General features: G+C 38.1%; 2 long non-coding RNA genes across 3 annotated transcripts; both read right to left on the bottom strand.

Annotated features, from left to right (window-relative positions):
• Positions 1-3,697: 3,697 nt before the first annotated feature.
• LOC123327700 lies at positions 3,698-4,631 on the bottom strand. Its single transcript, XR_006542373.2, has 2 exons — positions 4,577-4,631; positions 3,698-4,110 (listed from the first exon to the last, which is right to left on the bottom strand). It is a non-coding gene; the product is annotated as an uncharacterized LOC123327700 (long non-coding RNA).
• A 10,968-nt stretch (positions 4,632-15,599) lies between these two features.
• On the bottom strand, positions 15,600-47,232 carry LOC123327699. 2 transcript variants are annotated; one of them, XR_006542372.2, is made up of 4 exons: positions 46,388-47,232; positions 21,516-21,600; positions 16,757-16,908; positions 15,600-16,371 (listed from the first exon to the last, which is right to left on the bottom strand). It is a non-coding gene; the product is annotated as an uncharacterized LOC123327699 (long non-coding RNA). The 2 variants fall into 2 exon arrangements; XR_006542371.2 differs by lacking the exon at positions 21,516-21,600 and having other exon boundaries at positions 46,388-47,174.
• Between the last annotated feature and the right edge of the window lie 24,857 nt (positions 47,233-72,089).

Here is a 72,089-nt window from a genome sequence, read left to right on the forward strand (position 1 = left end):
CAACCAGCAGGAAATGATCAGACTCTACTAAATATTTTAATATTAGCCTGAAGTTGTGAAGTGAAATATAAAAGAGAAAGTGGTTTTAGAGCCTGTGACATTTCACACTATTCCATCAGTAATAAAGATATATAAATCAACTTTTCTAGAATGTAATTTGGGAATTTTAGAATCCTAATTCCAATGCTATAAAATAATTAATGAAATATGATATGTAAAGTCAATAAAGAGCATAACACAGAGTATATATTTTGCTATTAACCCCTTTTCCATTTTAATACAAGAAACTTGCATTTTAAAAGACAAGACAGTTATGTTACACAACCACACATTCTGCTGCTTTGTAAACTGGAATCTTGTGTTGTTCTTATACTTAGTTTATGAAACTGCTGATCAATTAGTCTTGTCCTAAATTGTAGGCATTTTTAACAAATCACTTTCGTTTTTTTTTAAAAAAAAAAGCATTCTTTTAATCCTTTTTTATGCCAGTTGTAAATGATTATTTTTAAGTTTAGTTCTGTATATATCCCAATTATACATTAAATGAAGGGTTGAGTCAACCCTTGTGTGGTGTATATATATGTATGTGTGTGTGTGTGTATAAAATGAAGGAGAATCATCTAAGTGGACTCTTCAAATTCTCCCTTCTCAGATAAGGCCATTAAAAAAGACGTTAGTAGACATTTTGTGTACCGTCTTCAGAGAGAATGTTTTGTTAATATATTTACATTGGAGAAGAGTCACTGTAGCCTAAAGTAATTATGTGGAATTGGCTTATGCGTGCATGCTAAGTCGCTTCAGTAGTGTCCTACTCTGCAATGCTATGGACTGTAGCCCACCAGGCTCCTCTGTCCATAGGGATTCTTCAGGCAAGAATACTGGAGTGGGTTGCCATGCACTTCTCCAGGGGATCATCCTGATCCAGGGATTGAACCTGCATCTCTTATGTCTCCTGCATTGGCAGGCAGTGTTCCTTACCACTAGCACCACCTGGGAAGCCCCAGAATTGGTTTGTACCATAAAAAAACTGAACTGGAAAAACATACTATTTGTAAAAAGTAGACTAAACAATATTTGAAACACAATGTTTTAAAGCATTAGAGTCAACTTTTTAAGTGATGCCAGAGAAAGAAGACATTTCTGTGAGGCTCAGTTCTTTTCCATGGGTAGAATCTGTGTGGGATGGATAAGGAGATCAGAGACATGGAACCTGGCAGAGGACAGAATGTGTACCAGAATGTGGAGAGAGGAGTATTTGATAATTGCTCCTCTGCTGTCTAAAAGTCTTCGATGTCTTTCTAATTCCCTAGATATGAGATATTTAACCGTCAACGTTCTGCTTTAAACTACTTCTTTAACCACCCACCACTTCTCAAATATAACCTACACTCACACCTTAATTGGGCTTTCCTGATAGCTCACTTGGTAAAGAATTTGCCTGCAATGCAGGAAACCCCAGTATGATACCTGGGACAGGAAGATCCCCTGGAGAAGGGATAGGCTACCCATTCCAGTATTCTTGGGCTTCCCTTGTGGCTCAGGTTGTAAAGAATCTGCCTGCAATGCAAGAGACCCTGCATTTGAACCCTAGGTTGGGAAGATCCCCTGGAGAAGGGAAAGGCTACCCACCCCAGTTTGCTGGCCTGGCGAATTCCATAGACTGCATAGTCCATGGGGTCGCAGAGTCGGACACAACTGAGCAACTTTCACTTTCATGCCTTGCTTAAGCAGTGAAAGATCCCTGAGCACTATCTGCCTCCCCTTGTACATAATTTACCCCTTGTCTGAAGTGCCCTTTACTTCCTAGGCTATCAAGAGAATGAACGTTTCACCTTTGAGAGTCAGTTACCATGTCACTGGTTTGGGGAAATCTTCTGATATACTTTAGATATTTATCCTTTGTGCCATCATTAAGACTAGTGATAGATTTTTTATTATATTGATCAAGATGTATTGCAAATATTTTAACATTTTCATCTCACCCACTAGGCCTTAAACTTCTTACCAGAAAGGAAATTAACTTGCTTTTCCTTTACTTCTGGCTCCTAACATAATGTGTGATATGCAATAGAGATGTAACTTAGTCTTGTCGCATAAATGGAAGGATATATGCTCAGATGGCTCAGATAGTAAAGAATCTGCCTGAAATGCAGGAGATCTGGGTTTGATCCCTGCATCTGGAAGATCTCCTGGCAAAGGAGATCCAATATTCTTCCACTCTAATATTCTTACCTGGGGAATTCCATGGACAAAGGAACCTGGAAGGCTACAGTCCATGGGGTTACAAAGAGTCACACTCAACTGAATGACAAACACTTTTACACTATATGTTTAGATACTACTGGTTAACAACATCACCAAATAAGCATTTAAAAAAAAAAAAACAAAAAAAACAGAGTCTGGCGTTTGTAAATAGAACAGTATGTTTCAGTACTCTGTTTTCCACTGATTAAGACACTCACTGCGGATACAATGAAAGAAATACTAGAGATGATACAAGATAAAAGGAATTAAACAGGTATGGTAATGTATGCAATTGGACCCATTTGTTTATTTTTTTTAAGAGCACAGTAGAGGATATATTATTTTTTCAAATGATTTAGTCAATGTTGATTGCTTTTTTCTCTGCATATCACTGTTTTTTGACTGGATCACTTGAGTTCCCTTATTGTAAAGTTTATCTATTCTGAGCTTTCTATCTACTCATTCAAGGACAGGTATCTAAAGTTCATGAGAGGAATGACCCTAAAGATTGCAGGAAAACTAAGTTGCTATAGTAGCTAATTCTATAAAGCTGTGAGGCTCTCAATCAAACAATACATACATACAAAACTTAGTTTTAATAACAGTTAAAAATTAGTGAGCTCTCATTTTATGTCAGACATTGACTTCACATGTCATATACTTCACATGTATTCTCTTTAATTTCAAAAATTTATGAAGCAAGTACTATTTTAAGCCCATTTTATAGATGAGAAAGCAAAAGCACAGGCAGTTCACATTACTAATCAGCGAGAATTTGAGAAAACTAAGCCTTTCCATGTTTACAGTGGTCAAGAGCAAACATAATATGCTAGATGTACTTTCATGATTTCTGCTTTACTAATGACAGTCCTTCATCTTAGAATCCCCATATCCTGTGAAACCTTAGTAAACTTTCCGTGCTTTATTCAAGAATTACTTTTGTTCCCCCCTCCTTGTTGCCAAAGGACTTTGCTTGCCCTTCTAATGTAACACTTATTTCATTCATATTTGTGTTATGGGCAAATAAAATGAAGTCGCTCAGTCGTGTCCGACTCTTTGCGACCCCATGGACAGCAGCCTGCACCAGGCTCCTCCGTCTATGGGATTTTCTAGGCAAGAGTACTAGAGTGGGTTGCCATTTCCTTCTCCATATGGGCATATATGTGTGCATATTACTTTTCCTGTGCTAAATTGTAAGCTTCTTGAGGTCAGTTGTGTAAAAATATCTCTGCTTCATTATTGTAGTGCAATAGGCATGCAATGAGTTTATTTGAAATAATTTATTCCTCAAATTTAATATAGGGCTTTATATAGTTTCCAATTTGGCTTCTGATACTGAAGATCTTAACCTTGTCTTCATAAGGGAAGGGGATAGGATACCTGCTATTTGTAACTGAAGCATGTTTCAGCTAACTAGTGCATTCATTTCTTTCTCATTCTCATGTCTTCTTTCACTAATCACTTTTTTTTTTTTTTTTGTAAAGCGATACAATTTGATAGTGTTTAGTTGGCATTCTGGTTTCTTTAGCTGGAAGTTGGAGGGGCAGCTTTTAGAATTTTTAAAGGTGGTTCTTGCGAAACTTTATATGCAATTCTAGGAGACTTTAGGGCCATCAAAGACTATTTCTAAGGGCAATAAAATTCTTCACATTTTAATGGGTTTCTGTAAGAGGCAGAGGGTTTACATTTACTGCTAGGCATTTGACATGCTTATTGGCATAATTCCATCCATTGCATCAAGGTACAAAAGAAAGCTCTCTCTATGTGCCTTAGCTGAGTCATTTGAGAAATCTGCTCTCCATCCTTTAATGGTGAGACGTGCCATCAAATTCAGTCCTTCCATCTTCACTGTGCCTAAGCTAAGCACTGTGTCAAGCAGAACAACAACAAAAATCAAACAAACAAAAGAAGAAACAAATTATCTGGAGAAACAAGGGCTAATGAGAGTCATTACAAAAATATAATTTTGTTATCTTGGAATCAATTTAGAAACACTGGGCTCTTTATAATGTTCCCTTAAAGTTTTTTATAACCACCAATACAGAGCCCGTGTGTGTAACATGATGTCCAACTAGCACATAGTTTGCCACCAAATCCAGGCTTCAATTGAAATATAATATTACAAACTATCAGGTATAAAATAGACTACAAGGATATATTGTACAACATGAGGAATATAGCCAGTATTTTATAATAACTATAAAAGGAGTATAGCCTTTAAAAAATTGTAAATCACGGTATTATACACCTGTAACTTACGTAATATTGTACAGCAACTATACTTCAATAAAAAATAAAATGAAAAAAAGTAAAATGATCCAAAAAAAGCTACCTCCACAGGTAATGGGCATCCTTAGTTTTCTCACACAGTCTGATTGAGGCTTCTGTTGAATTGAAATATAAGAAACTCAGAAGATCCATGTAAATATAGTAATCATGTCTATAATAGCAGAATACAAGTTTGCCATGAAAGGTTTATGCCAAATACATTATAACTTCAAATCTACTATATCAAAGAATTGCTCCTAACTTGAATTATCTGATCCACCCTGAGTTAGTGTCAAACTCTACCTGTTGAAGGACCCAGTCTCACAAGACTACATTCCCCAAGTTATCTACTTCTGACTTGGCTATGAAGTCAGGCTTCCCACAAGCCCTCCTGAATATTCAGTGATCTGACAGAGCTCACAGAACTCAGGGAAACATTTTAATTATGCTTACGAATTTATTATAAAGGATGCTATAAGGATACAGATGAAGAGCCCAATGAAGAGGTACATAAAGTGATGTCTGAAAAGGTCCTGAGAAGAGGAGTTTCTTTCCCTTTGGTGTTCAAGTGTGCCACCCTCCCAGCACACGCATGCATATGCTCACCAACCTGGAAGCTCTACTAATTCCTTGATTTTTATTTAGGTTCCATTGTGTAAGTATGACACCACACTTATGGCAGAAAGCAAAAAAGAACTAAAGAGCCTCTTGATGAAAGTGAAAGAGGAGAGTGAAAAAGCTGGCTTGAAACTCAACATTCAAAAAACTAAGATCACGGCATCCGGTCCCATCACTTCATGGCAAATAGATGGGGAAACAATGGAACAGTGACAGACTTTATTTTTGGGGGCTCCAAAATCACTGCAGATATTGACCGGAGCCATGAAATTAAAAGACGCTTGCTCATTGGAAGAAAAGTTATGACCAACCTAGACAGGATATTAAAAAGGAGAGACATTACTTTACCAACAAAAGTCTATCTAGTCAAAGCTATGGTTTTTCCAGTAGTCATGTGTGGATGTGAGAGTTGGGCAATAAAGAAAGCTGAGCACTGAAGAATTGTTGCTTTTGAATTGTGGTGTTGGAGAAAACTCTTGAGAGACCCTTGGACTGCAAGGAGATTCAGCCAGTCCATCCTAAACGAAATCAGTCCTGAATAAACATTGGAAGGACTGATGCTGAAGCTGAAACTCCAATACTTTGCCACCTGATGTGAAGAACTGACTCATTTGAAAAGACTCTGATGTTGGGAGAGATCGAAGGCGATAGGAGAAGGGGACGACAGAGGAAGAGATGGTTGGGTGGCATCACTGACTCGGTGGACATGAATGAGTTTGAATAAGCTCTGGGAGCTGGTGATGGACAGGGAGGCCTGGCATGCTGCAGTCCATGGGGTCACAAAGAGTTGGATAGGACTGAGCACCTGAATTGACTGACCAGTGAATATTTTCTAAATACTTTTCCCATAAACATCCTTTATAGTTTTACAAACATCTGTTTTTTATACCTGGCTGATATTTTTATAATGTTAATATCTTTGTTTATACTTACTATTTATTCTGTTATTTAAAAAGTTTCAAAGGAAATATAAAAAAGTGGGACTCAGTTAATTTTTACTGAGCTTTAAGTTTGGTTGTATTTTATTAAATTTAAAAATACATTTGAAAATGTTTAAAATATGGTGATTTTAACACTTTTATATTATAAATGGGGCTATTATACACTAATATAATAAAGAGATTGAAAAAAACTACTTGCTATCTTTGCTCTTTTCTATACATCTTGTTTTTTTAGTTAAATTCAGATAAAAAAAAACTCTACAAAGTAAAATTTCTGTTTAACAACAGAATTATTTGGATGTTATCACTAAATAGTTTTCATTACTATCAAATACAAAGTATCTCAAGTAAAAAAAATCATGACTGTATTTTTAAAAAGAATAAAATAATGAAATTAACATTTATTTGGGGCTTCTCTGGTGGTGTAGAAGAATCTGCCTTGTAGTGCAGATGATACCAGTGTGATCCCTGGTCTGGGATGATCCCACAGGCCAAGGAGCAACTAAGCCCATGAGCCACAACTACTGAACCTGCGCTCTAGGGCATGGGAACTACAATAATTGAGCCCATGTGCCACCCCACTCCAGTACTCTTGCCTGGAAAATCCCATGGATGGAGCAGTCTGGTGGGCTGCAGTCCATAGGGTCGCTAAGAGTCGGACACGACTAAGCAATTTCCCTTTCAATTTTCACTTTCATGCATTGGAGATGGAAATGGCAACCCACTCCAGTGTTCTTGCCTGGAGAATCCTAGGGACGGGGGAGCCTACTGGGCTGCCGTCTATGGGGTTGCGCAGATTTGCACATGACTGAAGTGACTTAGCAGCAGCAGCAGCAGCCACACTACTAAAGGCTGCCCACCCTAAAGGCCTGTGCTCCAACATGAGAAGCCACCCCGATGAGAAGTCAGAGCACAGTGACTAGAGAGTAGCCTTGCTCACCACAACTAGAGAAAGCCTGCATACAGCAACAAAGGCCCAGTATAGCCAAAAGTAAAATAAAAATGTATTTGCTTCTTCTCATATCTTTTTCTTTCCCTAAATAAAAACAGGTACAATATACATGAATAAAAATAGGAAAATTTAAATTTATTGATTGTTATTCCTTCTACTCTCATTTTTTGCACAATTTTATTAATTTTTACATCATGCTATTCACATTTTTCAGTTTGAAATTCCACTGAGGACTTCTATTTCAGTAATGTAATGTTACAATCTAATAACTTCACAATTCATTTTTTTTTTTTTAAATTTATACTCAGAAAATCCCAACATTGAATATGGAATTTCTTGAGTAAAATTTTTAAAAAATCCATACACTGCTGCTGCTGCTAAGTCGCCTCAGTCGTGTCCAACTCTGTGCGACCCCAGAGATGGCAGCCCACCAGGCTCCCCCATCCCTAGGATTCTCCAGGCAAGAATACTGGAGTGGGCTGCCATTTTCTTCTCCAATCCATAGACTAAGGTTTAACAAATATATACTGCATACATACACACTTAGTAACTCAGTCATGTCTGACTCTTTGTAAACCTTTAGACTGTAGCCTGCCAGGCTCCTCTTTTCATGGAATTTTCCAGGTAAGAATACCAGAGATTGCTTTTTCCTCCTCCGAGGATCTTCCTGATCCAGGGATTGAATCTGCATCTCCTGTATCTCCCGATTTCCCATAATTCTGAATATACTATCCTTCAGGATTTATGTCCCAATTTTTATAGAAACAACTGTGGATGTGCAATCTCATATATCTAATAGCTTATGATCACACAATACCTCTTCAGCAATACTCTAATGAGACTGGGATGATAAAGAGTATTTGAGATGTTTCAGATTTAGGGTCATAGTCAGTGGCTTTTCAAAAGATGAGTGAAGGAAGAGTAGAGAATAATAACTGGATCTCTGACTGGACAGCTAAATAAAAAGTGAGGTCTCTTTCTGATGGAAGGAATGAGAGAATACAGTCATCACACATTAGCCACAGGAAGTTGGTTCCAGGACCTTCAGATCAAAATCTGTGGATAATCAAGTCCTACAGTCAGCCCTCTGTATCTATAAATTTTGTGTCTTCACGTTCAACCAACCATGTACTTGTAAACATAGTACAGGATCTATAACACTTTGAATCCAAGGATCCAGACTATAAATATAGAAAGCCAACTGTATTTTATGAAGAAGATGCTAAGTTCATCTTTAACATAACTCATCTGGTATTGATGGGACACCCAAATGGAAATATCTAGTGGGATATAAAACATATCAATTTGAGCTAAAATCACGCATTGCCCTTGTCAGTGGTTGTGCGTGTGATAGTGAAGTCATGAAGAGTGAGATCATCTAGGGATAAGGGGAGAAGAACAAAACAAAATTCTAGAGACTGTCAGCCGAAAACAGCATCTCATAAATTTTGAGAAACTCTTGTAGTAGGAGGGCAGGGGTAGAAATGGTGGTATTACACAGATAAGAGTGAAAATAATTTCAAGAAGGAGGAAGTGATCAAGATAGAAGAAGTGAATAAGCAGTGTTTGAAGCTGCAGAAAAGATATTTAATTTCAACAGTCAAAACTGCAATGAATTTAACATCAAGGATGTTGCCACTGCCCATGGTTAGAAAAGTTTTAGCTGGGGTTGAGAGAATAATGTTATCAGAGATGGGATTTAGAGTTTGAAAGTGTAATAGTATAGAAAATATGCATAGACCATGCTTTCAGAAACATTGATGTATTGATTGCAAAGTGAAAAAATAGATGACAAAAAGGCTATGAAAAGCCTCTTGATGAAAGTGAAAGAGGAGAGTGAAAAAGTTGGCTTAAAGCTCAACATTCAGAAAATGAAGATCATGGCATCTGGTCCCATCACTTCATGGGAAATAGATGGGGAAACAGTGGAAACAGTGTCAGACTTTATTTTGGGGGGCTCCAAAATCACTGTAGATGGTGATTTCAGCCATGAAATTAAAAGACACTTACTCCTTGGAAGGAAAGTTATGACCAACCTTGATAGCATATTCAAAAGCAGAGACATTACTTTGCCAACAAAAGTCTGTCTAGTCAAGGCTATGGTTTTTCCAGTAGTCATGTTTGGATGTAAGAGTTGGACTGTGAAGAAAGTTGAGCACCAAAGAATTGATGCTTTTGAACTGTGGTGTTGGAGAAGACTCTTGAGAGTCCCTTGGACTGCAAGGAGATCCAACCAGTCCATTCTGAAAGAGATCAGCCCTGGGATTTCTTTGGAAGGACTGATGCTAAAGCTGAAACTCCAGTACTTTGGCCACCTTATGCGAAGAGTTGACTCATTGGAAAAGACTCTGATGCTGGGAGGGATTGGGGGCAGGAGGAGAAGGGGACGACAGAGGCTGAGATGGCTGGATGGCATCACCGACTCGATGGACATGAGTTTGAGTGAACTCCAGGAGTTGGTGATGGACAGGGAAGCCTGCCGTGCTGCAATTCATGGGGTTGCAAAGAGTCAGACACAACTGAGAGACTGAACTGAATGCTGAGTAAAACATTTTCCTTTGAGGAATAATTAGAGACACTTAGCAAAGTTAAATTTTGTGCGCATGTGTGTGAATGAGAGCAAGTGAAAGAGAGAGAAGAATAGACTAGACAATGGCTTAAACGTCTGTGAAAGTTTGGTCATAGACAAAAGGGGGAATGGGGTCCTTCTTTCCTTGGAGAAAGGTTAGAGATGGGATACAGGAGGAATTAAAAGAAGCACAAGTTTTAGGATAGATAAGCTTTTCAGTAATATTTATTAAACAGCTATTGCTGTTAATTAAAGATGAGGATAAGGAGGAGAGGGAGGGGCAGGCATAGGAAGAGGCGTAGGGGTCCCTTCAACTAAGCAAAGCAAGAGCGGGAAGAGGAGGCGAGGGGAAATTTTTACTGAAGTCTTCTAATTCGTGGACTGATTTTTAGATACCATGAACATCGAGCAACTGTAGAGTACAACTTAAGCTTAAACAGAACCTTGAAAATTTTCTTTCATTCCATCTAAAAATTGCATTGTGCATGATGTTCATCAACTGCCAAAAAGATCCTTATGTCCAAGGAGAAAATTACTTCAACTGCCCCTCTCAAAATAGTCCCTTGGATTTCTACTTTTTTCATATATATTATTTCTCCACTCTGGCTTGTTTCAACTTTTTGGTGGTTGTTTCATTTCCCAAACTTTTACAGGCCTAATTGAATTAACATGCTTAATGTCAAGGAAGACATTTAAAGTCAAATGCCTCTAAGGCATTGAATGCATCAGCTTAGTTCCCTGGCTTTCAACTTCCTCTTTATTTTTGGCCCCTGAGGGAACTTCCTTGATTTCTCAAAAGCTAAGCTATACATATAAAAAGCTGTTTGTTATATATTACCCTGAATTTCTTGGTGTTTTGAAGAAGTATGATATTAATGGTATCTGCCATGTTAATATAGTTATAAATCTTAGTCTCTTGCTGCCAATTCTAATAGATTTTCCTTGTACCAGGTGTACACGTGGACTCCGTCACATTCAACTCTTTACAACCCCATGGATTGTAGCCCACCAGGCTTCTCTGTCCATGGAATTCTCCAGCCAAGAATACTGGAGTGGGTTGCCATTTTCTCCTCCAGGGTATCTTCCCAACCCAGGGATAGAACTCATGTCTCCTGAGTCTCCTGAATTGCAGTCAGATTCTTTACCTCTGAGCCACCAGGGAAACTTGTATCCTGTAGATTCTATCTCCAAACTATTCCTGAATTTTAATTTTAACATGGAGACATCCCTGTCAATCAGAAATTCTGGAAGGGGAAGGAGGAACTACAACTCTGAAAGTGTGAATATGATATCTACATCTGTGGCTTTCTGATGAAGGCTTGCTTTCCCTATGCCATGCTTTACAGCTGTGGGCAACATTTGTGGGATGCACAGCTCCACTTATTTGAACAACTTGGTGATATTGGGTCTCCCTGATCTTGGACTCCAGTCTTGGCAGTCTCTCAGATTCCTCCTCCCAAGCTTACAATGTTCTACCCTATTGGGTAGAGGCAGGGTTTGGCTGGGTTAAATCCTTTATCCTGGAAATAAATTTTCTTCTGGAGTCTGAGTTGACATTCAATATTCCCCTCGAGCAGTACTATGACATTTTCTGTAGAAAGCTTCTGATACCCCTATCACCCCTTTCTGCCTCAGTATTGCTATCGGTAAAATACCCAATCACTGCACACTGCTGGTGGTAGTAGTTTAGTCCCTAAGTTGTGTCCAACTTTTGCGACCCCATGGACTGTAGCCCACCAGGCTCCTCTGTCCATGGGATTCTCCAGGCAAGGATACTGGAGTGGATTGCCATGCCCTCATCCAGAGAATCATTCCAACCCAGGGATCAATCCCAAGTCTCCCACATTATAGGCAGATTCTTTATCTGAGCCAATCAAAGCTGTGGTTTTTTAGTAGTCATATGTGGTTGTGAGAGCTGGACCATAAAGAAGGCTGAGGGCCAAAGAATTGATTCTTTTGAATTGTGGTTCTGGAGAAGACCCTTGAGTGTTTTTGGACAGCAAGGGCAGAAAACCAGGATCTAAAGGAAATCAACCCTGAATATTCATTGGAAGGACTGATGCTGAAACTGAAGCTCCAATAATTTGGCCACCTGATGCAAAGAGCAAACTCATTGGAAAAGACCCTGATGCTGGGAAAGATTGAAGGGAGGAGGAGAAGGGGGTGACAGAGGATGAGATGGTTGGATGGCGTCACTGATTCAGTACATGAGTTTGAGCAAACTCCAGGAGATAGTGAAGGACAGGGAAGCCTGGCGTGCTGCAGTCCATGGGCATGCAAAGAGTTGGACAGGACTGAGTGACTGAATAACAACAATTGAAACAGGAGGGAAGGGGGTCAGATACAACTTTTGAAAGAGTGACATAGCCTGAGGACACAACATAAACAGATTAGAATCATATGGGTTCAAGATGGCAGACAACTCAACTTCAACTAGACCTTGATCCTCAAAATGTTAGTCACTCAGTTACGTAGCCTGGCAGGCTTCTTTGTCCATGGGATCCTCCAGGCAAGAATACTGGAGTGGGTTGCTATTCCAGACTCCAGGGGATCTTCCTGACCTAGGGATTGAACCTGGGTCTCCCATATTGTGGGCAGATTCTGTACTCTCAGAGCCACCAAAAAACTTCCCTTAATCCTCAATCGCAAGCTAAATGACACACCCAGAGGCACCATATTTTCAAGGCACTGTTAAAAGACCAGAAATTGGGCAGTGGCCCAATTCCTGGAAATTTCGCTTCCCCAAAATAGTTGGAATAATCCTCCCACTTATTAGTCCATGAAATTCAGTTCAGTCGCTCAGTCGTGTCCAACTCTTTGTGACCCCATGAATTGCAGCACGCCAGGCCTCCCTGTCCATCCCCAACTCCTGGAGTTCACTCAAACTCATGTCCATCAAGGCGGTGGTGCCATCCAGCCATCTCATCCTCTGTCATCCCCTTCTCCTCCTGCCCCCAATCCCTCCCAGCATCAGAGTCTTTTCCAATGAGTCAACTATTCCCATGAGGTGGCCAAAGTATTGGAGTTTCAGCTTTAGCATCAGTCCTTCCAAAGAACACCCAGGACTGATCTCCTTTAGAATGAACTGGTTGGATCTCCTTGCAGTCCAAGAGACGCTCAAGAGTCTTCTCCAACACCACAGTTCAAAAGCATCAATTCTTTGGCACTCAGCTTTCTTTACAGCCCAACTCTCACATCCATACATGACCACTGGAAAAACCATAGCCTTGACTAGATGGACCTTTGTAGGCAATGTCTCTGCTTTTGAATATGCTGTCTAAGTTGGTTATAACTTTCCTTCCAAGGAGTAAGTGCCTTTTAATTTCATGGCTGCAATCACCATCTGCAATGATTTTGGAGCCCCGCCCCCAAATAAAATCTGACACTGTTTCCACTGTTTCCCCATCTATTTCCCATGAAGTGATGGGACCAGATGCCATGATCTTCGTTTTCTGAATGTTGAGCTTTTTTTTTTAAATTAAATTTATTTATTTTAATTAGAGGCTAATTACTTTACAATATGGTAGCTTTAAGCCAACTTTTGGACTCTCCTCTTTCACTTTCATCAAGAGGCTTTTTAGTTCCTCTTCACTTTTGAAAAGGGTGGTGTTATTTGCATATCTGAGGTTATTGATATTTCTCCCAGCAATCTTGATTCCAGCTTGTGCTTCTTCCAGCCCAGCATTTCTCATGATGTACTCTGAGTATAAGTTAATTAAGCAGAGTGACAATACACAGCCTTGAAGTACTCCTTTTCCTATTCGGAACCAGTCTGTTGTTCCATGTCCAGTTCTAACTGTTGCTTCCTGACCTGCATACAGGTTTCTCAAGAGGCAGGTCAGGTGGTCTGGTATTCCCATCTCATTCAGAATTTTCCACAGTTTATTGTGATCCATACAGTCAAAGGCTTTGGCATAGTCAATAAAGCAGAAATAGATGATTTTCTGGAACTCTCTTGCTTTTTCGATGATCCTGCAGATGTTGGCAACTTGATCTCTGGTTCCTCTACCTTTTCTAAAACCAGCTTGAACATCTGGAATTTCACGATTCATGTACTGCTGAAGCCTGGCTTGGAGAATTTTGAGCATTACTTTACTAGCGTGTGAGATGAGTGCAATTGTGCGGTAGTTTGAGCATTCTTTAGCATTGCCTTTCTTTTGGTTTGGAATGAAAACTGACCTTTTCCAGTCCTGTGGCCACTGCTGAGTTTTCCAAATTTGCTGGCATATTGAGTGCAGCACTTTCACAGCATCATTTTTCAGGATTTGTAATAGCTCAACTGGAATTCCACCACCTTCACTAGCTTTGTTCATAGTGATGCTTTCTAAGGCCCACTAGACTTCACATTCCAGGATGTCTGGCTCTACATGAGTGATCACACCATTGTGATTATCTTGGTCATGAAAATCTTTCCTGTACAGTTCTTCTGTGTATTCTTGCCACCACTTCTTAATATCTTCTGCTTCTCTTAGGTCCATACCATTTCTGTCCTTTATCAAGCCCATCTTTGCATGAAGTGTTCCCTTGATATCTCTAATTTTCTTGAAGAGATCTCTAGTCTTTCCCATTCTGTTGTTTTCCTCTATTTCTTTGCATTGATTACTGAGGAAAGCTTTCTTATCTCTCCTTGCTATTCTTTGGAACTCTGCATTCAGATGGGTATATCTTTCCTTTTCTCCTTTGCTTTTCACTTCTCTTCTTTGCACAGCTCTTTGTAAGGGCTCCTCAGACAGCCATTTTGCTTTTTTGCATTTCTTTTCCATGGGGATGGTCTTGATTCCTGTCTCCTGTACAACGTCATGAACCTCCATCCATAGTTCATCAGGCACTCTATCGATCAGATCTAGGCCCTTAAATCTATTTCTCACTTCCACTGTATAATCATAAGGGATTGGATTTAGGTCATACCCCTGAATGGTCTAGTGGTTTTCCATACTTTCTTCAATTTAAATCTGAATTTGGCAATAAGGAGTTCATGATCTGAGCCACAGTCATCTCCCATTCTTGTTTTTGCTGACTATATAGAGCTTCTCCATCTTTGGCTGCAAAGAATATAATCAATCTGATTTCAGTGTTGACCGTCTGGTGATGTCCATGTGTAGGGTGTTCTCTTGTGTTGTTGGAAGAGGGTGTTTTCTATGACCAGTACGTTTTTGTGGCAAAACTGTATTAGCCTTTGCCCTGCTTCATTCCGTATTCCAAGGCCAAATTTGCCTGTTATTCCACGTGTTTCTTGAACTCCTACTTTGGCATTCCAGTCCCCTCCCCAGCCCATAAAAGCTAACCACACCACATTTTGAGGCCACCACACTCATAAGTCATATTCCTTACCTCAGCTTCTCATCTTACATTCATTGGCCTATCGTGCAGCAGAGCGATCTCCAACTTGGTAACAATATGTTGGGAAGTTTAAATATACTAAGAAAATATAAACACTTTTTTTTCCTCCCAGGAAAACAGTAAACATAGACAATATGTTTGTTGTTCAGTTTTTGGGACCCCATGGACTGCAGCATGCCAGGCTTCCCTGTCTTTCACCATCTCCTAGAGTTTGTTTAAACTCAGGTCCATTGAGTCGGTGATGCCATCCAATCACATCAATCTCAGTTGCCCTCTTTCCACCTGCCCTCAATCTTTCCCAGCATCAGGGTCTTTTTCCATGAGTCTGACTTAAAATCTTTTTGAGTACTTAACTTTTAACAAATTTAACTTTTAAATGTGTTGAATCCTAAAGACTATTCACTGTTCTAACAATATAAATAAATGGTATGATTTCAACTTAAAAACACAAGCCTAAATCAAATACTGACCTAAACATTTAAAATTATTCTCATGGGTTAAAATATTTTAAACATTTCAAGCACATAAAACACCCAAAACACACAAACTCCTTAACCCACATGTATAAAGGGGGTGGATCCTCTCAAACATTCCTATACTGAATCCTAAATCTTTCTCTTATAGTTACTTGCAAGGGGACAGAAACAATTTATCACACACAATTCTGGGATTACCTTCTTACTTTACTGAAGTTACCTAAAAGAGAGGAGATAGTGGCTGAGACACGACTGGACCAAATCCCTGCACAAGCAGGACTTTTGAGTTTTATTCATGGCCTGCAACAGGGACTTAAAGAAAAAAAACAAAATGATCTCATGTTCTGTATGCTTGAGATTTGAGGCAAATTGTTACTCATTTTTCAAACCGAAATACATTCCGTACCTCTTCCCATGTGGTTACACCAATGAATGATTATTGCTTTTCTTTGGCTCTTAAGAGCAAATACTAATACGATATAAATAAAGTGCCAAGCACAGGCATAAGTTCTTAACATATATTAGCTCATTTAATCTGTGAATTGAGATACTAGGTCCCTGTGGTGGCCTCAGCACCTTATCAGCATCAACAAATGAGGAGTGTATACTTGTATAACCAAAATAGCCTGTAGCTAGATGGGCAAGGGTAACAGAGTCAACATTTGTTCAATAATATCTAGGATCAACACATTAAAGTTAATTACTTTGAATACAACCAACTCTAGTAAGCAGTGAAATGGAATACCCCAAGGCAACAGATCGCAGGGATCTGGGGAGTAACAGGCTCGTCAGACTAAACTCTTCATCAACCAGAACAACTTGTAGGTGAAGGACACTTGCTCACATAGCTGGGATGCATTTTTGTCTTTCAACTCTTCTTAACTGTCAAAGGTTAACGTCCTTGGCTGGAGTCTCAGGAGCTGTCCTTGATGAGGCCTGTCAGAAGACTGGTATGCAGTAGGTCTAAGGAGAGGGAAAGTGCCCAGAGTGATGCAGTAACTAATGGGCCATCAAATGCAATCCCACCTAAAGGTCAAGGTGCTGTGACATTGACTACAGCTCCCAAAGCATGGAGGTATGTTGTGATTATTGATTAGAAAGTTTATTCTGAGGAGATTAAATAATTCCATAATGGAAAAAAATATTAAGGTTAATAGTCTGAAAACAAATATACATGTTTATGAAAGTTTACTCCTCTAGTTCCTCTTTGAACACACAAGCCAAAGAACTGGTCATAATGTGGTTCATTCTAGAATTTAGCACCATAAATTGGACACTATCTCACATATACCTAATAAGATAATTCTTATAAAATCCCTGAGTTACCAATTAAGGAAGTGAACCTTACAGAAGGCTGAATAAGAAGAAGCAAAGTTATGATTCAGGCCCAGAGCTCCTTGAATCCCAAGCTTGCTCTTGAATCCCTGCCCAGTGCTATAAATGGGCTTTCAGTCTCTTGCATTTGGTTTAGGAGTAAGACCTCTGGTAGACCAGCAAACTCTGAAATTGCAGATTAAAAGAAAAAGAACATGAGAACCTTGTTAAGCCATTCCTCCTTTCAGTTAACGACAAATGATAAATGAAAATGATACTCTGTGGGGATTTGTGATGAATAAGAACTGTCAAATCACACAACAAAGAAAAAGATATATCCTTACTATTTTTCCTTCGGATTGGAAGAGAGGTTAATTTCAGATAGAGAATAGGAAAGGGAAGTTTTTCAAGTTTGTCATTTCAAGCTATCAAACTTGAAAAATGGTAAAACTTCTAATCATTATCTCATAATGGCTGCAAATTTTGGTGCAAATCTTCCCATTATTTCAATGACTTAATACATACAGCACCCAGCAACCTACATTTTAATAAGATGACAATTTATTGCTGCAAGTAATTTTGTTTAAGCTATTTTTACTTCTTCTTCCCCCTGTTGTTAACTCTTGGAAATACTCCTAATCAGCATATTCTTTTCAGCCCTTTCCTCATTATGGAAGCACTACATGCCGCTGTAGTCTGTAGCTTTCCTTTTGTTTATGGTTAGAGAAAATTTTCTGGATAACTCGTTTTTTAATAATTTCCTGGGTCCAAGAATTTATGTTTCATTTTTAAAGCAGTAAGCTTTATTTTCTTTTATGCCAGATAATCTACAAATTATAAACATAGCACAAAAATTCTTGAACATGGTGAACCTTTTACAAACTGAAATAAAAACTTCAATTTACAACATTTAAAAAAAAATCTGTATGTTTATTCTTTTCATGCTTATTTAAAAAATAGAGTCAACATTTAGCATATTTCAGTGCTACACAGACTTAATGTTTTCCTTCTAGGTAGCCTCTGATTTGCTTTAATCTTATCTTGGAGCAGAATCAGCATTTTGGGGGATCCTAACTTTGTAAGATAGTAAACTTTTTACTGAGGACTCCATGGGAAAATGAAGACATTTAATAAGTTTCCCTGGTTGATGTCTCCATTTCTTCCAAAGATCCCTGTGACATCCTTTAGACATTTTATCTCCCCTTTTTCAGACTTAGCAGGACATCCGAATAACACATTAAGTGGCTTTTTGCAGTCAATAGTTTGGAAAGAATTGTTATAATTTTTCTTTTGAAGTTATTTAGCTAGAAGTGACTTTTAAAATCACAATTGGCTCTAATTGTACTGTGCTAATCATGCTAACTCATGGATTCTTGCAAAGTGAAAAGAGGTAACCTAAAATTGTTCTCATAATCATGACTTTTAGATTTCAAATTTTAACAATTAATGAAGTTAACACAAGGTTTTACTTGGTAGGCATTTAAAACTTAACTATTTTTCTATTTAAATATTTAAGTATTTTAATTTATTTAAGTATTTTTCATTATGCAAGTTTTGGCTTTTATTTTATTTTTTTCTGTAATTTGGAGCCAATCCTTTCCTCAGATCTGACATAGTTTCAGAGGACCTTGTAGAGCCTCAACATCATGCCTTTGAATACTAGTGCAGAAGATGTCTAAACTGTTAGGCAAAATCCCTTCAGGATTCTCATCCTTTTAGTTCTGGCCCTTAACTAGTATAAAACACTCAGGAAAATGGAAGTTTGATCTTTAGCCACCCCTAGCCACTTTGACCCTACTCCAGTACTCTTGCCTGGAAAATCCCATGGACGGAGTAGCCTGGTAGGCTGCAGTCCATGTGGTTGCTAAGGGTTGGACACGACTGAGCGACTTCACTTTCACTTTCATCCACTGGAGAAGGAAATGACAACTCACTCCAGTGGTTTTGCCTGGAGAATCCCAGGGACGGGGAAGCCTGGTAGGCTTCCGTCTATGGGGTCGAACAGAGTCAGACATGACTAAAGTGACTTAGCAGCAGCAGCAGCCACTTTGAAAGCCTCAACATCACAAGGAAATATCACAAATTTGATAAATGCAAATCTTTCACTTGAGAGGAAACTATCTCTAAGAAAAAAATTACCTCCTCCTCAACTGGTGAAGAGGTGAATATTCTTGGCCCTTGACAGTTCTACTCAAGCTGTTTTTCCACAAGAGGTGGGGCAGACATTGGGGTGGAGACTCCCTTTGGCATAGGAGGGAGTGTAACAGGGGCCAGGCCATCAAAACCTTCAGTTTCTCCATCTACAACACAGGCAGAACCGGACTGGATCTGCCCACCTTCCCTGCTGGCACCTTCCCCGATGCCACCAAGTCTCTGACTGTCCTCAGTCAGTGGCCTCCTTCCTGGCCTTCAGCTTCCTGGCTGCTGGGTTGAGAGGTGGCTGAAAGAGAGCAGGAGCTAACGGCTTTGTCCAAACTGAAGTCAGACCATACCCGTCTTTGTCATCACTCTCCATCTCCTCCATCTCACTCCATGTACAAGTCAAAATCCTTACAATGGCCTCACGGGATCTAGATCCGCAGACTCTCTGACCTTTCTCCTGCTTTCCTCTGGTCCCCTCCACTCCAGCAGTGCTGGCCCCTGTGCTGCTCCTGGAACTAGAGACTTCTGTTCAGTCTACTTGCTCCCTATACACAGCACCCTCTTCTCCCAGGTTTTAACTCCAAATTCCCTTCCTTCCCGTTTTCTTTAGACTCCTCAATTTGCTTTGCTCTTTAGCACTTATCACCAACGACATCTACAACCTCACTGACCTTGTTGTCTTTGCCTTCTGGACTCCACGTGCTATGAGACAGGTTTTTGCCTGTTTTGTACAATGTTGTACTCCTAGTGCCTAGAACATTTCTTTGCTCATTTTACATGATATTTCAATATCATGTAATATTTGTTCATTGAGTGGGTTCATAAAACATTCCCTCTTAAAGAAGTCAGTGGGAAGATTGAGAAGATATTTAGTGGTAGTATTTAGGCCTCTATCAACTCAAGACTCAAAGGTTCTCCCTTTAATCTAATCCCAAATTTCTTTTCTTAGGAGGGCTGGCCAACCCAACTGTGAGGCCATTTTTGGGGGAGAGTTTTTCCCTTGGGTTAGTGATTTCTATCTGGCAGAGGTTCATGTCCCCTGCTCCTTGTAGGTGCTCTCCAGAAGTCAGGCTAGATCTGATCTTGACCTTGTCAGCTAACTCTGTTGTGAGGAACATACTAGAAATAGGATTTTTAAAAATGGGGACTGGGAGATGGTGCTTTCTTTCTAGCTGGGTCCAACACATTTTAGTACAAGACTTGATTCTGTTATGAGGCCCATAATCAAATGATGGGAGGGTATCTGCTTATCCTACTCTCCCCTAGACCCTTGCCTGTGGAGCACCCAACTTTAAGGGTGCATATCACTTTCTGTTCCCCAAGTGTGCACCACCACGGCTCAGCTGGCCAATCTTACTCCTTTTAGAAAGCACATGTTACCTCCTTATCTTCCCCTTTCTGTTCTCTCAGAACTATGAGAGATTAGGAAGTCCTTGGTGATACTTTTTCAGCAGTACTTTTCATAGCCTATATAAATTTCTCACACAGTGATCTAAACCCCTCAGGCCAGATTCTTCAAGGAACTCTTATTAGAACTTTATACCAGCAGGACTCCTGTAGTACTCTACAAAATTATCCTGCCTCATAGCCATCCTTTCTCTTCTGCTCATGTCATCTCTGTTGCTCTTTTAGAGGACTGGTCATCCCTGTGACTCCTCTAGTGAATGATTTAAACACAACTCAAATATTTCCTCTGGTATTTCACTCCCAATACACACACTTTCTCTATTCCATAATCTGTGTGAAAGAACATCAGGCCCTTCAGTTCATGTAACTGTTCCAGGTGCAACCTGGATAGACATTACATTCTCTCTAGATTCCTTTCAGAAATTAAGAATAAGTAAATAAATGAATGAATGAATAAATAAATACATCAAGAATATCTCCAAACAGTTGTCATTCTGGATGACTGAATTAGAAAAATTCTGTATGTAAAATATATTTATAATTTGGTCTACAGACTCACTGATTTATTTAATGATTAATTTGTTATAGTGAGTATATCAGAAGCTCCAATAAAAATATCATGTACTCAAAATAATTTGAGACAAGTTTATTTACAAAATAGTGATTTACTTCAAAAGTGTGATTGTAGGGGAACCCAAAGAATTGTGGAATAACTCAGAGCTAGTTTAGTAACTGCCAAGGTGTTACCACCCACTCCTCAACCTGAAATGGGATGGGGAGGGCAGTTTCAGGAACGTGGAAAGAATGTGAAAGAGCTGCCTGGGCAGGAGTAGTCACTTCTATTTGTGGTAAAAGGGGGCAAGGAAATAAATATCTTCAACATGTTTTCTTCTCTTTCACATCTGCTTAGATTTTCATTGATCCTTCACAACTGGACAACACAGGTCATATATAGAAGCCTTTCTATTTAGTCCTTTTAAGTCATGTTCCATGTCAAACCAGAAAAAGAGAAGGGTGGATTTGGGAGAGAAGTACAATGGAGGGGAAGTAAAATGAAATTCTAGCAGAGCTATTTAAAATTCTAAAAGACAATGTCGTTAAAGTGCTGCACTCAATATGTCAGCAAATTTGGAAAATCCAGCAGTGGATTTTTCACAGTATTGGAAAGGTCAATTGTCATTCCAATTCCCAAGAAAGGCGGTGCTAAAAAATGTTCAAACTACTGGATAATTGCGCTCTCTTACCATGCTAGTAAGGTTATGCTCAAAATCCTTCAAGCTAGGCTTCAACAGTACTTGAGTTGAGAACTTCCAGATGTACAAGCTAAGTCTAGAAAAGGCAGAGGAACCAGAGATCAAATTGCCAACATTCACTGTATCCTAGAGAAAGCAAGAGAATTCCAGAAAAACATCTACTGTTTCATTGACTATGCTAAAGCCTTTGACTGTGTAGATCATAACAAACTGTGGAAGACTCTTAAAGAGATGGGAATACCAGACCATCTTACCTGTCTCCTGATAAACCTGTATGCAGGTCAAGAAGCAGCAGTTAGAACTTTATATGGAAAAACTGACCGGTTCAAAACTGAGGAAGGAGTACAACAAGGGTGTATGTTGTCACCCTGTTTATTTAACTTTAATGCCCAGCTTATCATGAAAACTTAGAGTTACAAGCTGGAATTGACACTGCCAGGAGAAATACCAACAACCTCAGATATGCAGATGATAACATTTTAATGGCAGAAAACAAAGAGGAACTAAGGAGCCTCTTAAGAATGAAAGAGAAGAATGAAAAATCAGGCTTAAAATTCAATATTAAAAAAAACTAAGAGCATGGCATCTGGTCCCATCACTTCATGGCAAATAGAAGGGAAAAGGTGGAAGCAGTGACAGATTTCCTCTTGGAATCTAAAATTACTGTGGGTGGTGCATGCAGCCATAAAATTAAAAGATGCTTGCTCCTTGGAAGAAAAGCTATGACAAACCTGGACAGTGTATCAAAAAGCAAAGACATTATTTTGCTGACAAAGGTCCATATGGTCAAAGCTATGATCTTTCCAATAGTCACTTGCATATGTGAGAGTCTGACCATAAAGGCAGCAGAACACTGAAGAATTGATGCTTTCAAACTGTGGTGCTAGAGAAGACTTTTCAAAGTCCCTTGGACAGCAAGGAGATCAAGCCAGCCAACCAATTCTAAAGGAAATCAACTCTCAATACACATTGGAAGGGCTGATGCTGAAATTTCAATACTTTAGCCACCTGATGTGAAGCGTTGACTCATTGGAAGAGAGCCTGATGCTGGGAAAGATTGAGGGCAGAAGGAGAAGGGGGCAACAGAGAATGAGATGGTTGGATAGCATCTCCAATTCAATGGACATAAACTTGGGCCAACTCTAGGAGATGGTGAGGGACAGGTGAGCCTGGATGCTGTAGCTCATGGGGTTGCAAAGAGTTGGACACAACTTGGTGACTGAACAACAACAAGAGATTTGTCTCAATTCTCTACACTATTGAAATATGCTATTTGAATGTACAGACATACAAAATGAATATCTATACATTCCTCAGACATTCACATCTCTCAGGGCCATGAAAGACTGTGTGAGACCTTAGAAAAGAGATCTTCCACCTGTGGTTTTGCCATTAAATGAGATTTTTAAATTAAGGTTGTCATAAATGCTATGAAAATATAAGGGAAATTCAGAGGGCAAATAAATACTCAGCTGAACATTTCTTAGATCCTAGAATTAAAAAGACAGAAAATTGTACAGAGAATTTCTGAGACTGAAATTTTAGAATGCATTGAAATCATCTGGAGATTGATGTATATACCTGACATTTATTTTTTTTTTAAAGCTTCAATTCAGGTTTTCAGATGTTGATGCATTGTCTACAGGGAATAAACTGCAACCCACAAGGCAATAGGCTGGACTTCAAAACTCTGCAGAATCACTTTCTAAGACCAGATATCCTGACTTTGGATTGGTTAAGAGGATTCTTGTGAAGTTTCTTGCTGAACTGAATGGTTCTGTTTGCATATTGATACAGAGCACATAGATAACAGAATTAGACTTTTGAAAGGTGTGCATACCTTTGATGTGAAACAATACATACTGCACAAGTTAAAGTTATTTTTTAAAAAAAGAAAAAACATTTTTTTCCAGACCATTTAGTAGAAACAGAAAAGAATCACAACTCAGTAATATAATGACAGTTTTAATAAAAACTTGGAGTTGTCGAAAATTAAATAATGGGTATTTGGGATGCTATTTAAAAAAGCCATTTCTAATTAACAAACACATAGTATACGTGTGTGTTCATATTTGCGTTAGATTATTTCAGATGAAAGCCAACTACAGAAAAGCCGACTGTTGTTTTATAGATGCAATTTTAATTTATCTTTACACAAATAAAGGATCTCTATCTTTAATTCCACAGCATTTCTATTTCATATTTTGATGAAAAGACTCAATCCTTTGGCTTTCCTATTAACTGAAGTGCTTCTGTATTAACCTACTTGGAAAGAAGAAGAAAACAGATCTTATATTCTAGAAAATAAATTGTTCAGGCCAAGCTTCAGACTGATATTTTGAATTTGTAGTGTAGAAACTTTGTATAATAATGTTGCTATCCTAATGCATTTGAGATATTTTTAAATGAATAATAGCACTTTTCATTTAATTTTGAGTGTAAATTTTCTAAGATATCTTAGTCATATTCCTTTTTTTGCCAAATCTAAAATTGTGTTTGAGATCTTCTACCTACATCCTATTGGAAGGGGTTGCTATCAGAATGTACCATTTATCTTTTTGGAAAATACTATTAATACAGCAATAATGATTTGTTTTAATTGTCCCTATATTTATGTTTGCTTGTGATATTAAATTTTAACTTTGTCTATTTGTAATTTAAACTAACTATTTTAGCACACTTAAAGTAATTTTCATGGTTGAGCAATTGATTGCTAATTCCATACTTTGGAACTGTACTTTTGTGAAGTAAAAATGTTAATGACCTTGGTTTAGGGCTTAGGAATATTTTTGAAACATATTAAGAGGAAGGCTAATCAATTTGAATACATTCAAACAAAAACCTCTATACAATAACAGACATGACTAAATTAAAGCTAGGAATAGACTAGACTGAGAAGATAAGTTTTCATTTTATATAATATATTAAGAATTACTATCCAAAATATATAAACTACTCCTAAGAAGCAAAAGGAAAAACATCAACAATTCAATAACAAAATAAGAAATGAATATAAATAATTGAATAAAGAGAAAACAGATTAGATAAAAAAACGAAAAATACTTAATTTCAATGAAAATTAAGATAATGTAATTTCAATTATATATAGGGCTTTGCATTTATTGAATCAGTAAAAATAAATATCTGATAATTGTTTCAGTGAAATTGTGGAGAGGCAGGAATCCTCATATACTCCTGTTGGGAACATATAATGCCACAGAATTAATCAGAATCTAATAAGATTACAAGTGCTATGGTAGACAAAATTCTAAGATGGTCCTCATGATCACTACCCACCCCCCTGATGTTGCTGCTGCTACTGCAAAGTCGCTTCAGTCGTGTCCGACTCTGTGCGACCCCACAGATGGCAACCCACCAGGCTCCCCCATCCCTGGGATTCTCCAGGCAAGAACACTGGAGTGGGTTGCCATTTCCTTCTCCAATGCATGAAAGGGAAAAGTGAAAGTGAAGTCACTCAGTTGTGTCCAACTCCTAGCGACCCCATAGACTGCAGCCTACCAGGCTCCTCCGTCCATGGGATTTTCCAGGCAAGAGTACTGGAGTGGGGTGCCATCGCCTTCTCTGCCCCCTAATGTTATGCTCTGTATAATCCCCTCCCTTTGAGTATGAATGGGACCTGTCACTTGTTTATAATCAATAAAATAAAGATGAAAGAATGTCACTATTGTGATTAGCTTACAAAATAGTCATTGCTTAGCATGGTTCTGATAGGCACAAATTTCATTTAACATAGTTTAGGTAACTATCATCAGTCCCCCAAGTATATGGTCCAGATTTCAGCCATCACTGCATGTTAATTGTAATCATAAATATACAAATTTTGCTTGGATTTTTTAGTTTACTCATTACTATGTAAGTAGCAGGTGCACATCATGATCACTGATTTTCTTTCAAAGTCTGTTTATAGTTGTTCACTACACACGTCAGTTTCTTCATGCAGTTACAGCAAAGCATGCAGTTGTATTACCTCCTTGTCTTCTTGCTATAAAACATGTAGCATTTTACAGAAAAGGATAATTGATAGAGGGAACTGGGTGACCAAGAAATGTAGAGCAGAGGTATGAAAAATGAAAACACCAGGAGTAGAATTTGATGTGGTTAGAGTAGGAATATAGAGACAGCAAAAGTGAAAATAGGACTAGACATATCTCTACATGAAGGCACTTTTTCCATGGTATTTCAATGATACTGAAAGAGGTCAATGAAATCTAGGGGAAAAAAAAAAAAAAGGACAAAGTCACTTCAATAATTTCAGTTTAGATTGTATTAAGGAGTGGAGCTTTTATTTCCACTTTGGATTGAAGCCTGTAAAAAAAAAAAAAAAAAAAAATCCAGTCAGTTTGTCTAGATTCAGGTCAAAGTATTGACTTTAGTTACTTAATTGAAAATAAAGAAGATAAATACTAAGGCTGAAGGAATCATTTTTACAGCCAGTAAAGTCTGGTTTCATTGTTTCAGAAGTAGTATAAATTAAGATTACACTACTTGGTGAAGCTATGAGAGCTGATAATAATGCAGCTCTAAAATTTACACTCAAATTCCAAGTACTGGTTTAAGTGGTTATCAGTTCAGTTCAGTTGCTCAGTTGTGTCCAACTCTTTGCGACCCCATGAATTGCAACACGCCAGGCCTCCCTGTCCATCACCAACTCCTGGAGTTCACTCAGACTCATGTCCATCGAGTCAGTGACACCATCCAGCCATCTCATCCTCTGTCGTCCCCTTCTCCTCCTCCCTCAATATTTCCCAGCATCAGGGTCTTTTCCAATGAGCCAACTCTTCGCATGAGGTGGCCAAAGTACTGGAGTTTCAGCTTCAGCATCATTCCCTCCAAAGAAATCCCACGACTGATCTCCTTCAGAATGGACTGGTTGGATCTCCTTGCAGTCCAAGGGACTCTCAAGAGTCTTCTCCAACACCACAGTTCAAAAGCATCAATTCTTCAGCGCTCAGTCTTCTTCACAGTCCAACTCTCACATCCATACATGACCACAGGAAAAACCATAGCCTTGACTAGACAAACCTTTATTGGCAAAGTAACGTTTCTGCTTTTTAAAATGCTATCTAGGTTTGTCATAACTTTCCTTCCAAGGAGTAAGTGTCTTTTAATTTCATGGCTGCAGTCACCATCTGCAGTGATTTCGGAGCCCAGAAAAATAAAGTCTGACACTGTTTCCACTGTTTCCCCATATATTTCCCATGAAGTGATGGGACCAGATGCCATGATCTTCCTTTTCTGAATGTTGAGCTTTAAGCCAACTTTTTCACTCTCCACTTTCACTTTCATCAAGAGGCTTTTTAGCTCCTCTTCACTTTCTGCCATAAGGGTGGTGTCATCTGTATATCTGAGGTGATTGATATTTCTCCTGGCCATCTTGATTCCAGCTTGTGTTTCTTCCAGTCCAGCATTTCTCATGATGTACTCTGCATATAAGTTAAATAAGCAGGGTGATAATATACAGCCTTGATGTACTCCTTTTCCTATTCGGAACCAGTCTGTTGTTCCATGTCCAGTTCTAACTGTTGCTTCCTGACCTGCATACAGGTTTCTCAAGAGGCAGGTCAGGTGGTCTGGTATTCCCATCTCATTCAGAGTTTTCCACAGTTTATTGTGATCCACACAGTCAAAGGCTTTGGCATGGTCAATAAAGCAGAAATAGATGTTTTTCTGGAACTCTCTCTTTTTCGATGATCCAGCGGATGTTGGCAATTTGATCTCTGGTTCCTCTGCTTTTTCTAAAACCAGCTTGAACATCAGGAAGTTCACGGTTCACATATTGCTGAAGCCTGGCTTGGAGAATTTTGAGCATTACTTTCCTAGCATGTGAGATGAGTGCAATTGTGCGGTAGTTTGAGCATTCTTTGGCATTGCCTTTCTTTGGGATTGGAATGAAAACTGACCTTTTCCAGTCCTGTGGCCACTGCTGAGTTTTCCAAATTTGCTGGCATATTGAGTGCAGCACTTTCACAGCATCATCTTTCAGGATTTGGAATAGCTCCACTGGAAGTCCATCACCTCCACTAGCTTTGTTCGTAGTGATGCTTTCTAAGGCCCACTTGACTTCACATTCCAGGATGTCTGGCTCTAGGTCAGTGATCACACCATCGTGATTATCTGGGTCGTGAAGATCTTTTTTGTACAGTTCTTCTGTGTATTCTTGCCACCGCTTCTTAATATCTTCTGCTTCTGTTAGGTCCATACCATTTCTGTCCTTTATCGAGCCCATCTTTGTGTGAAATGTCCCCTTGGTATCTCTAATTCTCTTGAAGAGATCTCTAGTCTTTCCCATTCTGTTGTTTTCCTCTATTTCTTTGCATTGATCACTGAGGAAGGCTTTCTTATCTCTCCTTGCTATTCTTTGGAACTCTGCATTCAGATGCTTATATCTTTCCTTTTCTCCTTTGCTTTTTGCTTCTCTTCTTTTCACAGCTATTTGTAAGTCCTCCCCAGACAGCCATTTTGCTTTTTTGCATTTATTTTCCATGGGGATGGTCTTGATCTCTGTCTCCTGTACAATGTCATGAACCTCATTCCATAGATGATCAGGCACTCTATCTATCAGATCTAGGCCCTTAAATCTATTTCTCACTTCCACTGTATAATCATAAGGGATTTGATTTAGGTCATACCTGAATGGTCTAGTGGTTTTCCCTACTTTCTCCAATTTCAGTCTGAATTTGGTAATAAGGAGTTCATGATCTGACCACAGTCAACTCCTGGTCTTGTTTTTGTTGACTGTATAGAGCTTCTCCATCTTTGGCTGCAAAGAATATAATCAATCTGATTTCAGTGTTGACCATCTGGTGATGTCCATGTGTAGAGTCTTCTCTTGTATTGTTGGAAGAGGGTGTTTGCTATGACCAGTGCATTTTCTTGGCAAAACTCTATTAGTCTTTGCCCTGCTTCATTCCGTATTCCAAGGCCAAATTTGCCTGTTACTCCAGGTGTTTCTTGACTTCCTCCTCTTGCATTCCAGTCCCCTATAATGAAAAGGACATCTTTTTTGGGTGTTCCTTCTAAAAGGTCCTTTAGGTCTTCATAGAACCATTCAACTTCAGCTTCTTCAGCGTTACTGGTTGGGGCATAGACCTGGATTACTGTGATATTGAATGGTTTGCCTTGGAAATGAAAAGAGAGCATTCTGTTGTTTTTGAGATTGCATCCAAGTACTGCATTTCGGACTCTTTTGTTGACCATGATGGCTACTCCATTTCTTCTGAGGGATTCCTGCCTGCAGTAGTAGATATAAAGGTCATCTGAGTTAAATTCACCCATTCCAGTCCATTTGAGTTTGCTGATTCCTAGAATGTCTACATTCACTCTTGCCATCTCTTGTTTGACCACTTCCAATTTGCCTTGATTCATGGACCGGACATTCCAGGTTCCTGTGCAATATTGCTCTTTACAGCATCGGATCTTGCTTCTATCACCAGTCACATCCACAGCTGGGTATTGTTTTTGCTTTGGTTCCATCCCTTCATTCTTTCTGGAGTTATTTCTCCTCTGATCTCCAGTAGCATATTGGGCCCGTACTGACCTGTGGAGTTCCTCTTTCAGTATCCTATCATTTTGCCTTTTCATACTGTTCATGGGGTTCTCAAGGCAAGAATACTGAAGTGGTTTGCCATTCCCGTCTCCAGTGGACCACATTCTGTCAGATCTCTCCACCATGACCCCACCCATCTTGAGTTGCCCCACGGGCATGGCTTAGTTTCATTGAGTTAGACAAGGCTGTGGTCCTAGTGTGATTAGATTGGCTAGTTTTCTGTGATTATGATTTCAGTGTGTCTGCCCTCTTGCAACATCTACCATCTTACTTGGGTTTCTCTTACCTTGGGTATGGGGTATCTCTTCACGGCTGCTCCAGCTAAGCGCAGCCGCTGCTCCTTACCTTGGATGAGGGGTATCTCCTCACCACCGCCCTTTCTGACTTTCAACGTGGGATAGCTCCCCTAGGCCCTCCTGCGCCCACACAGCCACTGCTCCTTGGACGTGGGGTTGGTCTTCCCAGCCGCCGCCTTTGGCCTCCGGCCTGAGTTTGGTCCTTCCAGCCGCTGCCCCTGGCCATGGGTGTAGGGTAGCTCCTCCAGGCCACCACCCCTAGCCTCAGGCTTGAGGTTGGTCCTCCAGGCCGCCCCCAGCCTCAGGCGTAGGGTAGCTCCTTCTGGCTGCCGCCCCTGACCTCGGACTTGGGTAGCTCTTTTCGGTCATTCCTGCACCGTCGCAGCCTGGCACTCTCGGCTGCTGCCCCTGACCTAGGACGTGGGTTAGCTCCTCTTGGCCGTGCTTAGTGCGCCAGTCGCAGCTGCTGCCGCCGCCGCACTTAAATTGTTATAATAATGTGAAATATTTAATGGTGTTGAGACAAGTCAATTTTGAAAGGTAATCCTATTAAAATGTAGATGAATAATGATACAGATTTGCAAGTGACCGTAAAGGAGATGCACCCTAAAGAACTCAGTGAAGGTGAACTTACTGACATAAATGATGAAGTGGTAGGGATGGAAAGGATGGAGATATCCAGAAGAAGAGGCTAGTAGAACACTTTACATAAAAGGAACTCTTGGAGACCATCTCATGTTAATGAAGGTGCAAAAGTTAAAATGTTGGAAGTTAACTCAAACTTAGAAAGGCCTATGACATTTCACCAAGGCATAGAAAAGCTGCTCATTCCATATAATAGATTGTGGGATGAGAAAAAAGTCAGCACTGTTCAAGCTACTCTTAACTGTTTTATGCAAAGAAATCAAACACTAATTCTGAGTATCTCCATTGTTTGAAATTGTAGTTCTAGATATATTTTAGTTTTACTATTTAAATTTTTTCCAATATATATTTTCAACCTATAATAAGAATTTTAAAATGTTTTGACCAAATTTAAGGTCACTGAAAAATAGTAATGAAAACTGTAATTTCTCATTGCTTATTAAGATTGCTCTGCATGATTTCAGCTTGCACCATCATTTGTATATCCCCACCATAACCTGCAAAGAAAGGACAGCCTGTATCAAGTCTCAGCCTTACTAGCACATACATGAGAAGATGTTCACACTGGCCTTAAAGAATTAAGGTGCCATGCCAGTGGAGATGACCACATGAGAGGGAACCGCCAACCTCAACCCTACAACTGCAAGGAGCTGGGTGCTGCTGACAACTACATACGCATGAAAGAGAGTCCCAAGTTTTCAGATGAGGCCATAGCTCTCACTGGCACTTTGATTTAAGCCTATAGACTCTGAATAAAGCACTCAAATTAAGCCATGGAAATTACAAGATAATACATATTGTTTTACACTAGACTTCATTTTAAGCTACATTTTGGACCTCCAAGAGTTCATTTTAAGTTACATTTGTATCATTTTAAGCCACATTTCTCTTATGTGTGTGTTGATTGAACTAGAGTTATATCTTTATCAACATGAATAGACTGAAAAATACTTTCACTGGCAAAATACCAAAGAGATACACAAAATATGGTATCTTTACGTTAATAAAAACTCAAATTGCTATATATATTCTATGACCAAATATGTATATATAAAGGTAAGGAAAATGAACTAGAAAATTTTACCATGCATCCTAAATAATGCTTAGCTCTTGAGGATAGGAATAGGGTATGGGAATGTGACCTGGAGTCTCAAACAATAGAAATTTCAATTTTAGCATAAAAAAATTTTTTTATAAGAAAGAAAAAAAGCATAAAAATGTCAAAGTTAAATGGCAGGCTCATTTACTGTATTTACTGTTTGTAATTTTCTATACTGTTAAATGCTAAAAAGGAAATGTCTGTAAATTCTAATGTGTAATACACACTTAAACTGTAATATGTATCTAATCATGAAAGGGAGTTAAGGAATTAGTAAGGAAAATGTTCAAAATGTTTTGTCAAGGGTGGGAAAAATTAAATGCTCAGTCTTAGATAGCATAAAACCAAAATTGTATTGATTCTTCCTTTCTGCTCCAGAATGGTTGCTCTCTTGGTTTTAGGAAACTTTCCTCGGTCTCTTGGCTGGCTGCCTGTAGTTGCTCCTAGGCAAAAGCCAGACTCAGCTGCCTATCTGTGGGAGGAAGCTTGAAAGCACTTCAGTGTAGCTCACCAGATAGGTTGTAATGATCCGCTTCAGAATCACCTGGAGTGCTTGTTAAGGATACAGATGGTTGTACCCACAACGTATTTACCGAGTCAAAGTTTGGAGGGAATGTGGCTAGGGATTCTTTCAAATTTTCTGGGGAAGTCATTTCTTCTCATTTAAAAGTAATTATTTACTATTTTAATAGTAAAATAGAGTTCTTCAAAATGATAAAATGTTTGCAAATTTTAACAATTATCATGTGCATGAATAATATTTTACTGAAAACACATTTTTAGGGAGATGGATAGGAAATATCAATATTTATGGTGCTTTGACTAAAAATGTCTAATTTTTAATTGCACAACTCCACTCCCACCCTTGAACAATGTACAATAGTAAAGTTCAGGATGAATGAAAAGTACCCTATCCCTATGCTCTTTCAATCTTTCTTTGATCTTTTAATTTAAAAAATTACAAATAAATAGAAAAGCTACAAGAATGTTTAATAAGCTTATTCTATTCACTCACATTCACCAGTGTTAGCTTTTTTCACATTTACTTTGTGTATGTGTGTGTGAGTGTGTGTATATATCTTTTTGCTGAACAATTTTAGAGTAAATTAAAGGCATAATGAATGTCTACCTCTAATTGTTTCTGTATGTTTATCTTCTAAAACAACAGGACATTATTTTATATACAATGCAATTATAAGATAGGAATTTACTCTTAGAGTACTACTATTTAATATACCACCTATATTCAAATTTTGCTAAGTGTCTTAAAGTTCTATTAGAATTTCTTCTAATCCAGTCATCTTATCACTTTAGTCTCATTCTATCAGGAATGGTTCCTTATCTTTTGCCATTCATAACATTGGCATTTCTTAATAGTAGCCAGGAAAATTTAATTCAGATGACCGTTATATCTACTACTGTGGGCAACAATCCCTTAGAAGAAATAGAGTAGCCCTCATAGTCAATGAAAGAGTCTGAAACACAGTACTTGGGTGAAAATTCAAAAATGACAAAATAATTTCAGTTTGTTTCCAAGACAAACCATTCAATATCACAGTAATCCAAGTCTATATATCCCAACCACTAATGCCAAAGAAGCTGAAGTTGAATGGTTCTATGAAGACATACAAGACCTTCTAGAACTAAGACTTAAAAAACGATGTCCTTTGCATCATAGTGAACTCGAACGCAAATGGAGGAAGTCAAGAGATACCTGGAGTAACAGGCAAGTTTGGCCTCGGCAGACAAAGCAAGGCAAAGGCTAACAGAGCTTTGCCAAGAGGAGGTACTGGTCATAGCAAACACCCTCTTGCAACAACACAAGGACAATTCTAAACATGGATACCACCAGTGGTCAATACTGAAATCAGATTGATTATATTCTTTATAGCCAAAGATGGAAAAATTCTATACAGTCAGCAAAAGCAAGACCTGGAGCTGACTGTGGCTCAGAGCATCAGCTTTTTACTGCAAAATTCAGACTTAAATCAAAGAAAGTAGGGGAAACCACTAGGCCATTCAGGTATGGCCTAAATCAAATTGCTTATAATTATACAGTGAAAGTGACAAATAGATCCAAGAAACTGGATCTGATATACAGAGTGCCTGGAGAACTATGGACAAAGGTTCATAACACTGTACAGGAGGCAGTGATCAAAACCATCCCCGAGAGAAAGAAATGCAAAAAGGCAAAATGATTGTCTGAGGAGGCCTCACAAATAGCTGAGAAAAGAAGCAAAAGGCAAAGAAGAAAAGGAAAGATACAGCCATCTGAATGCAGAGTTCCAAGGAATAGCAAGGAGAGAGAAGAAAGCCTTCTTAAGTGAACAATACAAAGAAATAGAGGAAAACAACAGAATGGGAAAGATTAGAGATCTCTTCAAGAAAATTAGAGATACAAAGGGAATATTTCATGCAAAGATGGGAACAATAAAAGACAGAAATGATAAGGACCTATCAGAAGCAGACAAGATTAAGAAGTAGCAGCAAGAATATACAGAAGAACTATACAAAAAATACCTTAATGACCTGGACAACCAAGATGTGCTCACCCACCTAGAGTCAGACATCTTTAAGGAGCATCACTACAAACAAAGTTAGTAGAGGTGATAGAATTCCAGCTGAGCTATTACAAATCCTAAAAGATGAAGCTGTTAAAGTGCTGCACTCAATATGCAAGCAAATTTGGAAAACTCAGCAGTGGCTCAGTTCAGTTCAGTTCAGTCGCTCAGTCGTGTCCCACTCTTTGTGACCCCATGAATCGCAGCACACCAGCCCTGCCTGTCCATCACCAACTTCCAGAGTTCACTCAGACTCATGTCCATCGAGTCAGTGATGCCATCCAGCCAACTCATCCTCTGTTGTCCCCTTCTCCTCCTGCCCCCAATCCCTCCCAGCATCAGAGAATTTTCCAATGAGTCAATTCTTCGCATGAGGTGGCCAAAGTACTGGAGTTTCAGCTTCAGCATCATTCCCTCCAAAAAAATCCCAAGGCTGCAGTGGCTACAGGACTGGAAAATGTTAAGTTTTTCACTCCAATCCCAAAGAAGGGCAATGCCAAAGAATGTTCAAACTATCACATAATTGCACCCATTTCATATGCTAACAAGGTCATGCTCAAAATCCTCCAACCTAGGCTTCAGCTGTACATAAACCAAGAACTCCCAGATGTACAAACTGGATTTAGAAAAGGTAGAGGAACCAGAGATCAAATTGCCAACATCCGTTGCATCATAGGAAAAGCAAGAGAATTCCAGAAAAACATCTACTTCTGCTTCACTAAGGATCATAACCAACTGTGGAAAACTCTTAAAGTGATGGAATATCAGACCACCTTACCTGCCTCCTGAGAAACCTATATGCAGGAAAACCTTTACTGGAAAAGGAAAACTTAATAGTAAAAGGGGACTGATCAATATTAATGAAAAATATTTTTGTATACCAATAAAATAAAATTATTTTATAGCTTGTTCTTTTATGTTTCTCTTTAAATACAGTAATTCCCCCCCAACACAAGGTACACTCACTTGAAGGCAAAATATGTTGATATATACTAACTAAAATGTGAAAATTAACTTTTTTAGAAGAGAAGAGATTTAATGCAGCTCACTTTTGCTTCCTGTAATTTATGGAAATTTTAATTCATTACTTTCAGACAACTGAATTCTTTTGAATGCAATAGCCAAAAGTAAAATGATTTCCTATCTTTCATAGTTATATCATCACCATCTACACACAGAAAGAAACATTACAAGGAATTCAAAGTACTCATCAACATTAAAAAGCATTTAACAAGATTCAAAAATTACTTGAATGTATAGGGTGCATTCTGGAAGTTCAGCATCAATGTCAGTCTAGAAATAGTTATCTCAGATTAAATTAAGATATAATTTTCTCTATTGAATCAATGAAATATCTCATGCATTTGTGCTTTAAAGTTTATATAAATTATACAAAGCTCTTACAAATCCATCCTGCTCTTACAAGAAATTACCTTTTCAAATGGCTTCTTCTAACTGGAGTAAATTCTAGCTATTCTTTGTCCTATAGGTCACTTGGTTAGTCACCTGACTAAGAGAAGGGAAATCCTCATTTATCAGTCTGGGCTGGGAAACATCCTTAGGATTGTTTGGCCAGGTGGTAAATGTTATCACTTTGGGATGTTCCACAAATCTGGGGAGTCTTTTCCTCTGCACTTCCTGAGACAGGAGTCTTTATACTCCATATGCTCCATTCTGGTTTAAATGTAAAATATCACCTTTAGAAAAATCTCCAAGGCAAATTATAAAGCTTCAATGTAAAGTAACAAAAAAGAAAATGAGTCAGGATACCTACTCAGTTCATTGGACTTAAACTTTATATTCTAGGAAGAAATGATTATAAAACATGGTAATACTAATAATATTAATTTTATATATTAGATATGTAGAAACATTTTTATTTCAAGTTAAGGTTAATGAGAACTGACTTTCTTCTGTAAGAGTATGAGTGTTGTATAAGTAGGGTTTATTTTTGTATTTTTTTTAATTAGGGAAAGGATAAATTCTTAAAGCAGTGTAATTTGCAAAACAAGAAGGAAAACAAATGTTAAGAGTCAGTACAATAGAGTTGTAAACCACAGGATTATGGTGATGATAATGATAGCTATGAAATATATTTGACCTCATACTTAGCACTTACTGTATTTTAAGCACTATGTGTGTATATATATGTATATACTGTTTTGTACACTTTGCATGCATATACATACATGATATAGATATGCACTATATACATTATATATATATATACATATATGAGTGACTACCATTTCTGTCTACATTTTACAGTTTCATAATGAAAAAGATGTACTTTTCATGATAGGGGACTGGAATGCAAAAGTAGGAAGTCAAGAGATACCTGGAGTAATAGGCAAAATTTGGCCTTAGACTGCAAAATGAAGCAGGTCAAAGGCTAACAGAGTTTTGCCAAGAGAATGCACTGGTCATGGAAAACAGCTCTTCCAACAATACAAGAGGAGACTTTATACATGGACATCACCAAATGGTCAATACCAAAATCAGATTGATTATATTCTTTGCAGACAAAGATGGAAAACCTATATACAATCACCAAAAACAAGAATGGGAGCTGACTATGGCTCAGATCATGAACTCCTTATTGCCAAATTCAGACTTAAATTGACTAAAGTAGGGAAAAACATTTGGAGAAGGCAGTGGCACCCCACTCCAGTACTCTTGCCTGGGAAATCCCATGGACAGAGGAGCCTGGTAGGCTACAGTCCATGGGGTGGTGAAGAGTCGGACACGACTGAGAGACTTCGCTTTCACTTTCATGCATTGGAGAAGGAAATGGCAATCCACTCCAGTGTTCTTGCCTGGAATCCCAGGGACGGGAGCCTGGTGGGGGGCTGTCTATGGGGTCACACAAAGTCGGACACGACTGATGTGACTTAGCAGTAACAGCAGCAGGGAAAACCACTAGACCATTCAGGTATGACCTAAATCAAATCCCTTAAGATTACAGTGGAAATGACAAACAGATCCAAGGGATTAGATCTCATGGAGAGAGTCCTTGAAGAACTTTGGATGGAGTTTCATGACATTGTACAGGAGGCAATGATCAAGACCATCCCCAAGAAAAAGAAATGCAAAAAAGCAAAATGGTTGTCTGAGGAGTCCTTACAAATAGCTGAGAAAAGAAGAGAAGCCATAGGCAAAAGAGAAAAGGAAAGATATACCCATTTGAATAGAAAGTTCCAAAGAATAGCCAGGAGAGATAAGAAAGCCTTTCTCAGTGATCAATGCAAAGAAATAGAGGAAAGCAATAGAATGGGAAAGACTAAAGATCTCTTCAAGAAAATTAGAGATACCAAGGAAAATTTTCATGTAAAGATGGGGACAATAAAGGACAGAAATGGTAGGGACCTAAGAGAAGCAGAAGATATTAAGAAGAGGTGGCAAAAATACACAGAAGAACAATATAAAAAAGATCTTCATGACCCAGATAACCACAATGGTGTGATCACCTAGAGCCAGACATCCTGGAATGTGAAGTCAAGTGGGCCTTAGGAAGCATCACTACAAACAAAGCTAGTGGAGATAATGGAATGCCAGCCAAGCTATTTCAACTACTAAAAGATGATGCTGTGAAAGTGCTGCACTCAATATGCCAGCAAATTTGGAAAACTCAGCAGTGGCCACGGGACTGGAAAAGGTCAGTTTTCATTTCAATCCCAAAGAAAGGAAAAGCCAAAAAATGTTCAAACTACCACACAATTCCACTCATCTCACACACTAGCAAACTAATGCTTAAAATTCTCCAAGCCAGGCTTTAACAGTATGTGAACCCTGAACTTCAAGAAGTTCAAGCTAGATTTAGAAAAGGCAGAGGAACAAGAGATAAAATTGCCAACAGCGTTGGATCATTGAAAAAGTGAGAGTTCCAGAAAAAAAAATCTACTTCTGCTTTATTGACTACACCAAAGCCTTTGACTGTGCAGATCAATAAACTGTGGAAAATTCAAGAGATGAGAATACCAGACCACCTGACCTGCCTCTTGAGAAATCAGTATGCAGGTCAGGAAGCAACAGTTAGAACCTGACATGGAAAAACAGACTGGTTCCAAATTGGGAAAGGAGTACATCAAAGCTGTATATTGTCACCCTGCTTATTTAACTTATATGCAGATTACATCATGCAAAATACTGGGTTGGGTGAAGCACAAACTAGAATCAAGATTACCTGGAGAAATATCAATGACCTCAGATATGCAGATGACACCACCCTTATGGCAGAAAGCAAAAAAGAACTAAAGAGCCTCTTGATGAAAGTGAAAGAGGAGAGTGAAAAAATTGGCTTAAAACTCAACATTCAGAAAACAAAGATCATCCATCACTTCATGGCAGATAGATGGGGAAACAATGGAAACAGTGACAGACTTTTTCTTCTTGGGCTCTAAAATCACTGCAGATGGTGACTGCACCCATGACATTAAAAGACACTTGCTCCTTGGAAGAAAAGCTATGACCAACGTAGACAACATATTAAAAAGCAGAGACATTACTTTGCCAAAAAAAGGTCAGTCTAGTCAAGGCTATGGATTTTCCAGTGGTCATGAATGGATGTGAGAGTTGGACTGTAAAGAAAGCTGAGCACAGAAGAATTGATGCTTTTGAACTGTGGTGTTGGAGAAGACTCTTGAGAGTCCCTTGGACTGCAAGGAGATCCAACCAGTCCATCCTAAAGGAGATCAGTCCTGGGTGTTCATTGGAAGGACTGATTTGAAGCTGAAACTCTAGTACTTTGGCCACCTCATGCGAAGAGGTGACTCATTGGAAAAGACCCTGATGCTGGGAAAGATTGAAGGCAGGAAGAGAAGGGGATGACAGAGGATGAGATGGTTGGATGGCATCACTGACTCAATGGACATGGGTTTGGGTGCACTCTGGGAGTTGGTGATGGACAGGGAGGCCTGGCATGCTGCGCATCATGGGGTCGCAAAGAGTCGGACATGATTGAACAACTGAACTGAACTGAAACAGAAGCACAATCTGAGTATGTATAACCTGTTAATATTTTGAAAGTGCAACACATCACCCAGATAACTGATTCTTAAACTATGGTCTCTGGAGTAACTTTATCAACTTGAAGGAAAGTGTCTAATAAAATAAAGATTCTTGCTTCCATTCTAGAACTTCTGAATCAGAATCTCTGGGGATAGGCCATATAAAGGCTTAGCAAGATTCCCAGGTGCTTTTTATGACCCAGAATTTGAGAGGTACTACATTAAAAGTCAAGGATTATATATTTTTCACCCACCAGGAGACTAATAATGCATGGATACCATTCAAAAATATTTGAATGAAAAGCTAGATGAGACAAATGTAAATCTGTCTTTTCTGAAAGACATTTTTAGCAAACTCACCACAGATTGTATACCTAGGTTTTGGTATTCACTCTTGGCATGTCTGTGTGTTCCAGGCAGTGGCAGAACAGATGGGCTTTTCAGGAGGACTCCTGTCCAGTGCACATGGTGCTGGTTGATCTAGTTTCTCTTTATTATGCCAGCCTCCTCTCTCTGCTCTACCCCAGCTCCTCAGGCCTCCCTGCCTCATACCCAAGGCTCACTCCCCACAGGACTTTTTTTTTAAGTAATTAATTTATTTGGCTGTGCTGAGTCTTAGTTGTGGCATTTGGGATCTTATTCCCCGACCAGGGATTGGACCTGGGCCCCCTGCATTGGGGGCAGAGTCTTAGCCAGTGGACCATTAGGGAAAGTCCCCTCAACAGGACTTTTGAACTTGTTCATATGTTACTGGAATTTTCTCCTGTCAGAAATTCACAGGCTTGCTATGTACGCTTCTTCAGTCTTTGCATAAGTGGCAAATGCTAATGAGAACTTCCTTGGACTGGCTTGCTTAAAACTGGAACTTTGTCCTTACCCAGAGTACTTCATCACCTTCCCTAGTTTATTTGTACCCAAAGTACTTACTACTTTTTAATATGAAAAAAGTCATTTACTTATTTTATTACATGTATCCCCAAACTGGATTACAGCCTCCATGACACCAGGGCTTTGGTTGGTTTTGCTCAGGCTATTCAGTTCTAGTGTTTAGCCAGTATGTAAAACATAAGTGCTCAATGAGCTCTTTTAGACTAACCTAATATGAAGGTTTTTAACCCATTATCTGTTTTGGGCATCCTATAGAATACTTTTGAATGTATATACCACTGATATAATTTCTTTCTTAGGATTTGCATTATTAGGTGGTAGAAAATGACATTTAATTCTTTAAGTTTAGATAAAGTATACATGCAAATCAAGAGCATATTTTTGAAGCCATGCTCCATGTAAACAGGAAATGGAGAAATATGATTACTAATAAGAGTGTAAAATTGAAAATGTTGGGACTTACTGAGCCATGAAGGTTGATAATATTTTATTCTTGTCGGCCATGGAAGAATGGATTATCCAAATATTATAAGTTTCTAAAAGTTAAAAATAGTATTGAGGACAGTCTTTCCAAAGCTTTTAAGAAATGAGTTAATGATAAGAGAATGCTTTTTCCTTCCTACTATGGCAGATTTTAATTTAAATATATTTAAACACATAAAATATAGGTAAATCTTGAAGAATTGGGGTGAATATTAATTTTTTAGTTAAGATTTATAGCAAAATGTAGACATTTCCTCCCTCTGTCTCCCCTTATCTACCACTGTTTATCTTCATCCATTCTACTCTTTCATTTATTCTTGTTGCCTCTGTCGCTATTATAGGGTAAACTACTTCATCTTTCTTCTAGAAAATTTTTACACATTATACAAACTTCATGCCAATATCTGCATAAGGATCTATGGAGCGGGCTGTGCAGATTAGGATTTGATGCAGAATGAAGACTGAGAAATACAAAAACCATTTTCTTTGTCTCATCTTCACGAGGGGATTTTGCAGCAAAATAGTGGCTTGGTAGTGAACTTTGTTGAGAAAGAAGCATCTTAATTCCTTCATCTTCATCTTTATATGGGGCAAAGACTCTTTTTCCTGTCTTTCCTATTGAAAAAAAAGCTCTCCTTCCGTGTGTGGCAATGAGTGCTGCTTCCTGGTGCTAGGAGGATTTGACAGAGGGGAAGTAACCTGAAAACTTCCCTTTTCTGATTGGCGATCGGAAGCAGAATGTGGGGGAGAGGGAGGGAAGGAGAAGCCACAGAAACAGGAGAATCTGAAAATCACTTTCTTTACCAATTCCCAACTGCATGATACCAACCTAGCTCTCCAATACCTTGGAAATATCCAAAAGACACCTTGGGGAGAGTCAGGGAGTAGGGAGGGAAGTCTGATGAGAGAAAGGGTGTTTTTATTCAAGAAAGATTAAACAAGGGAACTATCATGTCTGATTAAACTTTATGCAGAATGAAGAATATAGCTATTTCCACCCTCTGCTGATTCATTGGTAAAAGATAGGGGGAAATTAAAGATAAATATAAGAACCTACAAATAAGCAACAGAATTCATATGTCTTTATGCACATTTTTAATGTTGTTTTAATCAAATTGTGATCCCACTATAACTAAATTGAATGATCTCAATCCCATGATTAAAACCCTTAATGTCTTTCCCTTACCATAATGTAGTCTTCTTCACATGATAGTCCTAAAGTCTAAAGTCTGGCCATTGCTTATTTAAATATCGTGCTCTAGTTTCTGCCTGGGTTGCAATATTCCAACAGATATTTCAGTTCCTTACATGTGCCAAAACATTTTGCACTAGAGGGTCTATCTAGAGCACTTCCCTTCCCATTTTTCACCTGTATATTCTAACTTACCCTCCAGTGCTTACCTGAAATAATATTTTCTATGAGTTTTTCTTTAATATCTCAATCTTACCTCATTTTTCTTAGCATTCTTTTCTTACCTTCCTAGCACTATCATATGTTGTGATGGTGGTGGTTTAGTTGCTAAGTCGTGTCCAACTCTTGCAACCCCATGGTCTTGAAGCCCACCAGGTTCCTCTGTCCATGGGATTCTCTAGCAAAAATACTGGAGTGGGTTACCATTTCTTTCTCCAGAGGAACTTCCTGACCCAGAGATTGAACCTGTGCTTTTATGTCTCCTCCCCTGCATTGGCAAATGGGTTCTTTACCACTAGCACCACTTGGGAAGTCCCATGATATGCTGTAGTATACTCATATTTGTGTTCTCTGTTTCATGTCTGTAAGCTCCACATGTTTGGGAACTGTATCCATTTTATTCACCACTATCTACTAAGGACTGGCACATATTTTTTTTTCCTCATGCAAAATAGATACTACCTGTTTTCAAGGCACCTTTGATATTTGCTCTATTATCTCCCTTTAATTATAGCATCAACATTTTGTAGCTATTTATATCCTTTAGCACCACAAATCTAGTCTGGTCAGTTTGAGCCCAGGTGATTTTAATTTCTAATAAAGTGTCTTAGGTGAACTAGATTTTTTAATTTGTATAAAATTTTCTTTGGAATGAGAGCAAAAGGAAAATGAAATTATGAACTACAATTAGGTGGAAGCAATTTTCATGCTTATCACAGACTCACTTGTATCACTGAGATTTTAAACACCAATAAACTACTGTTTTAAAGGTGCTCTTAAATCCCAGGAAAAAGTGAAAGTGTAGATAAAAAGGAGCACAGTTAGCGATTATCCTGTTACATTACCATAATGATTTATGTCTGAAGAAATGAAGAAGATTTCATTTAAGTGTATTGGAATATAATTGGTCAACTCAAAGTGTGGATGGGCGTATTGAGCAACATGATGAGATTAAAAGTACAGATTCACTCAACACCTTGATGGTGAATTTTTTCCATCAACATCATAATGCTCTGAAGGTGGCTTTGAAATTTATCAGAAAATGTATCAACTGTAGGGTCACAAATATTTCCTGTTTGACTCATCCCTTCACTAGCTGTGTAAATTCAGGTAATTTGTTTAATTCTCTGACTTGGGAATCATCTGTTATAAAATAGGCACACCCAAAACTGGTTTTGAAAATTGCTATTACATATGAAACACTGAACATTGTGTCTGCGCATAGTAGGTACTCAACAAACGGCAGCTACTTTAAAGTATAAAGCAGCTCTCAGCACACCATGGGTACATAAACACAGCATATGGTAGAGCCCAGCCTCTGAGTCTCTATGTGGGCTGAACAAATGACCTGCATTATATCTTTTTCTTTTAACTTTTCACTACCTAGACATCAAGTAAAAAGTGATCTTTTTTTCTCTTCTCAACCCTACAGAGTAACAACTAAACTGTTAATGCATTGATAAATGACTATCTCTTAGGCATGTCCGTCCACAGGGTAAGGAACTCATTATTGACCTAGGATAAACATGGTGTTCTGCATACACCAAATGTTCAATACACATTTGTTAGCTATTACATTTTAATAAACATTTCTCAGATTTTACTCTTTTAATTTTTCTCTTAAGGTTTTCTATTTCTCTTATTCACTTTAATATTGCCTGTTCTCATTTTTTTTCCATTTAGAAACTTTAATGGTTTCTGAAAGAAATAAAGTGAAAGTGTGAGTCACACAGTTGTGTTTGAGTCTTTGTGATCCCATGGACTATTGTCCACCAGGCTCCTGTCCATGGAATTCTCCAAGTAAGAATACTGGAGTGTGTAGCCATTCTGTGGAGGATCTTCCTAACTTAGGGATTGAACCTGGTTCTCCTGCATCACGGGCAGATTCTTTACGGTCTGAGCCACCAGGATTCCTGGTTCAACTTGATTTCAGAATCACTTCTGTTGTTAAGACAATATTAAAATTATAGCTCAATATTCTCACCTTCAAATTATGCCAATGATTTGAATGAGAGTGATTTATAATGATTATGTACACAAATACATGTTAAACAATGATTTTATATTTGAATAACTTAGATCTTTAATTAGTAACATAGTAATGTACATCATGCCATAAGTATGATCTGGCCAGTCACATCAGTTGAGGTAAATCATTCTACATAGAAGGAGATGGATGTGATAACCTGGCTGACATTTGCACTTTGGAATTTAAAAATAATCAAATACTCTTAGCAATAATAGAAAATTAACAGATACAATAAAGAAGTGTTAGAGCCTTTTTTCAGTGTATTATGACTTTAAAATCTTTGTAATCTGCTTCCTGCTATGTCAAGGACAGCTCTGTGTAAAGTTTTGTACACTTACTCTGAATTATCATTTTGACATTAGAAACTTCCATCTCTAACAAACACAAAAGTCTTCAGGCAAAAGTACTGTTCAACATGAATCTGCATTAGAGAACCTGCTTAAAAATCTTCTCTCTGAATATTAGTAATATTTGAGAAGGTTACCGAAAGACAGTTATTTGGTGATTATAAACATAAAATAAATCAGCAATCAGCATCATTCCATGTCCTTATTGGACTTATTAAAATTACAGAATTTTAATTGTTTAGTTGTTTCTTTTCAACTCTGAATAAAAGGTTCATAAGCTGTCACTTAACTTTTGACTCTGCTGTGATCCTAATAACTTTTAAAGAAATTAAACTTTAAAAATTAAAGTTACACATAATTTGTTTCTTATATGATATTTTGCAAAACATCAAGCCAACTGAGCTTTTGGTTTTCCATACAGTCTTGACTATTGTGAAATTAAATCACAAAATAAGACCCTAGTTGGGTAAACACAGACACTTTGTTAACCATATGAAAAGAGCAAACAGGAAGATCACGTTAGAATGTCACATGAGCTAATCACAAATAAGACAGTGGTCATATTTCCCAAAAGCAAGTCCTGAGAGTTCAACTCGGTGCTCTGTGACAACCTATAGGGTTGGGATGGGGTAGGGTGGGAGGGATGTACAAGAGGGAGGAGACATATGTATGCTCATGGCTGATTCAAGTTGTCATATGGCAGAAACCAACATGACATTATAAAGCAATTATCCTTCAATTAAAAATTTTTAGAAAAGTTACATGAAATTTAAAAAAAAACCTGACAAATGTTTTACTAGAAACCTATTCAAAAATGAATATTTGAGAGTGTAAATTTTCTCAAGAAATCAAAAGAAGCTTCAAGAAGAGGACCAATGAAAGTCTATTTTAAAGTGAACTTTAAGCATTTCCCTCAACTCACTTTTATGTTTAGGCGATTAAAATTCATCGTATAATGTTCTAGGATTATCCTTAGTCTTAGCAGGATTTTTTAATTGGGAGTGGATAGGCTGACACACAGAGACTTTATGGAAAATATTGATAAGTTTCTGCAGGTCTCTATTATGGGGCTTTTCCAGGTGTAATAAACCTGCCCCAGAATTTCAGAATGTGACTTTCAAGGGCTAACACCCATTTACAGCAACACCAACAAAATGATATTTAGCCGCACTGTTAACATGTCAGTTTTATCACTGAGACTTGGTTATCAGGCTTTTCCAGGGTAATTTGTACGAAGCACCTCTCTAACAGTGCTAGTCATCAAAGCGGAGTGGAACAAATATGCAATCAAACTTTATTTATTTAGCTCGAATATATGAATTAGTTCCTGCTGTTTTAACAAGTATCCAACTGGCATTTGTTAGAATTAAATGATGATCTCCCAGTGAGAAATATAGTATGTTGGCAATCATTAGCATTTTATTGACCAATTTGGAATCACTGAATAAAACTGAAAGCAAACAAATGGCTGTTTGTATAGTAAATAAGAATAAGAAAAAAGAAAAAAAAAACTTCCGCTCTGGCACTGTTAATTCTTTACAAATGATTAGTGAGGAAATATTAACAGGAAGTTAAAAAGCACCTATCAGATTTAGCACTAGCCTTCAAAGGGCACAGAACAGAGACTCAGTTATTGAAATTCTTATAGATTTCCAACTCCTATTTTATATTTGGTAAACAGTGTCCTTAAAATTATCAGAATTGAAATGTGCAGTATTTATGACTTATAAAACTTGTTTTCATTTTGTTTACATAGCCAGTGTTATAAAATTCTGCATAAATATTTGAGTTATTATTTTCCCAAGGTGTTCGGAATGCTTTATTACTATTTTCTCTAATATTTTCTGTAAGGGATACTACAAAGACATACAATGGTGTCACTGGCATTTTTTAGCTTGTTAAAGGCAGGGAATTTAGAAAGTTTCGAATTCTTGAGGTGAAGTGGGGACTATAGCAGTACTATTTTATAAATTACACTGAAGTAGGTAAAAGGGAGAGGAAAGAAAATAAAGGGAATGATGGAAATAGAAATTCATAATGAGCAGCGCTTTCATAAGGAACATTATATATGTCCTCTCATTTATTCCTCACATTAAACATAGATAAAAAACAACACCCAAATTTTAACAATAAAACAAAGATAACTAGATGTATAGCTAGAGGTTCTAATAGAGGAAGGCTCTAAACTCAAGCCTTTCTTAAGCTACAGCTCATACGTTTTTACTACATCCCGAATGACCAATATTTATCAGCTCCCCGGACTCAGACACTATGTATATGGGGATAGACAGATTGTGAAAGTTGGTGCAGATTTATAAAACTACACTGCACATTCCTACAGATCTCTTAATGATAAGTTAACAGTGGCAGTGGGGAAAACCAGTGACCTGAGATGTAGCTTGGGTTCAAATAGACACCAGCGGGCGTGAGAATTTGAACCCTCCTAACTTCCTCCCTCTCCAAGCACTCAACTTGTTTTCTATCACACTGAAAACAGAAAAACAATGCAAAAATAAACAAAATCATGTTACCTGGTGGAGATATCTCACGAGAAGATGCTGGTTCTCTTCAGTCTCCACTCCCAAGATTCCTTGTTGACACCATTCCCCAAATGAGAATTAGATCCAAGCATGGTACAGACAGTCAGGGCCTCCTCCATGAGGAACTGCTTCCATACAAAGATGACTGTCAGCTTGCAGGAAATTCTCTTCACTAATGCACAAAGGAGTCCATGGAACACCAGAATTCGCGACAAGAGCTACCAGCGCTACGGCGGCTGCTCTCTCTGAGCTCAGGAAGAAAGTGAGTCTGCTGCCATGGCACTAGGCTCCCCAGCACAAATGAGATCCCAGCATGGTGAGGTCAGGTGCTAGCATGTAACCTTTAGCTGTAGTGGGCACAATTACCCTAATCAGCCACAGAGGTCTATAGCTGTGGCTAATTATTCCCAGGGCTCTGTGATTGAAATAGCTGGGCAACCTCTTAATGTGCTGTTTGACTTATAAGCAGAACATTCCAGGTCTGCTGAGTAAAATTAAGACTTGAAATACTGTAGTGAGGTTCACTGTCTCTCATTCAATTCTAAAATATAAACTATCTCAGAGAGTCAGAATGACTGGCAGGGAGACCAGCCCTCTTTGAAGAAAAATCCTCCAAAATGGCCTCAACCCTTTACTGTGAATCTTCCTCCAAGTCCTCTCTGAAGGCTATTATCCCTTAATAATGTGACTGGGAAAAAGCAAATAGCCAGACCTTATGTGATTATTAGATGCTGGCTCTGAGTGGAACCATGTGGGCCTCTGGTCCAATTAGGAGCTAATGGAGATCAGGTGAGAGAGGAAATCTTGGCAAAGCCAATTTTAACACCAAATCCTTTGGGATTATTTCTCCTGTTATTTCCCTAGTCCTGAAATATTTTGGAGTGAATATATATACTTAGCGACTGACACAGTCCTCACATTGGTTTTCTGTGCTAAGGAATGAGGGCTATTATTGTAGAAATGGTCTATATAATTTCCTGTTGTGGCATTCTCCCCTAAAATACTAAATCAAAAGTTAACAAATCAAAAGCAATACCGCATTCCTGGTGGGTATTGCAGACATTGCTGCCACTACCAAGGACCTAGAGATAATGGAGTGGGTATTTCTATTTTCTAGCCATTTAATTTTTTTGTTTGCCTACTACAAACTTAGAAATATCTTAGAAAGTGATTATGGATTATAAAAGTCTTTATAACAATCAGAAAATAAAATTGCATCTGTTGCTCTGGACATGATGTCTACACTGGAGCACGTGAAGAAGCCCTAGGCCCTGGTATGCTATCACCTTAAAAATACACTTGAAAATCAGAAACAGATTGTCTTCACTTGTCAGCAACAGTCACATTATTTGCCATCTTTTTTTTTTTTTTTCTGTTCTGTGATAATTCTTTTGCTCTCTGTCATAATCTGCTGCTGCTGCTAAGTCACTTCAGTCATGTCTGACTCTGTGTGACCCCATAGATTACAACCCACCAGGCTCCCCCATCCCTGGGATTCTCCAGGCAAGAACACTGGAGTGGGTTGCCATTTCCTTCTCCAATGCATGAAAGTGAAAAGTGAAAGTGAAGTCGCTCAGTCGTATCGGCCTCGTAGCAACAACATGGACTGCAGCCTACCAGGCTCCTCCATCCATGGGATTTCCAGGCAGGAGTACTGGAGTGGGGTACCATTGCCTTCTCCACTGTCATAATCTAATATGAAGGAATTGTCTTTATTTGTTTGCTTGTAGTTTTCTATAGACTACATGCTGATCCATTACATTATGCTAATTGAAACAAGTAAAAAGAGAGTAACAAGCAACCAAAATTTTGATGCATTCAGGCTGGCAAAATCTATGAAGTTTCTTGGGGTTTCTCAGGTGGGGAATATCTAGGGATTCTCTCTTAAAGTGAAAAAACAAATTGCTGCATTTTTCAATACTGCCCAAATAGGCATAACAGTTGATTAACTTCAGATTTTGAAGCAAATGTGCAAATTATTTGGGCATATTGTTTTGTTATGTTTACCAGGTAATCTTTAAGGTTATGATATGACTCGGTCCAAAGCAAGAGAAGGCTACACAGCATGTCTAGGCTTAGGACCTGGCAGGGACAATGGTCTTGAAAGGGACTGTGATACATGGAGATACTTTGTGAGGTGTCTGATAAATCCACATATGAGAGTAATAGTGGAGATCTCTTGGATTTTAATTAAATTCATAACCTATTCTGCCACCAGTTATAAACTCAATTTGAAAAGTAGCTTCTGCCATACAATTGGGTCCTGGTAAACTCTTAACACTTAATGATGAGACACCAAGTAATTTTGTGACTCCAGCTGCCCAAAATGGAAAAAAAAAAAAAAAAAAGAACAGATGCTAAGGGGGACAATGCTGAGTGGGGAATTGTGTTGATTTTTCTGTTTGTTCTTCTGGTTCAATTCTTTACTTTTATATCCCCTGTTCTGTGCTCTGAGAAGCTGAAAGTATCTCCCTGGGCTTCCTTGCTCTGTAGCTTCTGGTTGTGTTTGGCCAATGGGAGGCAATAAAATGTCAATGGGAAATTGATTATTTATTCATTCCCTATACTTCCTCTCTGCTGAGCTGGTCTTTAGCAGCAGCTGTGTTCCTCTTTCTAAGGTCCTCTTCGTATGGCCACAGCTCTAACTTCCTGGAGCAGCTTAAGGATATGTTGGAGTCCCCCTGTTGCTAGTCCTTGGTATCTTCAACATTCTCTTTTGCTACTCTTAACCGTTTTAACACTTCTATAAATAATTCCTTTACTTAACTCTGGAATTCTACTCCTTTGAGTATGCAGCATTTTTTTTTTCCAGAATAAATAACAGAACAAAAAAGAGAATCCTGGGGAAATACCACATCATATTCTACCACATACCTATGGATGTTTTTTAGTGAGATAAAGAAAATCTATCTTTTTTAAAGACACTGTGATTTGAGGGCTCTATATTTTTCTGATGCTGGGAAAGATTGAGGACAGGAGGAGAAGGGGATGACAGAGAATAAAATGACTGGATGGCATCATTGACTCAGTGGACACGAGTTTGAGCAAACTCTGGGAGATAGTGAAGGACAGGGAAGCCTGGCATGCTGCAGTTTATTGGGTTGCAAAGACTTGAACACATCTGAATGACTGAACAACAATAAATATTATAGGCAGCCAAGAATAATCCTCAATGAGATAACTCCCACTTTGATAACTCCTTATCTAGTTGTCTGGAAAGTGCTGCTTTACTGACCACAATCAGCATTCAATGTATCCCATGGATGTCACTCTTTCCTCTGGATGTCAGTAGACTTTGTGTCTTTACCACTTACTTTCAGTTGAGAATGTCTAAATGTATTATTATGTACCATTCTCGTCCCATCCACTGGCCCCTAACTAAAATGTTGTGCCCTGAACTCAGAAGTTAATCAATATAGTTATTGATAAGTAAAACACTTTGCCCATTTATTTAGGAAGAGTCAAATTTCACATTCTTATAAGTACAGAAGACTGATAGTTTAAGTATTTTCTTTCTGAGTCCCTGCCCAAAGTCTGTCTTATGACAAGTAGTGTTTTTTCTTTTATCTGACTCTGCCTGTAAAGCAATGTGGAAGAATATGATTGGGGGTACTTTAGTAAAGAAGGAAGAAGAAATACAGCAGGGACCCAGACCCTGTTTCTTCTTGTGCCACAATCATGAGCTGGGACAGCCTTTGGTGTCAATAGCTCCCAAAGACATTTGTGCAGGGTGTAGTCCTGTCAACATCTGCTCACTTGACCATGTAGAAACTCCCCTTCCTCACCCACACCTGTTCCTCCAAAAACTGCAGACAGGACCATCAGCCTCTCACTGAGAAGTGTCTTTTGGCTGTGTGTCTGGCACATAACTCATGAGATTAGAGGCACTACAAGGACAAAGTTTGTCTTTCCTCTTTGGAGTATTTCTATATCCTTATAGTTCCTTGGGCTGCAAGGAGATCAAACCAGTCAATACTAAGGAAATAAACCCTGAATATTCATTGGAAGGACTAATGTTGAAGTTCCAATACCTTGGCCACCTGATGCAATAAGCCAGTTCTTTGGAAAAGATCCTTATGCTGGGAAAGACAGGGCAGGAGGAGAAGGGGGTGACAGAGGATGAGATGGTTGGATGGCATCATTGACTCAATGGACATGAGTTTGAGCAAACTCTGGGAAACAGTGGGCAAGGAACCCTGGTGTGCTGCAGCCCATGGGATTGCAAAGAGTCAGATATAGTGTCTGAACAATAACAATATCCTTAAAAGCTAGCTCATGCCTAGTTCATAGCAGAAACTCTAAGAAGTTATTTCAAAAAAAGTAGTAAACATATTTTCGAGATCTCACTGGAAATCTAATACAGCCTTCATGAAACCTTCCTTCCTACCATTTTTCATCAGCTTCAAACATGCTATATCTGATGGTGAGATTTTACTCTTTTATTTTCATAGTAATCTGTCTATGTTTCTCTTATAAAAACTTTTCATGCTGCTGCTGCTCCTAAGTTGCTTCAGTCATGTCCGACTCTGTGCGACCCCATAGACGGCAGCCCACCAGGCTCCGCAGTCCCTGTGATTCTCCAGGCAAGAAATCATCGAGCACAGGAGCTATTATAGTTGAGTGTTTAAACCTTGGGTTCAGAATCATAGCTCTGCAACTCATGGTTATATTATCTTACTTAAGTTACTTAACATCTCTAAGATTCAGCTTATTTATTTGTAAAATGCATATAATTCATTCATTCTTATATTTATTATGTGGCAGGTGCTATTGAAGGTATTGACCATAAAGTTAAGAAGAAAAAAGAAAGGATAGGAAGAAAAGGGTAGAGGAAGAAAGGAAAAAGTAGACAAAGTTCTTGTCCTCATTGAGAGTACATTCTAGCTATTGATTATTCATATCTATCCATATCCACACTTTTGGAACAAACTATAAGAGTTCATATATTTAAAATTACTTCTCTTTTTTCTTTTCTTTTTATTTTTTGGAGGCTAATTACTTTACAATATTGTATTGGTTTTGCCATAAAATTACTTTTAAGAAAATAAAGCAAAGTAAGGAAACAGAGCTTGACAGAGCTAGCAGAAAGTCCTAGGGTTTATTAGAGAAGCTGATTTGTGAATTGTAGAAGACTCTCCCAATTTTAGGGCTGCTCTCACATATTCTGTTTCTTCTTGATGTATAATAGGATTACACTTTCTACCACCTTTGGATTTAGGCATGGCCTAGTGACTTGCTTTGAAAGTTGGACAGAAAAAAGTCGCATACAGAAGCCTTCAGAAAGGCCAGTTAAGATTTGCCACATCTCTTCTTGCCTGCTGGAAGCTTTATGGAGACATACATGGAAAAGGGGCCTCCTTCAGCTAAGACTGTCATGCTGACTCATGCTGAACATTAGAGGTGACTCGAGGATTGTTCTACAATAGCATAGCCTATCCTATTCTTCCTGATGCAAACCTTATCATAATGTCTGACACCCAGAAAATATTTGGTAAATTCTTATAACCATTTTTAATTTTATTATAGCAATGTTTTTATTACAAGTGTAGAAATATAATAGGAAGTCAATATCTTTCTCTTAAATGAGTTTAAGGCATTAAAGTGCAAGTACTTTTGATCCTACCCTCACAAATAGGAAAAGCAGTGTCAAAGTAATTCAAATTTTCTGTCAGAGGTTGCAGCCCTTAGATCCAAAGAGGCCCCCCTAGTGGAGAAGATTCAACACTGTATTTTGAATGTTTTTCTATTGATTAGCAATATAAAACTAGATGTACATACTTTTAAAGTCATTTGGCTCAAAGACATAATACATTTAATTATGAATTCAATAAACCTTTAAAAATCAAGCATATAAATAAAAACTGTTAACTCAAGGGAAATACTCTGAGGAATAGTAAATGTCTGTTTACTATTGTCTCAGATGTCTCAAAATGTCAATATAAACTAACAATGGTTATTTATTTTTAGGCACAAAAATTAAATTTTCAAAGAAATAAATATGAAGCTTAACTGGACAGAAGTGTCACTTTGAACTGAAATGTAGCTCAGCTTCCCTTAAACCTTTGCAAGGCAGCCACAGGGAGGGGAAAAATCCACAACTTTCTCTGGTGGCAGAAATTGCGAACAACATCAGAGTAAATCTGCTGGTGGTGAAACATGTAAGGACAGATCTGGAGGGAGGAGGGAAATGCAAAACACATCAGAGGCAATTTTTCAGTGGATAAAATTAAATCAAAGGAGAAAGCAAGTTTACTGGAACATAAATATAAATGATAAAATGGGAACTACATTTTCTAAAATAAGAGTGTGTCCCTTAAATAAGTATTTCAGTGGTATCTACAAAATCAACTCCATGATTTAAAATTATATAAATGAAATTCTAACTATCCTATTTCTGATGCATACTAAAAACTACTGACTTGAGTATATTGTTTCTTTTTAAGAAATCACCATCTACCACAATAACTGCAGCAAAAGGAGTAAACTGAATTTGTATTACATGTTAGTAAGGAATATAGTATAATCACAATGGTGGCTTTAATAGGCTTGGCTGGAAACAATGTGCTTTAATAAGCTTTATTTGAAAATACTCAGATAATGCTTTTTCTAAGTCTTTGAAATAACCAATGCACTTCTCTTGCTCTGGGGGCAGAACAAGAAGAAATTACTCAACAGACTAGGACACAAGGTTTTATTATACTTTTAATTTTCTTGTTGTTTGACAATACATGTTAACCTAAATAGAACAGATATGAAAAATGTGTTCTGGTGAGGATGAGAAATTTCCTTTTACAAATCTGTTTTGCTTCATTTTAAGATTTTTTTTTTTTTTTTAAATCTTAGTACTGATGAAAGTGAAAGAGGAGAGTGAAAAAGTTGGCTTAAAGCTCAACATTCAGAAAACTAAGATCATGGCATCTGGTCCCACCACTTCATGGGAAATAGATGGGGAAACAGTGGAAGAAGTGTCAGACTTTATGTTTTGGGGCTCCAAAATCATGGCAGATGGTGATTGCAGCCATGAAATTAAAAGACGCTTACTCCTTGGAAGGAAAGTTATGACCAACCTAGATAGGATATTAAAAAGCAGAGACATTACTCTGCCAACAAAGGTCCATCTAGCCAAGGTTATGGTTTTTCCAGTGGTCATGTATGGATGTGAAAGTTGGACTGTGAAGAAAGCTGAGCATCGAAGAATTGATGCTTTTGAACTGTGGTGTTGGAGAAGACTCTTGAGAGTCCCTTGGACTGCAAGGAGATCCAACCAGTCCATTCTAAAGGAGATCAGTCCTGGGTGTTCTTTGGAAGGACTGATGCTAAAGCTGAAACTCCAGTACTTTGGCCACCTCATAAGAAGAGTTGACTCATTGGAAATGTCATCCCCTGATGCTGGGAGGGATTGGGAGCAGGAGGAAAAGGGGATGACAGAGGATGAGATGGTTGGGTGGCATCACCGATCAGATGGATGTGAGTTTGAGTGAACTCCGGGAATTGGTGATGGACAGGGAGGCCCGGCGTGCTGCAATTCATGGGGTCACAAAGAGTCAGACATGACTGAGAGACTGAACTGAACTGAACTGGTTATGTGACTATGAAAAGAAGTCAACCAATCAGCCAAGTTTTTAGCAAGCAGTCTCTAGGAACTTGGAGAAGGCAATGGCATCCCACTCCAGTACTCTTGCCTAGAAAATCCCATGGACGGAGAAGCCTGGTAGGCTGCAGTCCACGGGGTTGCTAAAAGTCAGACACGACTGAGCGACTTCACTTTCACTTTTCACTTTCATGCAATGGAGAAGGCAATGACAACCCACTCCAGTGTTCTTGCCTGGAGAATCCTAGGGATGGGGGAGCCTGGTGGGCTGCCATTTCTGGAGTCGCACAGAGTTGGACAAGACTGAAGCAACTTAGCAGCAGCAGCAGCTCTAGGAACTGCATGGGTCAATTTTTGTAGGTATTAAACACATACACACATATCAATCCATACACAACCTAAATCAATAAAAAACAACCTAATTCTTAAATTTCTATAAATAAAAGCTTATTTTAATTCAGCTATACATCTATGTCAGTTGATAAGAAGCTTTTTGATGCAAGAAGTTGAATATAATGATCTTTTCAAGTAATAACACATAAAAATGATATGATATACATATATATTTTATACATGTGTATATTTATAAATATATGTATGTATATACGTGTGCTACTGCTAAGACACTTCAGTTGTGTCCGACTCTGTGCGACTCCATAGATGGCAGCCCACCAGGCTCCCTGTCCCTGGGATTCTCCAGGCCAGAACACTGGAGTGGGTTGCCATTTCCTTCTCCAATGCATGAAAGTAAAAAGTAAAAGTGAAGTTGCTCAGTCGTGTCCGACTCTTAGCGACCCCATAGGCTGCAGCCCACCAGGCTCCTCCGTCCATGGGATTTTCCAGCCAAGAGTACTGGAGTGGGGTGCCGTCGCCTTCTCCATATACATGTATATATGTTTATATATGTGTAAAGTATATATGTGTGTGTATATATATATATATATATATATATACATACACACATACCTGTGTGTACGTCTGTGTGTATATGTGTATAAGGACAAGCTTAAATTCTGTGATTTGGATACCATATTGGAAAAATTTGAACTAAGTTTGAACTAATTTAAACAGAAACAAATCATGTTTTCTTTTGTTTTGAAGTGAAAATACAGGTCGTGTCCTTTTCCTGAGTTCATTGAGGTTGCCTAAATTGGCTTGACACTACTGAGCTAGTACAAGCAGTCAGACTCCCCTGAATTTTTAAAATGTGTTAAACTAAAAGGCTCTTCCACTAACAACTTCACTAGAATTATCAAATCTTCACCACTGAAATTTAGTCATTAGGCAGATGGATGAGTTTTTATTCCTCCTATCATTTTTAACTGTCATGGACTTACATTTATCCTCCCTAAACCAGTACAGTGTATGCTGTTCTTGGTTCAGTTGAAAGGGATGCTCCTTAGAAGAGATAAATTATTCCATTATCACCAAAACATTTATTAAATGTCTGTATTTTTAGAAGGCAGTACTGTTATAAACGGGAATTAATAAAGCTCAATTCCTGCCTCATTGGAGGTTAGAGTATGAACTGTCCAGACAGCAATGATGCAGGCATTTTAAGATCATGCATTAAACAAAGAGAAAGAGATAAGTAAGTTTTTACCATGAACATTTGCACCCTTGAGCAAAGTATATCAGTGAACTGAGTGAAAAAGGAGACACTCGGGAGATGCATGTCATGGTGATTCACGACCGCATCACCAATCATGTAGGAAGGACCCTTGCTGAAATCCCAGGACTTGACAATGCTGTTCAAATGAGAGTGTGATAAGAAGGGGAGAGGGGCACAATGGAATTTTTCCTAAATCTTCCATATCTCATCTCAGAAATTACTAAAGGGAAAGGATTGCTAGCTTGCATCTGTTTTACATGTTTTGAGAATGCTTTATATACTGTGCGGAAGAGGGTCAAGTCAGAAATAAACTACTTACTGGCAAACTTTGCAGAGAACCACAATAGAGGAATATATACTTTTCATTCTGGTAGAGTTTAAGTCCATGTTTAGAGAATTACTCCCATTTTATTATCAAAAAAGTTATATATCAAAATCCTTAATATAATGTCAAAGGTAGTGACATGTCACTACTTCTGTTACTCTGCAGCTTATCCTTCACCATGTAGTACAGTCAATTAACATGGATTGTTAGCCCTTTCTTTCTGGATAATTGTAATACATTTGTAGCCATTTTTCTTTCTAGTCTGTTTACCAATCCTTTCCATAACAGGTCCACACTGCTGACTTGAGATTACCTTTTTTTTTTTTATATACATTTTATTACACACTTTCCATTCTAAAAATTCAAGAGCTTTCTCACCCCAGTGTTTCCAAACTAGGGGTTATCAGTAGGTAACCTCTCTCTTTCTAGGAGAGAGGAAAGGCAAGACAGGGGTACATGATTAAGCGGTACAAACTACTATGTATAAAATAGATAAGCAACAAGGATATAAATACAGGGAATTATAGCCATTATCTTGTGAAAATTTTAATGGAGCATAATCTGTAAAAGTACTGAATCATTCTGTCATACACTGAAACTAATATAATGTGGTAAATCCACCACACTTCAGTAATAAATAAATAAGTAAATAAAACCCTAGAGTCTCCAAACAACTAGGCAATGAAATCTTGACTCATCACACTAACACATAAATGATCCTAATACATCAGTTTTTTGGTCAGCCACCTACAGCTATCTTCGATTCTCCCATTCAGCCACAAGTTTGATGAGTTTATTATGATTTTTCTTGCTTATCTGTATGGGTACCTATTGTTCCCTCTGTGCAGAATACTGTTTCCTTTTTTCTTCACTTGAAAGAACCCTAACTTTACCTCCAATATCAAGTCCAGATATTATCTCTTCTGTGTAGTTTTCCACTATGTTCCAAGGAAGGTGAGACCTCCCTCCTGATTTACCCATGACATCCTATAGATCTGATTCTTCCACTGTGTGACAGCCCTTAAAAGTCAGACAACTCACCACAGTTTTCTTCCCTGGAAAATCCCACATACAGAAGAGCCTGGCAGGCTACAGTCCATGGGGTCACAAAGAGTCTGACTTAGAGACGAAACAACAATAAAAGGCAGACACAGATGCTATTCATACATCCTCACTTGCCAGCACTACCAGTGAATTAATGATGCCATCTTCTCAGTACATGTTGCTTTTGATTTTCATAGTTCTTTCAAGCACATTGTTTCACTTTATACTTTCAATAAGTTTGTAAAGTATTATACAGCAGATTACATTGTCATGTAATGCAAGGAAATTGAGTATTAAAGTCAATAAGTAACTGTGAGTTTTTGTTTTAAATAATGTTGATTTATAATATTATGTTAATTTCTGCTGTACAGCAAAGTGCTTCAGTTATATTTGTATATGCATTGTTTTTTAATATTCTTTTTCATTATGATTTATAATAGGGTGCTAAGTATGGATCTCTGTGCTATACAGTAGGACCTGTTGTTTGTAGTTTTTATTATTATTATTATTATTGTAGTTTTTATTATTATTAAACATAACATTTAATCCCACATATATATGTGTGTATTTCCCCCCCTGCTGTGGGATAGAAACAAAAATTTCTCTTTTGTACATAGATGGTTTTCTTTGAATAATCATTAAGGATCAGTATATTATAAACCAAAAATCCCTTAGCTTTAATTTTTTTTCATTTTTTTTCATTTTGATTCTACCTCATCATGTCATAAACTATGTCTTGACTGATGATCCAACCAAGGTATTATAAAACATTTTACATAGGTGCCTTAGGATAGCGATTTATGAAATAATCTTTGAAGTCAACTACTACGAATGGAGAATGCCAAAAGTCTTAGTACAAAAGTCCTAGTAGATCATATCCTCTGTACACCTTGGGGAGGTAACTATAAATTTATTTTGATAGTGTCTATGTCAGTCAGTATTGTTTTATTTCTTTTTTATGCAAAAGACTGAGAATTAATATAAGTGAAAACCTGTGAGTACTAGAGCTAAATACAAAAACCCCCACAATAAACAGTTAATGTAGTCTCTGCATTTCTGTGTTGAAAATAAACCAAATTTTGTTTTCATCCTACATGGGAGGGAGAGGGAAAGAATAACATTAACCCAATATATTAACTCAGTTTTCTTTTCAGAAACTGTAAGAGTATACGTAGGGAAAATAATGAGAGGAAGAACATTCAGGCATTTGTAGGACTCTAAAAGGAAAAGCAAATGACAAGATGATGGGTTTTATGAGATAATACCATATTTTCCTGTATACAAAAAAGTTATTCATGCAGCTTGCTGTGGGGAACGTTGCTTTCATTGCTTCCATAATAGTTCCATGGTTTTGTCCTGGTTCATTCACATTTCATCAACCAGTCCCTATTTGTAGCATAACCCTGTATTTATATGCAGATGCCTGAAATCTGTTAGGGACCTTCTTCTGACTGTGTATGAACAAATATATCTCCTTATCTGAACATTTAGAGCAAAATTTGGTAAATAGTGCAAGATTCAGGAGGGAAGACATAAATCAAAACTAAAATCGTAATTTCAACACCTTGAACTCTTGCTATATATTTTGTCATTCTTGGGCTTTACTCAAATGGTTAATGAGATCCAAACTATTTTAAATTCTTGTCTCTAAAATCTAAGTGGGATGCAGCTACATTTGAGTAAAGAGCTATTAAAATGATGAAATCATTATATTGTATCCAAGGATAAAAGACATTGTAAATATTTAGTCTTTCACAGTCACAAACCACTTAAATGGATGACTATAGTCTATTCATTGGTTTGTGATTCTAATCGCCTCCAGGAAATGTCAAATTCACGTACTGTCTCAGAACACAAGATTTAGCTTTTGGATTTTTAATTTAACTAAAAGATGTGTAAAAGCACACTGTGATCTAGCTCCCTATTGGCTCCACATCTGTGTAGGATTATATACAAACAATATTTGAGCTAGCGTGGGCCTCACATAGGCTCACAAGCTCATTAGCTTGAATGTAATTAATTTTTTTTAAGAGACAAAAAACATGAAGGAAGACAAGTTGGAGAAGCACTGTTTTCAGCAATAATCTTACATGTGAGGTAAGGCTCCAAGTTGCCAAAATGGAATCTGGAAATAAATAAATCATAATTGTTCTGAAAGTGATTAACGCTAGGTGACAGCCAATGTTCTTTTGATAAAATAGTACTTATTTTGATTCTACAATTCAGTGGACAGGAAATGGCTCACTGTTTGGTAATGAATTAACTCTTTCTTGGAGGGCTACAGTAATTTCAAAATATAAACCACAAAAATGTCTAGGATGCCAGGAGATGAACGATGTCCATGGGTGGCAGACAATTACTCTTTTTCTATCACTGTCTCAAGTTCCTCTTGCTTTTACTCTTTTCTATCTGCAGATTTTGGTGGACTACATATCTGTTGCTCAAGAAGTTCCTTAGAAATTGACTCTGCTGATTTGGCTGTATCAGAGAGGAAGTTATTTAGCAATGGCATGGCAGTACTCTTTGGTGGCTTTTCAGCTTGCAGAAGTTGCACACACACGCACACGCATGAAGGAAACTCAAATTTATTGAGTATCTGCTGCATATCATGCACAAATTGTGGGCTTTTTAAAAAATCTGATAATAAATAAATGTAAGGCAGATTTCTCCCAAATTACCCTTTAATATAAGAGCTTTTTCTTACATTCAGGTCCTTATAAGTTTTCTATATTATGGATGGTCTCTCAATTATTTATTTATAATTTATTAAATTTAAAATTATTTTTTCTTTCAGTTTTATTGAGATATAATTGATATAGAGCATTGTAAAAATTTGAGTCTACAGAGGCGGTATTTTTTAACATAGGTCTTAGTAGTAATTTTTTAGACCTGTCTCCTCAGGCAAGAGAAATAAAAACATAAACAAATGGAACTACATCAAACTAAAAGGCTTTTTGCACAGCAAAAGAAACAAAACAAAAAGTACATCTACTAAATGGGGGAATATATTTGAAAACAATATATCATAAAAGGGGTTAATATCAAAAGTATAGCAAACAACCCATGCAATTGAACATAAAAAACTCTATTAAAACATAGGCACAGAATCCGAATAGACATATTTCTAGAGAAGACATGTATATGGTCAATAGGGACATGAAATGATGTTCAACATCACTAACCATCAGGGAAATGCAAGTCAAACCACAATAAGATATCTGCACACACCTGTCAGAATGGCTCTTATTAAATAGACAGTAAACAACAAATGGTAAAGATGTGAAGAAAAGGGAACTCTCCTGCATTTTTTATGGGAATATAAATTGGTACTGCCACTATGTAAAACATTATGGAGATTGCTCAAAAAATTAAAAATAGAGCTACATCATAAGATCCAGGAATTCCCCTCCTGGATATTTATCCAAAAACATGAAAACACAAATTAGAAAAGATATATGTACCCTATGTTCAAAGAAGCATTATTTACAACAGCCAAGATATGGATGCAACCTAAGTGTCCATCTAGATGAATGGATAAAGATGTGGTATTATATACAGTGAAATACTATTTGCCCATAAAAAGAATAAAATCTTGCCATTTGCAAAGACATAGATGAACCTAGAGGGCACTATGTTACATGAAAGAAGTCAGACAGAGAAAGACAAATATTATATGAATTCATTTACATGTGGAATCTAAAAAACAAACAATGAACAAAAGTAACAAAACGGAAACAGAATTATAGATACAGAGAACAGGTGTTTGCCAGAAGGAAGCAGGGTGAGTGGGTGAGAGAAATAGGTAAGGGAGATTAAGAGATACAACTTCCAGTTGCAAAATAAATGAGTCACAATGTGAAATGTAAGATGTGGAGAACATAGCCAATAATTATGTAATATCTTTGAAAAGTGATTGATGGTAATGACTTATTGTGATGATTATTTTGCCATGTATAGAAATGTCAAATCACTATGTTGTGTAACAGAAACTAGCAGAGCATTGTCCGTCAATTATACTTCAAAAACAAACTCATAGAAAAAGAGATCGGATTTATGGTTACCAGAGGTGAGGATGGGGGAAGGAGAACTGGATGAAGGTAGTCAAAGGGTACTGACTTCCCATTACAAGTACTAGGAATGTAACATACAACATGATAATTATAATTAACACCACTGTATGTCATATATGAAAGTTATTAAGAGAGTAAATCCTAAGTGTTCTCATCTCAAGGAAAACAATTTTTCTATTTAATTTTATATCTATAAGAGATGATGGGCATTCACTAAATTTATTGTGGTAATCATTTCACAATGTATGTAAGTCAAATCATCTTGCTGTACACAAAGTATTTATTGATACTATGTAATAAGGTGGGACACAGGCAGAGAAATTTCCTATAATTTGTCAAATGTAGTCATTAAAGTTGCAATTAGATCTTGAGAGTTCGTGATTCCTGGAATACGAAAAAAAAAAAACAACAAAAAACAAAAAACACCAAACAAAACTGGGTCCCTATCATCACACAGTATATTTATACGCCTATTTTAGACACTCATCTCCCTATTCCACACCACACTCCTTATACACAACATTGCCAAGCCCAGGCTGTTTCTTCCCACAGGCATAACTTAAATCCATCTAGAAAATGATTTGATCTGCAGAATGCATATCATTTTAAACTGGACAGAAGAATAAAGCCTTGGAAACAAAACAGAGTGTAGTTATAGTAGTCCAAGTTAAAAATGAGCAGAGCATTAGCAAGGGCTTGGCTGCTAGACTACTGTGGTTATTAATGAACACATGCTCTTTCCTCAACTGGGGAACTGCTTCTACTTCTTGTGGTTATGGGAATAGGAAATGGAAGGAGACAATGCTTTACTGGCAGACACATTACTGACCCTTCAGAGGCAGCAAGAATAATGAGTACAGAAGGTTTTAAAGAAGACAGTCCTGCCAACCAGAATAATTGCTGCAGGAAGTGAAGGATTCCTTGGACATGATGGTGACTGGGTTGGGTCACCCTCAATCAGAGTAGGATGGATCAACCAATGGTCTGGTGAATAAAATCATCCTATGAATGCTGAAATCACTGGATACAAAGTAAAGGCATCCTGATTCCTTTCCATTTGTGAGTCAAGGTAATTTGAGGGAACTAATCTTTCACTTCACTTATGACACATCTTGACAGTCACTTGCTACTCATATATCTGATATGGTCCTGAGTTCTGATATTCATTCTATAATCTGCGTATGTCTTGATGTTTTGGTTTAATAAATATGGCTATCAAAATAACATAGAATGCAGTTTTTAGATTAGTATAACTCTCCAAGATAACATTTAAAATAAACAAAATGTTCAGTTTTTTTTTCTTAAATTACACATTTTAGTAAATACTTTGGACTGGAAAGAAACCAGCACTAAATTTATGTTTTTAGATTTGATGTTTTGCTTTTTGCACATCTCTAAATTATTTGCTTAGAATTAGATTCTAATAAAAAACATATTTGGAACTAGAGTCAATAAATATAATGGATGAAACAGATAAAGGAAGAATAAATAATGGAAGAACATAAATAAAATTAAATGAGAAAGCAAGCCACGTTACTGTAGGCTAAATAATTTCTAGAAGCGGCTTTGCCTTGGGAGTTGGTGCTGTTTAGTGTTTTTCCTCCTCTCTCTCTCACTTTGACTCCGGGAGCCCAGAGAATACCTCTGCCTGGGAACAAAAATACAATTAAGAGAGTCAGGCAGAGGGACAAACCGCCCCTCACCTCTGACACTTGGAACTAGAGGCATAAGTGGATAATTTCTGAAGTAAGATGGCTTTTGCAGAACTATGTTTTTGAGATGTTTAAAATTCTTCCACTAACAATATATTCTTCCACTTGTCATGTATTATTAAATTCAGAGCAGAAATTTATCAAGGGTTTTTAGGGCTTCCAAAAAACAATTTGCTTAAATGAAACTGCCCCTGGAAAGGGGTCATGACATTATCTGCAGACACTTGGGCAGCTTGCTCTGTAATTGTTTTAGAAAACCTTGCTTTCTGGAAAGAGAAAATAAGATGATCCTTTCAGGAGCTACGGGAAAAGAAAACTAGGTACCTCACGTAGGAAGAAATGGACGCAGAAAGGAGTCAGAAGTGGCCTTTCCCTTAATCTCTGCCTTTTCTGTGGTGTGCCCCACTCTGACAACAAAGGGGTACAGCTCTCGCTGATCCTCCTGATGACATTATTGGCAGTCAGCTGAGTGTCTGCACAGAGAACGCCACAGTCACGGCAAGGTTGTTTCTGTATTGAAAAAGCAGAAAATAAGGTCCCGGCACTCCATCAGAAGAGATGTGTTTTCTAACGAAAGAGGAATGCTCAGTCAGAAGAGTTCTTGGAAATTTTCCCTCTGCAATGAAGCCTGGTGAATGGTTTGAGTTTCTCCAAAATTACTTGAAATGTAGCTGCTGGGAGGCTGTGCTGATCGCTCCAACTTTACTTTCAATTTCGCATTTTGTTGGGTGCTTCCCTCAAGTCTTCCGGTGTAGTTCTGTCATTAGTCTGGGCTGGAAGGTTTATTATTTATTTTGACAGTCACCAGCCTATTTTGTCAAGCAGTACACGTTACTGCTCCGTTTGACAGGTGTTACTCTCAAAATCCTTCAGTTTCCTTTCTCCCTCTTTGAGTAAGGCTTCTATATCTGCTGTCTTGTTTACCTTCCCAAAGGAAGCACAGTGCATTTTCTGGTTAATAAAAGCTTTATTTTGTTGCTACCTTTTAGTAACAGGTTAAGCAGCCACTGGCCAAAAAAAAAAAAAAAAAAAAAAGTCTTTTTGTGATATAATCCAAATTTTGATGATATGCTTAAGCTGGTATCCAGTGGAAGCCTAAAAAAAAAAAAAAAAAAAAAGAAGAAGAAGAATAAAATGTAGTGAATGTAATGTAAATAGGGGCAAGACAGTAGTGTCATTTCACCTACAATATACATATTGTGAGTACAGAGATCAACACAAGCTTTAAGCTTAGTGGCTTGAGGTTTGGATAAAAGGAAATAAGATGCATAACATATTCCAACTCTCCCAGAAGAAAATGTGGTTGGAGATGGTTATGTAGAAGAGGACACCCGCTCAGGATACAGAAGTCAGGCCTTTCTGAGGAAGATGGCGTGTGAATTCATTTTTAAATGCAAATAGTAATACAGACAAAAGAAAAGAGCAGAGCCTTCTAAATCGGTGTCAATATACAGGTGGGAATTTAATTTTGAGTATGCCAGTTATAACCTATTATGAGACATTGGGGAATCATTTTTCCCTGATATTCATGGTTCATCACCATGACCCATTCAATTCTCTAACTTTCTTTTCTGCTCAAATGTCACCTCCTCAGGAAGCCTTCTCTGATCACCCAGTGCAAGCACTTCTCTACTACTTTCTTGGCAGCTCTCTATCATCAAGTCCTGTTTTATGTTTCTTAAAAGAATGATTCAATTCCTGTCAGGAAGAAGAGGCAAATATTTATGTAAGTATTTACTGTTAGAAGAGTCTCTCTTTTAGCAGTAATCAGCAACACTCTACACTACACCTAGTGTAATGTAAAAGGACTAAAATGAAACCCATGTATTAATCATGATTCTGTGATTCAGAAATCTGAGTGGGGCTCCAAAAGATTTCTCCTCTCTGTTGTGTCAGTGGCACTCACTCAGATGGCAGCTGGGCTGGAGGATCAGGATGGTCGCCCTCCCATGTTTGGGGCCTTAGTTCTGGGCTGTTGGATGGGGCATCTTTTTCCAAGTGTCCTCTTTCTCCATATGGAGAGCCTGGACTTCTTTACCAGAAGGCTCAGGATAGCAAAAGAATGAAAGCAGCAGCTGCAATGTCTCATAAAGCTGAGAACCTGAACTAGCACAGAGTTACTTTTCCCACATTCTATTGCTCAAGTTAAGTCTAAAGCCAACTGATATTCCAAGGGAGAAAAAAATAGGTTCCAATTTTTAACATGAGGTGTTGCATGCATGCACAGGCACAGGAGGAATTGTTACAGTCCGCTTTGCCAACTACTCATTACACCTCCTAGAATTTGAATTTCCAGATGGCATCATTTTGTTGTGTGGAATCAAGAATACAGTTGCTCATTTATTATTATTATTCATTCTGTCTACATTGAAACAATGTTGAATACCATACCTACATATCCAAGACTGATTTTTTAACTAGGGTTTTTAACATCTATCTAATAATAGAAGACTCTTGAGAGTCCCTTGGACTGCAAGGAGATCCAACCAGTCCATTCTAGAGGAGATCAGCCCTGGGTGTTCTTTGGAAGGAATGATGCTAAAGCTGAAACTCCAGTACTTTGGCCACCTCCTGTGAAGAGTTGACTCATTGGAAAAGACTCTGATGCTGGGAGGGATTGGGGTCAGGAGGAGAAGGGGACGACAGAGGATGAGATGGCTGGATGGCATCACCGACTCGATGGACGTGAGTTTGAGTGAACTCAGGGAGATGGTGATGGATGGGGAGGCCTGGCGTGCTGCGATTCATGGGGTCACAAAGAGTCGGACATGACTAAGCGACTGAACTGAACTGAACTGAATAATAGAATATTTCTTCTTATATTCCCTAGTATTGCTTCAGAAACAATATACACAAATAAACCCATCTCTTTTCTAATGCCAGCTTTTTCTCATAATTCTATTCTATAAATGCTATTATTTCAGACTTTTATTATCACCAAGGATTTAAAATATGGAGTTATACCTTTCTCTCTTTCTTTTAAAATCAGAGGGAAAGAGAACCACATTTGAAAACTAGCTCTACCTTTTACTAGCAGTGTGAACATGAATAAATCACTTAGTCTTTCTGATCCTACTTATTCATCACTTAAAATTGATATGATAATTTCTTCCCAGGGCCATTGTGGAGATGAGCTATGAAAAAACTTTGAAAAGTCCTAAACATATTAAGCACACACCAAATGCAAATTTCCAACTTCATGACATCTTTTCTATAATGCTCACATGCACCATACTTATTGCTAACATTTTCTGTATACACTAAGTGAAGTTGCTCAGTCATGTCCAACTCTTTATGACCCCGTGGACTGTAGCCTACCAGGTTCCACTGTCCATGGGATTTTCCAGGCAATAATACTGGAGTGGGTTACCACACTATACCTCCATAATTAGACAGTAAACTCCTTGAAGGCAGTGACTCCTCAAATTCTTGGCAAAGGACCATACACATTTAGAACTCCAAACATGATAAAGCCTGTCTATTGACTCAGATTAACAATGATTAAAAAGTTTAAATACTATTTTTGGGGTAGTAAATGTGAACTCAGTGGCTTTTTGGAAAAAAAGACAATATATATTTCACAGTTTTTCATTGTTCTCTATATCGCAAACTCTATTGAAAAGAAAACTATATAGGAAAATAAGACAGCTGGTTAGTGTAAAGGGGAGCACTGGTTTTTACAGACAAAGGAAAGTTTTTCAAAACCTGATGCCAGATGTTGGGTCAATCTTGGGACTTATATTCCTTTTAGTTTTACGTTAAAATCTTTATACCTCCTTTAAAAAAGTCTTTGATATTGCAGCAATTATAATTTTAGGAAAAAAAATTCAGAGACCAAATGCTTTTTTTCTCTTCTCTGAAATATGATTATTTCAATTACTAGGAGCAACAATTAATCACTAAGTGATTCATCAGCCTGCATCTGGGATTGGAGAGCTGACTTCCTTTCTTTATTCCCATTTTCTGCTCTGTGTGCAGCAAACGTTCTGTAATAGCAAACAAATAACTTTTCCCTACCTTCAGTACCTTTTCTAATACTAGCAGGGAAGAAAATGTTGAGTATTTTTTCCCAAGTACATTTTCCCTTACACATTTCTGAAAGGAATTATAGAATTACAAGTGATGGTCCATTTTGTTGTGAGAATAAGGCATTATAGAATAAATGGTTTCTTAAGATTTGACTTAACTGTTCCTTGCTATTTTTCATTGCACAACTTGTGTTTAAAGAATGGCTAAATCACTCACTTCAAATGGATAATGATTTTCTATTTCTTGGCTACCTGGCATTTGAACTTCATGTGAATAACATATAAAATGCTAGATTCATGTCCATGGACAGAGAACAACTATTAGCAAATTCATTAGTTGGATACTATATATACTTTTAAAATTTCAACAAGCTATTTCCCTGACTTCTAATCTGTAAAGTTAAAATTAATTTAGAAATGTATCTGATTCATGTGATTCTAGATTTATGCCATATTAGTATATACCCATCTACCCAGTGATGAATCATATTCAAATGTTCCAGTGTTCTGATTACAAATATGTTGCATTTCCTAGAATTCTGTGAAAGGATATTGTAACCTGTTATGTCATTCCTAGGAGGTGCCAGCAGGTTGGCCTGGGAACAGCATACTCACTAGAAAGGGAGTAAATTCACTTAGAGCAAGGTTCTCAATTAAACAATCCACAGACTCAGAACTATCTACAAATGTCAAAGCACAATTTGTGTCATTGGGCATGCTCTTCATCAATTTCTCCAACATATTAAAATAAATGCTCTTAGTACAAACCAGAATTTCTTTTCAGGAGAGTGCTGAATTGCTTTCTATTTAATCACATTCATTTGCTCACTTAATTAAAGCCCAGTGTGCCTTGAAAATGTTAGCTACAAGATCTGTAGCCTAAGGGTTTTTTCTTCCACTCTCTTTAATGTAAGTGAAATCCTAATTAGTATATGTTAGTAATTTTATATATGACAAAAACATACAAGGTTCTGAGATGTTACTCTACCTGTGTGCCAAGTTAGCATGCTACAGTTCATGGGTGCTGGCAGAAGGCAGGAAACTTCAGAAGAAAAGGTGCTTATTACTCATAGGAGTAGCAGTTGTCAGTATTTGTGCTGGTGCCCCATAAGACAATGCAGACTGAGCCAAGTGCCTGCACACACACACACACAATGGTTTGTATACAGGAGTGGGATTCCAACCTTAGGGAAACTGAATCTTTTATAATGGGCAGTAAACCTGTCTGCTCTTTGCCTCCAGGGGGAAAACTATCTTTGTCATACTGAGCAATAAATGTTCAAGACCTATGGAGACTAGTCTTCTAATGGTATCTACCCCTCTATCCAAAACTGTCTTGATATCTGGAAAATTTTCCTCTGAGTACAACCCTCTGTCAGCCACATGATTAATCTGGCTGATAGAGATTAGGACTAAATCTGTTCAATTTGGCTCATATCACATTTCATTAAGGCTGATATCAACAGGACTCTGAGCAGCTGGATGAGGAAATATGCATTATTACCCTCAACTGTCCCTCAACCAGCTGAACAAATCTCATAAACCATCTGGATCTACCTCAGAAATCTAGGTGTTTTTTTTTCCCTTTAATTCCACATTGACTTTTCAAATTGTCCCATGGACTTAGTCCAGAAACAGCAGGAGTTTTAGAGATTACACAGACTTTACCTTGGCACTCAAGGAGCAAATTTAGGGGCAATATCATCTATCACAAGCTTGGTCACTGAGTTACTACTAACCTGAATCCATTCCAGGACTGCAGCTGTATCTTTGATCACCTCAACTGATACTGAAGACAAATTTTATATCACTTTTTCTAATTGGGCAACACACATTGCAGGGAAAGCTGACTGCAAGGTGGGTGCAAGTATAAGTCAGTTCCCTATCCAGGGAGCTTCCCAAGTCATCATTTTGGGAAGATGGTTCAGTCACTCAAGGCCTACATTATCCTAGGGGCATTTTCCTTAAAAACTTGGAGGTCTTTTATGACCATTCCTAAGGTTATAATCAACATTTAGGGGAGAGAAGCTAATGTTTGAGTTTCCACACAAGACATATAGTCCTAAGGGTTCATGTGCCCTAAAAGAAATGCTACTGGAGTCACTAAGGAGGGGTCCACATCAGCCGTCCCCAGTGTTTTTGGCACCAAATCCTAGTTCCATGGAAGAAAACTTTTCCACAGATGTGGCAAGGGTGGGGGGCCGTGGGGGTGGAGGGGATGATTCAAGCACATTAAATTTATTGTGAACTTTATTTCTATTATAATTACATCAGCTTCACCTCAGATCATCCGGCATTAGATCACAGAGGTTGGAGACCCCTGGCCTACATCATCCAGGAACATAAGTTGACTCTGTTCCAAGGTGGCCTCATACCCAGCTAGTAGACTTTAAGGCTCTCAATTCAATTTGAAAACCTGAGTCTAGTTATTGTTTTTGAAGGTAATGCCTAAGGACAGTGAGCCCACTGTCTCCTGCTCATCTGCCTCATCAGCTGGGCAGCTTTTATACACTCTGGAGCATCACTGAACTACAGTACTTGGCACAGGGTGAAGTGGATACTAAAGGTGTTGACAGGAATTTTACTGTGAATTGTAGAGAATAGGGCTGTTATCTGCCCCTTTGGTAGACTTTTTGGTTATTTTAAGAAATTTGGCAATCAGTTGGTACCAGACCTGCTTGCTGGGGGATAACAGATCCTGAAATCAATTAAACTTAAGTGCTCATTAATTTGGGAGCGATGCACTTTTCTTGAGGAAGACTCTAGGGATAGCTTGAAAGGAAAAAAAAATCTTAATGTCACTTTCTCATCCATGCCTCCCACAGTCTAAGATGTTCCCTCTGCAGGTTTCAGAATGATGCTCTTCCTCCACTGCCATAAAATATCTATGTCATATTACAGTAGCTAAAACTTCATCTTTTCTCAACTCTTCCCTACTCACACTCAGAAGGGATAAATGCAAAAGTGACAAAGGCAATTTAATAGAACTTACAGAGCCCTGTTGTGTCTTTTGCTCTGACCAGTGTGGTCTACTGTAGGGGATCATGGCAAGCAGTGTTCTCAACCAAGTGGTCATTATCTTTGTGACTTAACTATGTCACTGTTGCATGAGGCATCTCTAGATAGAGGGTACCACTCTTTGTTGGAGATTCCGATCAGCAATATCATCAGTCACAGAGGTCAGTTGTGTAGAGACCATGCAGGGCTCACTGGATAGCTTCTAATCCACCCTTTTGGTCTGGGTCCCATCAAAGGATGAGTGTTTTTGAACTAACTGACATAATGTTACAAACAGAATGCCCACTTGAGTTATGTATAGTCTTTAATACTCCAAGTGTCAGTTGCTCTGTTGTGTTGGACTCTTCAACCCCCTGGACTATAGCCTGCCAGATTCCTCTGTCCATGGAATTCTCCAGGCATGAACACTGGAGGTATAGCCATTCCCTTCTCCAGGGGATCTTCTCAACACAGTGATCAAACCCAGGTCTCCCACATTGCAGGTAGATTCTTTACCATCTGAGCCACCAGAGAAGCCCCAATAATATTCAAAGAATTCTATAAATTGTTGAATCTCTATATGAGGAGTAGCAAAGAGACAGTAGTTTTTCCTTCATTGCCAGAGGGTTTGAGAGCTTTGATATATACTCACACAATCCCAAGATACTCCTTGGCTATCAAGCCTCTAAATTTTGTTGGAGTTTATCAGCTACTCTTGCTGGGAGAAATGTGGTAACACTGAAGTTAAGGCTGTTCACACTGAAGCCTCAGACTTGCTGACTGACAGGTTGTCATCTATTTAGTGAAAAATTCAGACTTCATATGGTAGAGATATTAGTGTTATCTGGGCCACACCCTGAAGGCAAAAGACTGGGAGGACTGTAAATGTATATTGAAGGCCTTGCTGAGTGAAGGGACATTGGTTTTGATCCTTGGGTGACAGCAGGATGCAAAAGATGGTGTTGCCAATGTTTAACAAAGCATACCAAGGGCCATCAGTCTGTACAATGAATTTATTTGTAGGGCTATAGTAGCAATAACAAGATTCAGTTGGTAATAAGCCACCATAAGACTCCATCTCCCATTATGATTTTTCATTGGCTGCACAGGATTATTGTTTTGATTTTGTGATCCATCCTTGCTGTCTTTAAGACCTTAAGACTGTGATTTCTATTTGTTATCCTTGGATTATATATTGTTTCTGTTGGACAACCTTGGAGTGGATAGGCAGAGGAGCTTGGAAGCGATTTACATGTCCCATCGTGATTTTCTATATATGATACTTCCTAATTGGGAGAATCTATTCTGGATTTTATAAGTATTCACAGTAAACACATATAAATTAATATAATTGTACACTTAGGAGAAGAAATCACAACAGTATATTGAATTGATCAAAAGGGCCACATCCACAAGGACATATTAACTCTCTTTACCCAATGCGTACCTAGTCCAAATCTCAATACCTGAATCTGGGTATCCCTGTAACTATAGAACCAGGAGGAACTGGGACTCAGTTACCCTTCTCCAAGGGCTTCCCAGGTAGCTCAGTGATGAAGAATCTGCTTGCCAATGCAGGAGTCTCAGGTTCGAGTATTCTTGCCTGGAAAGTCCCACGAACAGAGGAGTCTGTGGTGTTGCCAAGAGTCGAACACGACTTGGCAACTGAGTGTGCATGCACTCTTCTCCAAAAGAATTACACACATTTGAATTTCTTCCTTCCTCCAAATTCCCCTGTAGACTTAGATGGATGTGTATAGCCTTTGGTTTTTCATGGAATCGGGGACACCTAGAACTCATCCAAAATCACCTTTCTCTTTAAAGTGGTTGAAATCAGGTTAATCAGGAGGGAGGAATCAGAGAGCCTGGGGTAATCAAAAGTCAAGTCATGTTTACTTTCAGTTGTGAGCAGAGTGGTGCCCACATAAACAGCTCAACCAAATGAAGCTTCAATGTTTTCTGTCCACCCAAAGTCATAAAAGAGGCCAAGATTATAACTACTGACACCAACTATTTTAGCTTTGGGGAAACTTTGATTCAACTGCCATAGTCACATTGCTTGGTTGAGGCTGTGAGATTTATTCTACTTGGCTGATTTGGATGTTACATACACGGAGGAAACTTTTTTGATTCTACCTTAATCGAGAACATCTGAAATTGAATTGTGAAAATAACAACTTAAGTTCTTGCCCAGTTTCAATGTAAGGCCTAAGGGAGTTTTCCAAGGTGGCATCCTTGCTGAACAAACTTACCAGGTTTTTTTGAGTCCATTTCTTATTTATTAGTGAGTCACTTTCACCAGCATTGTAAAGCT

The sequence above is a fragment of the Bubalus bubalis genome, chromosome 10 (assembly GCF_019923935.1).
Source record: "Bubalus bubalis isolate 160015118507 breed Murrah chromosome 10, NDDB_SH_1, whole genome shotgun sequence".
Taxonomy (NCBI): domain Eukaryota; kingdom Metazoa; phylum Chordata; class Mammalia; order Artiodactyla; family Bovidae; genus Bubalus; species Bubalus bubalis.